General features: G+C 46.9%; 3 protein-coding genes across 9 annotated transcripts; 1 reads left to right on the top strand and 2 right to left on the bottom strand.

Annotated features, from left to right (window-relative positions):
• Positions 1–2,972: 2,972 nt before the first annotated feature.
• ZNF550 (zinc finger protein 550) lies at positions 2,973–13,345 on the bottom strand. 2 transcript variants are annotated; one of them, XM_069552215.1, is made up of 5 exons: positions 13,128–13,345; positions 10,702–10,919; positions 10,241–10,367; positions 9,343–9,438; positions 2,973–4,063 (listed from the first exon to the last, which is right to left on the bottom strand). In XM_069552215.1, the coding sequence occupies exons 3-5, from the start codon at positions 10,272–10,274 to the stop codon at positions 3,057–3,059; spliced, it is 1,137 nt and encodes a 378-aa protein (XP_069408316.1). In that variant the 5' UTR covers positions 10,275–10,367; positions 10,702–10,919; positions 13,128–13,345; the 3' UTR covers positions 2,973–3,056. The 2 variants fall into 2 exon arrangements, with proteins under 2 accessions (XP_069408316.1, XP_069408318.1); XM_069552217.1 differs by lacking the exon at positions 10,702–10,919 and having other exon boundaries at positions 13,128–13,344.
• Positions 13,346–25,500: 12,155 nt separating this feature from the next.
• On the top strand, positions 25,501–34,096 carry LOC138419352 (zinc finger protein 549-like). Of its 2 annotated transcripts, none has more exons than XM_069552135.1 (4): positions 25,501–25,770; positions 29,315–29,353; positions 30,215–30,341; positions 31,582–34,096. In XM_069552135.1, exons 1-4 carry the CDS (start codon positions 25,738–25,740, stop codon positions 33,054–33,056), a joined length of 1,674 nt encoding a protein of 557 aa, XP_069408236.1. In that variant the 5' UTR covers positions 25,501–25,737; the 3' UTR covers positions 33,057–34,096. The 2 variants fall into 2 exon arrangements, with proteins under 2 accessions (XP_069408236.1, XP_069408237.1); XM_069552136.1 differs by having other exon boundaries at positions 25,504–25,902.
• A 16,814-nt stretch (positions 34,097–50,910) lies between these two features.
• On the bottom strand, positions 50,911–59,644 carry LOC138419349 (zinc finger protein 416-like). Of its 5 annotated transcripts, none has more exons than XM_069552125.1 (5): positions 59,369–59,644; positions 58,771–58,809; positions 58,236–58,362; positions 55,357–55,442; positions 50,911–51,458 (listed from the first exon to the last, which is right to left on the bottom strand). In XM_069552125.1, the coding sequence occupies exons 1-5, from the start codon at positions 59,399–59,401 to the stop codon at positions 51,408–51,410; spliced, it is 336 nt and encodes a 111-aa protein (XP_069408226.1). In that variant the 5' UTR covers positions 59,402–59,644; the 3' UTR covers positions 50,911–51,407. The 5 variants fall into 5 exon arrangements, with proteins under 5 accessions (XP_069408226.1, XP_069408225.1, XP_069408227.1 ...); XM_069552124.1 differs by having other exon boundaries at positions 50,911–53,424; XM_069552126.1 differs by lacking the exon at positions 58,771–58,809 and having other exon boundaries at positions 59,369–59,643.
• Positions 59,645–70,423: the final 10,779 nt, after the last annotated feature.

The raw sequence follows: 70,423 nt of genomic DNA on the forward strand, positions 1-70,423 counted from the left end.
AATAGCTGTGAAAAGAAGAGAGGCGAAAAGCAAAGGAGAAAAGGAAAGATAAAAGCATCTGAACGAAGAGTTCCAAAGAAGAGCAAGAAGACATAAGAAAGCCTTCTCAGCGATCAATGCAAAGAAATAGAGGAAAACAACAGAATGGGAAAGACTAGAGATCTCTTCAAGAAAATTAGAGATACCAAGGGAACATTTCATGCAAAGATGGGCTCGATAAAGGACAGAAATGGTATGGACCTAACAGAAGCAGAAGATATTAAGAAGAGGTGGCAAGAATACACAGAAGAACTGTACCAAAAAGATCTTCATGACCAAGATAATCACGATGGTGTGATCACTCGTCTAGAGCCAAACATCTTGGAAAGTGAAGTCAAGTGGGCCTTAGAAAGCATCTCTATGAACAAAGCTAGTGGAGGTGATGGCACTCCAGTTGAGCTGTTTCAAATCCTGAAAGATGATGCTGTGAAAGTGCTGCACTCAATATGCCAGCAAGTTTGGAAAACTCAGCAGTGGCCACAGGACTGGAAAAGGTCAGTTTTCATTCCAATCCTAAAAAAAGGCAATGCCAAAAAAATGCTCAAACTACCACACAATTGCACTCATCTCACACGTTAGTAAAGTAATGCTCAAAATTCTCCAAGCCAGACCTCAGAAATATGTGAACTGTGAAGTTCCAGATATTCAAGCTGGTTTTAGAAAAGGCAGAGGAACCAGAGATCAAATTGCCAACATCCAGTGGATCATGGAAAAAGCAAGAGAGTTCCAGAAAAACCTCTATTTCTGCTTTATTGACTATGCCAAAGCCTTTGACTGTGTGGATCACAAGAAACTGTGGAAAATTCTGAAAGAGATGGGAATACAGACCACCTGACCTGCCTCTTGAGAAACCTATATGCAGGTCAGGAAGCAACAGTTAGAACTGGACATGGAACAACAGACTGGTTCCAAATAGGAAAAGGAGTACATCAAGGCTGTATATTGTCACCCTGCTTATTTAACTTTTATGCAGAGTACATCATGAGAAACACTGGGTTAGAAGAAGCACAGGCTGGAATCAAGATTGGCAGGAGAAATATCAATCACCTCAGATATGCAGATGACACCACCCTTATGGCAGAAAGTGAAGAGGAACTAAAAAGCCTCTTGTGAAAGTGAAAGAGGAGAGTGAAAAAGTTGGCTTACAGCTCAACATTCAGAAAACTAAGATCATGGCATCCGGTCCCATCACTTCACGGCAAATAGATGGAAAAACAGTGGAAACTGTCTTATTTTGGGGGGCTCCAAAATCACTGCAGACGGTGACTGCAGTCATGAAATTAAAAGACGCTTACTCCTTGGAAGGAAAATTATGACCAACCTAGATAGCATATTGAAAAGCAGAGACATTACTTTGCCAACAAAGGTCCATCTAGTCAAGGCTATGGTTTTTCCAGTGGTCATGTATGCATGTGAGAGTTGGACTGTGAAGAAAGCTGAGCACCGAAGAATTGATGCTTTTGAACTGTGGTGTTGCAGAAGACTCTTGCGAGTTCCTCGGACTGCAAGAAGATCCTACTAGTCCATTCTAAAGGAGATCAGTCCTTGGTGTTCTTTGGAAGGAATGATGCTAACGCTGAAACTCCAGTACTCTGGCCATCTCATGCGAAGAGTTGACTCATTGGAAAAGACTCTGATGTTGGGAGGGATTGGGGGCAGGAGGAGAAGGGGACGACAGAGGATGAGATGGCTGGATGGCGTTGCTGACTCGATGGACGTGAGTCTGAGTGAACTCCGGGAGTTCGTGATGGACAGGGAGGTCTAACGTGCTGCAATTCACGGGGTCGCAAAGAGTCGGACACGACTGAGAGATTGAACTGAACTGAATGATATTTTTAGTATTCCAATTTCTTAGTAGTTCAAGTAGCTCATGACTCAAGCCTTCATATTTCTCACAAATAATTAAGTGCCTAATGGCTGGGGACAGCAGTGAACATATAAAAATAAAGGGCTGCACCCTTTTCCTCTCTCAAATACTGCCCCTCAAAAATAGAACTGATCAAAAACAGCAGCAGCCTTGGCGGGAAAGTCTGGAAGAGCTTGCAAAAGCACTTCCGTTGTTTGTTTGTGCTTCCCTAGTGGCTCAGACGGGAAAGAATCTGCCTGCAATGCAGGAGATCTGGGTTCAAGCCCTGGGTTAGGAAGATCCCCTGGAGAAGGGCATGGCTACCTACTCCAGTATTCTTGTCTGGAGAATTCTATGGACAGGGAAGCCTGGCGGGCTAAGGCCCAGGAGGTCACAAAGAGTCTGACATGACTAAGCGATGAACACTTTCACTTTTTATGTTTATAATCTTCCTCTGCATCCCCTCCACCTCCTTGCTATTTTTCTTTTTGGCCACACTGTGGGGCTTGCAGGATCTTAGTTCCCTGACCAGGGATTGAATCCAGGCCCTGAACAGTGAGAGCACAGAATCCTAACCCTGGACCACATGGGAGTTCCCTTGTTATTTTCCCTTTCAACATAATGCTGAGATGGCCTCTTAAGTGCAAACCCAAGGGAGCCCTGGGGCCGGAGGTTGCTGTAAGTGAAAACGCCCCTGAGTTTGTCCCCTCTGTGCTTCCTCACAGGAAAAGCCCGAGCTCCGTGAGGTTCTGATGTGGCTCTAGCGTCACAAGTGGTGGATGACCTGCCACAGAACTCTTCTCAAGGCGATAATTAGGTGGTTCCTGTTCACTACACCATCTCAGGTGGCAGGAAGACCTTTCTCTTTTAGCTCAGGTTATCTGCAGGCTGTCTCTTCCCAGTGTGTGCTCTGAAGTTGACAGAGGTGGACCCACGGGTGACAAGCCTTCTTGCTGAGTTTCTTTACAGTCTGACTCCTCCCATGATGGGGGGCTGAAGGCTCCGGATATTTATTGCATTCCCAGGTGTCTCTCCCATGTGACCGCTTGTGGGTTTGAAGAGGGGACCAAAAAAGCCTTCTCCAGCGTTCTTTGCTGGGAAGAACTTTTCCCCTCCAGCCTGGATCTCCTCCTTAAAGACCAAGGGCGAGCAGCGGGTGAAGGCCGCCTTCTCAAGTGTGAACCCGCTGGTGCTGCAGGAGGTGTGACCTGCGCTTGAAGGCCTTGCCGCACTGGGAGCACTTGAACGGCGTCTCCGCGGTGTGGATGACCGAGTGCTGCAGGAGGTAGGTGCTCCGGTGGAAGGCCTTCCCGCACTGGGTGCAGGTGTACGGCTTCTCGCCGGTGTGGACCCGCTGGTGCTGCAGCAGCTCCGAGCTGCAGCGGAAGGCCTTGGCACACTCCGCGCACTCGTAGGGCTTCTCCCCGGTGTGGATGACGTAGTGCTGGATGAGGTGCGCTCGGTTGCTGAATGACTTCTCACACTCTTTGCATTCGAAGGGTTTTTCGCCCGAGTGGGTCCGATGGTGGCGGATGAAGGTGGAGCGGTGGGTGAAGGCCTTGCGACACTGGCTGCACTCGTAGGGCTTCTCCCCGGTGTGCACCGGCTGGTGCTGCAGGAGGTAGGACCTGCGCTTGAAGGCCTTGCCGCACTCAGCGCACTTGTACGGCTTCTCCCCGGTGTGGATGAGGTAGTGGCGGATGAGCGTGGAGCTCTGGCTGAAGGCTTTCCCACACGCGTTGCACTCGTAGGGCTTCATGCCCGTGTGAATCCGCTGGTGGCGCACGAGGTACCATTTCCTGTTGAAAGCCTTCCCGCACTGCTTGCACTTGTAGAGGTGATGAATGGGGGAGCCTTTTCCAGGTCTCTGTGCGTCACGTTCGTGGAGAACATCCTCCTGAGAGACTCTCTTCTGGAACGCTCCTGAGTGCAGACCATCACCTGCCCCTAAACCGTCATCCTCAAGGCTCATCTTCCCTGGATGGGCCTCCTTGCCAGCATCCACCTCTGGCTTCTGTGGAACGCTCCACTTTTCCAAGAGCCCTTGTGCAACCCCGGCTCGCCCCAGCCTGGAGTCCCAGGAAGATCCCAGAGTCAGGCTTCCCTGGAGCAAGGCTTCCTCAGATAAAACTGGTTGAGAATTGCTTGACTCTCTGGTCTGACATTTTGGTCTGTCACCTGGAAAGAAGCCGATACATGAAGGAGGGATTTTAGTGATGCAACAGGGAAGGAACTAAAGCAACATTTCAGTGGACAAACGAGGACGAGAGCAGCACCTCTGACACCTGCTGTAGCTTCGCACCAACATAACCTAGATTTCCAATTACTTTTTATGATCCTTGTACCCTGACAGCACGAAAGGGGTGAGCCGAGGGCAAGCTGGGCCGGGAGACAGAGGACCTGGAGCAAGGGAGGGAGGACCATTTCAATAACACTGTCTGGAGAGCATTTGCCCCGAGGAGTGATGCCTTGGTTCTATGAGAGTGCAGGAATATGCCACCTTGCGACACTGGGAAGAGATAGCCCATCTTCCCTGAGATGTGTTGTGTGTGTGTGTGCGTGCGCACGTGCGTGTGTGCTTGGTCATGGCTGCCTCTTTATGACCCCCATGGACTGTAGCCCACCAAGCTCCTCTGTCCATGGGATTTCCCAGGCAAGAATACTGAAGTGAGTTGCCATTTCCTTCTCCAGGGGATCTTCCGGACTCAGGGATCGAACCTACATCTCCTGTGTCTCCTATGTTGGCAGGCAGATTCTTTACCACTGTGCCACCTGGGAAGCCCATAAGCTGGGTCCTAACGCAGACATGGGAGTTGCCAGAAAGAAGAATGGGGTACTGGGTTGAAATAGAACAGTACATGTGAGTAGATTCACCCCTAGAGGCTGCTTTAGAATTATAAAAAAATGGACTGTTACTCAGCCATGAAAAAAGAATAAAAGCATTTACAGCAACATGGATGAACCTAGAGATGATCATACTAAGTGAAGTAAGTCAGACAGGGAAAGATAAATATCATATCACTTACATGCGGAACCTAAAAAAAACCCAAAAGATACAAATTCAACTTATTTATAAAACAGAAAAAGACCCACAGACAGAAAATAAACTTATGGTTATCAAAGGGGAAAGGGTGAGGAGGGAAAGACAAATAGGAGTTTGGGATTACTTGATACACACTATTATATATGAAATAGATGAACGACAAAGACCTCCTGTATAACACAGGGATTATACTCAATATCTTGCAATAACCAACACAGGAAAAGAAGCTGCAAAAGAATATATACCTGTGTGTACAACTGACTCACTTTGCCATACGTCTGAAACTAACACAACAACGTAAATCCGCTCTACTCCAATTTTTAAAAAAAGCTGCCTAGAAGATGACCTGGGAGGTAATAAGTGTTATCTAAGTAGTTGATGCTTCCCTGCTGGCTCAGTGGTAAAGAAAGAGAAATGGGTTGGATCCCTGGGTCAGGAAGATCCCCTGGAGAAGGAAATGGAAACCCACTCCAGTATTCTTGCCTGCAGAATCCCATGGACAGAGGAGCCCAGCGGGCTATGGGGTCCATGGGGCTACAAAGAGTCAGACATGACTTACTGAGTTAACAAAAACTAAAACAAGTGGTTGGTACACAAAACCCTGAAAACAGCGCCTTAAAAGAAGAGAAAGAATTCCCTGGCAATCCAGTGATTATGACTCCATATCCGCACTGCTGAGGACTGGGCTCAGTCTCTGGAGATCCCACAAGCCTTTGTGACGTGGCCAAAAAGGAAAAAAAGAGTTAGAAAAAGAAAACAGCACGAGAAGCCTGGTGAAGGCAACACTACAAGGGCGGTTATAGGAAGGAGACAGTGAAAATCTCAGAAGAGAAGGGGCAGAGGGACACACCCGGCCAAACGGTAGGAAACACAATTTTCCGCTGCGGAGGGGCATTAATGTGGTGTCAGCAGGAAGGGCTCTGGAGTCAGAATGCCTCAGTTCCAGGCGTGGTTTGTGGGATCTTAGTTCCCTGACCAGGGATCAAACCGTCGCCCCCTGCAGTGGAAGCATGCAGCTCTCACCACTGGCCCGCCAGGGAAGTCCCTTCTCTCTTCTCTAAGTCATAATTTTCTCACCCGAGAGACAAGAAGACTGTTTCTCCAGCTGACATGAGGGTTAAATGAGAAAATGCTTGCAAAGCTCTTGGCACAGTTCTTGGCACCGTGTGAGCATTTATGGTGGTTAATTTTGTACATCAAGTTGGCTTGGTGGTTGTGCCGAGCTCTTTGTCCAAATACCATTTGGCATGCTGCTGTAAAGGTACTTTTTAGGTACTACTGACAGTGAACTTCTCAGACTTTGAGAAAAGCAGGTTCCCCTTCATATGTTGGGCCAAATCCAATCAATCAGTAGCCTTAAGAGCAAAGACAGGGGTGGGACGGAAGGCCAAGAGGGAGAAGAGGTATGTATGCCGATGGCTGATACATGTTAATGTATGGCAGGAACCAACACAGCATTGTAAAGCAGTTATCCTCCAATTAAAAATACAGAAATTTAAAAGAGAGAGAGAGAGAAAAGACTGAAATTCCCTAGGAGGGAAGGAATTCCACCTCCAGACTCAAGGCTGCAAGCATCTACTCTCCCAGCTTACTGGCCTGCCCTGCAAATTTCAAAATCTCTTAGCTCTCACAATCATACAAAGCCAGATCAATAGAATAGATCTCAATGGACACATATCTCTTTTGGCTCTGATTCTCTGAAGCAGTCTAATGTCAGTATCCTCATTGCTTTAGGGGGCAGTTAGGATAACAGCAACTCCACCATCCAGGACAAGCCATCTTGTTCTACATGCCAAAGAAAGAGGCCTCAGAAGAAACGAACTTTGGTGATACCCAGCCTTGAGAACTGAAACTGCTGTTCAAGGCACCCACTCCCATCCTCAGAAAGAAACAAAGAAAATCTATCCACAATGACAGAGTGTCAACAGTGGGGATCGCTATAAGAGCAGCTACTGACAAGGATGGGGTGCCAGAACCTGCCACAGTCCTGGAAATATTCTAAATTTTAGGTGGGGTAAAGGATACTTCAGTTTATATGTATATTAAAAAGTAAAGCTGAAAAAAAAAGTGAAGCTGAAATCCCACTCCTGGGCATATATCCAGACAAAACTCTAATTTGAAAAGACATGAGAGAGTCAATTTCAGGCTGATAAGAACTCTGGGGTCCCTGAGGAGGAAATAGCGGGTGTGGCATTCTCAAGGAGGAGAAAAGGACAAACTCTTCTTTTCCACATTCCTTAGTCTTAGTCACATAAAACGTTTTTTTCTTTAACACAACTAAACAACTGAGCTTCAACTCTGTACTAAGGATTGTATAACAACAATGTATTCTGCTTGAGGACAGTTTCTTCTTCTTGAAAAACTTCTGACTAATCCTGTTATCTTAAAATGTATATTATGGGTTATGGCAGAAAGTGAAGAGGAACTAAAAAGCCTCTTGATGAAAGTCAAAGAGGAGAGTGAAAAAGTTGGCTTAAAGCTCAACATTCAGAAAATGAAGATCATGGCATCTGGTCCCATCACTTCATGGCAAATAGATGGAGAAACAGTGGAAACAGTGTCAGACTTTATTTTGGGGGGCTCCAAAATCACTGCAGATGGTGATTGCAGCCATGAAATTAAAAGACGCTTACTCCTTGGAAGGAAAGTTATGACCAACCTAGATAGTATATTCAAAAGCAGAGACATTACTTTGCCAACAAAGGTCCATCTAGTCAAGGCTATGGTTTTTCCAGTGGTCATGTATGGATGTGAGAGTTGGACTGTGAATAAAGCTGAGTGCCGAAGAATTGATGCGTTTGAACTGTGGTGTTGGAGAAGACTCTTGGGAGTCCCTTGGACTGCAAGGAGATCCAACCAGTCCATTCTGAAGGAGATCAGCCCTGGGATTTCTCTGGAAGGAATGATGCTAAAGCTGAAACTCCAGTACTTTGGCCACCTCATGCGAAGAGTTGACTCATTGGAAAAGACTCTGATGCTGGGAGGGATTGGGGGCAGGAGGAGAAGGGGACGACAGAGGGTGAGATGGCTGGACGGCATCACGGACTCAATGGACGTGAGTCTGAGTGAACTCCGGGAGTTGGTGATGGACAGGGAAGCCTGGCGTGCTGCGATTCATGGGCTCGCAAAGAGTCAGACATGCCTGAGCGACTGAACTGAAGATCTTCCTATTGTCAGTTCTCATCCTGTCATCTTAAAATGCAAGTTGTGGGAGCAGGTCTAGTAAGATCTTTACAACCTTGAGACATTCTTTTGCAGATTTTTTCTTCTCTTGTATTTCTTACTATATACGTCCCTTTAATATTTCTTGTAAAGCTGGTTTGGTGGCACTGAATTGTAACTTTTGCTTGTCTGAAAAGCTTCTGATTTCTCCACCAATGAGGTGAGACATTCTTTTGACTCACTGTAATAACCAATTAAAAAGTATATAGCTATCTTGCTAAGACTAGCAAGAGGGGCACTCACCGTCCCACTTCTCATGTCTCTATGTCAGAAGCTTTCTCTGTCCATTTTTCACTTTAATAAAACTCTGCTACACAAAAGCTTTTGAGTGATCAAGCCTGGTCCCTGGTCCTGAAGCTAAATCTTTAGAGATCATGAATCTGACATCGTTCACCACAGGCTGTCAGACACACGCACCCCTGTGTTCACAGCAGCACTGTTCACAATAGCCAAGACATGGAAGCAACCTAAATGTCCATTGACTGATGAACGGATGAAGCTGTGGCGCTTATATACAGCGGAATATCACTCAGCCATAAAAAGGATGAAATTATGCCATTTGCAGCAACACGGATGGAACTAGAAGATATTATGCTTTAGTGACATAAGTCAGACAGAGAGAAACAAATGCCATATGGTCTCACTTATATGTGAAATCTAACTATACGACACAAAAGAACTTGTCTATGAAACAGAAACAGATTCACAGACGTGGAGAACAGACTTGTTGTTGCCAAGTGGGGTAGTGATGAGGGGGAAGGACTGGGAGTTTGGGATCGGCAGATGCAAACTATTACATATAGGATGGATAAGCAGCAAGCCCTACTGTAGCGCCGGGAACTACACTGGATGTTCTGGGATAAACCATAGTGGAAAAGAATATAAAGAAAGAATACACAGATGTGTATAACTGAGGCACTTTGCTGTACAGCATAACTAATACAACACTGGAAATCAACTGTACTTCAATTTAATAGAGAAAATTAAAAAGAAAAAAACAAGGAGGAGGAGGTGTCTGGATCTCTAAACAATGGTGTGGTCCTGAGCTTGCCAGCTGATGCATACTAAACCTCGATGCGAGAGAAACCTCCAGACCCCACGAAGGGCTTCACATGGCACCTCAGAGGCGCCGGTCCCCGCACGTTCTGAAGGCTGCCATGAGCGCAACTGGCCAGCAGCTACCAGTTCCTACCTGGGCTGGTGCTATGCGGGAGGCCTCTGGTTCCTGTCCACAGCTTCTGCCCGTGCTCCAGCAGGTGGATCAACTCTGGTTTGGGAACTGGATGCCCTGTGGATGGAGCAAGAAACAGGATACAGGTGTTTGATGAAAAGAATGAAACCCTCCACCCTGTCTGGGACTCTGTGACAGGAAGAGGAAGACCATGAATGTAGCTGCTCCCCAAGTAAATAAAGTATTGATTTGTGACCTGGAACCAAGGGCGCACACACCACTCCAGGGCTTCCACTGCCGTAGAAGGTAGGGTCGTCTGTCTGCGCAACACCTGTGCCCTTGAACATCATCACTGGAAGCCAGGCCTGTGCAAGGGCATAGGACAGGACCCTGGGAAGCAGACGCTCCTTCCGGAACGTCTTTGATGATTCCTCCCAGTCACCCTGTGCTTCAGAACCACCCAAGGATGCCTAAGCCCAACCTCAAACCAAAAGAAACAAAATTGCTCAGGGTCACATCGAGGCATCAATAGTTCTCAATTTCCTGGTGGCACTGATGTCAAATGCTGTGGAGGGCCTGCCTGCCTCACTTTCTCTTCAGAGAGCAGCCCTGCTACCTGGCTGTGGGGACAGGTGACCCCACCAGGTTGGGGCAATCAGCTTCCCGGCAGAGGAGTCAAGAACAGGGACCTCAGACTGATGCCTGAGGGTACTGGGCACCAGGACGAGGGCTGGTGTTCAGAGGGACACTGCTTCTATCCCTCTGATCCCTGCTACATACACAGACCAGGCAGGAGGAGGAGGGCCCAGCAAACTCCAGGGCCTGTGGGGAGCAGCAAAGGTGACTCCTGTGACCTTCTGATCAGCCAGAAACCAGGAGGAGGCTGGGCTCCGCACAGGTCTAAGAGCTGAGCACGTACCCAGGGAGACCAGGAGCCCGCAGGTCTCCAGCATCACCTCCCGGAACAGGGTCCTCTGGTCCAGGTCAAGTTGTCCCCACTCCTCCCGGGTAAAGGTCACGGCCACATCCTTGAGGGTCACCACCACCTGGAGAGTCAAACACGGCAACACTGGTGATGTGCACTTGGGTGGGATCCAGCCTGTCACTGTGCTGCTGGTGAAGGTGCAGAGACCCAGGCCTGAATCGTGAGGCCTGCTGATGGCTAAGTTCTGGGCTGGGTTCAAGGGGGAAGCAGGTGCAGCCTTGGGACATAAAGCAGTCGTGGCTGAGAGGAAAGCCTCAGGTGAAGGAGGCCACGGGAGATGACACAGACAGTGGTGTTCCACGAGGTCGGGGGGCAGAGTAGGTGCTCTGGGAAAAATGCTCAAGATGTAATTCCAACAATGGCCACAGCAGCGACAGCACCTGAGCTGCCCTCACCCAGTCTGAGCGCCTGCCTAGGCGGAGGGCTTCACCCGCTGACGTTCAAGTGACTGCAGATTCCTTGCTCTGGGCCAGAGATCCGGGGTTCAGATGAAGAGTCTGAAGTCTGACACTTGCTGGCAGTGTGACCATGGGCACAACATCTCATCATTTCTCCAAGCATCAGTGTCACCATTAATACTATGCTCATTCCCAATGTGCCGTGATTCTGAGAACTAAAGAGAAAATAACAGATGCGGGAGCACCAGTGCAGTGAAGTGCTCCGTGTCTTTTGTGACTTTTAGTAATTCCCCTACAGCCCTCGAGGGAAAGGTCATCATCACCTCCCTATCTCAGCCAGAGCTCTAGGTCCAGGGAGCCCTAGAAAGTCACCCATAACCTCAGATTTAAGCTACAAAAGCTGGGAAATGCCCTGGTTGCCCAGTGGTTCATACTCCACGCTTTCACTGACAAAGCCCAGGGTTTGATTGTTGGTTGTGGAACCAGGATCCCACAAGCCATGTTGCATGGTAAAAAAAAAAAGGAACAGAACTGGGAACTGAATATCCATCCAGCAAAAGACAGTAGAGTTACCAGAAGAGGTGCAGGGGGGAGCCAGGGATACCTCAGCCAGAAGGAAAATGGCCAGGAAAAGACTATCCTAAGAGGAGACACTGAGGCACAGGGGTGGGGAGAGAGACAGCCCTGCAGAGATCTGGGATCAGGGCCCCAGACAAAGGGAAACGCAAGGGCAAGAGCTGCACACTGGGCAGAAACGAGTGCAGCAAGGGAACGGGAGCGGGGTGGGGCGGGGGGGAGCATGGAGGAGCTCACAGGGCAGATCCAGTACAGCCCCGTGGGCCGCGGAGCAGGAGACTGTATTTACTGTAGGTGTGCTGAGAGCACCTGAGTGGGAGGCTCATTCATCCCACCATCTCCTGAGCACCTTTTATAAGCCTGGGCCATTCCAGGTCTTGGCAGAGAGCACTACAGGTGCTCAAGTTCTAGGGCTGGAAACAGATGTTAAATGAACAACTAAATAAACGAACACAACAATGTCAGAGGAACCAAAAGGTTCCAAACTCAAGAAAAACGAGCCAGAAGGCTGAGGAGGTGACTGCCTGCTTGCGATTGGGCACCAGGAAAAGCCTCTCTCAGGACAGCCAATGGGAATGAGTCTGAAATAGAGAAAAGAAGGCAACCGAGTGGATGGGGGAATCAACAAACAGGACAAGTCCTGACGGTGATCAGGACTGTAAAGAGGACACTCAGGGCAACAGCTATGCAGTCACCCAGGACCTCTTGTGCTTTTATGTGCAAAGGACCCCACATTCTTTACACCATCATACTTTACCATCAGAACGGGCTCACTCTGGCTGTAAACCAACCAAAACCCACTGCCACTTCTGAAGTGTATGTGACCTATGTCAGGCTTAGAACGACTCTGTGAGACCCTGCGGACTATAGCCTGCCAGGCTCTTCTGTCCATGGGATTCTCTAGGCCACAATACTGGAGTGGGTTGCCATGCCCTCTTCCAAGGGATCTTCCCGACCTGGGGATTGAACCTACATCCCTTACATCTCCTGCACTAGCAGGCAGGTTCTAGAGCCACCCGGGACACTGAAAGGTAAATTGGCCTTTTGGGCTCCCAGCTGGTCCTGACACCTTTTCTGTCCTAGCAGAGCAGCAATCCCCAGACTGCTGCAGGCTACTGCTGCCTCTTCCCCACCCCAGCCCTTATCTTTATAGAGGATTCAGGAAAGGGAAGCCAAAGACCAGATTCCCCCAGGGATGCGCCTCTGCCGTCAACATGGGCTCAGGAGGCAGCTCCATGAAAAGACAGCCAGAGTAATGCTCCCTGGACCATACTGGACACTACATAATACATGTCATGCATGTGCCTTTTCTAGTTTCCTAAACCCAGGTGGAGGAACTTTAATATGAAAGCCAAGCACAGGAACTATCCTGGCGGGCCAGTGGTTAATAATCCCCGATTCAGGTGACACCAGTTCGATCCCTGCTCGAGGAACTAGGATCTCACAAGCCTCACGACTCAGCAAAAAAAAAAAGTCAAGGGCAGCACTGAAAGTTACCCAAGGTCCTAGACTCGGGGAGGGGCGCGGGCTGAACACGCAGAAAGACTGTGCGGCCTGCGCTCCGCCCCGCGGGTCCTTCCACGCCACTGGTGTGGGCTTGAGGGGAGGAACTCTAGCAGGCACGCCTCGCCCTTTTACACGGCGTCCCAGCGACTGACAGAAATAGGATCCACCGTACGGAGCCCCTAACCTGGGCTCCCACATGGAGCACAAGCGATGCCCTCCCGAGGCTCCGAGACAGCGTCCTGCAGAGGACGAGGCGCCGAGACACAGGCCACCGCCGGCCAGCGCCGCAGTGCGCCCGGGCCACGTGGGCAGGTCCGAGCCGGTGCGCGGCGTCCACTCACCTGGCCCGCGGTCAAGAGCGCCGCCATCGCCCCGCGGGGAGCGCAGGAGCACGCGCGACGCCGGGCAGCGGCCGGCCCAGGCGGCGCAGCCCACCCTCCGCCAGGTCGCACCGAGGCGTACGTGGGCCTGCCCTGCTGTCCTCGCCGATCCGGCCCCAAACCCGGGGAAGCAGTCACCAGAGACAGACAAAACCCGCCCGTCAACAACGAACCGCCTCGCGGGCGACGCAGGAAGTCCCGCCCCAGAGAACGCGGCCCGCCACGCCCCCTTCGGCGACCCTAGCGCCCCGCACCTCCCAGCCGCCGTGGAGCGCAGCCTTCTAGGTAATGTAGTCCCGCCTCCGTCCCCGAAGGGGCTGCTGCTAAACCGCTTCAGTCCCGTCCCACTCTGTGCCACCCCATAGACAGCAGCCCACCAGGCTCCCCCGTCCCCGGGATTCTCCAGGCGAGAACCCTGGAGTGGGGCGCCACGTCCTTCTCCAGTGCATGAAAGTGGAAAGTGGAAGGGAAGCCGCTCAGTCGTGTCCTACTCTGAGCGACTCCATGGACTGCAGGCTTCCAGGCTCTTGCGTCCATGGGACTTTCCAGGCAAGAGCACTAGAATGGGGTGCCATCGCCTTCTCTGCCGAGAAGAGGAAACCACTCCTTCTGGGAGTCAATGGCCCAGAGGCCTGGAGTCTGAAGCGGGCAAAGGGCCTACAGAGGCTCCAACCAAGGAGACGAGGCGTTGCATGTTTCTAAGCAAGTGGACGTACTGTATTATAAATCTTTTTAAACTTTGTGTTCTGCTGCCTCACCATCCCCACAGTTTGTGAGCACCTCGCTCAAGTGATGACTGACCTCAGGGACACCACTCAGTTCAGTTCAGTTCAGTCGCTCAGTCGTGTCCGACTCTTTGCAACCCATGAATCCTAGCTTGCCAGGCCTCCCTGTCCACCAACTCCCAGAGTTCACTCAGACTCACGCCCATCGAGTCCATGATGCCATCCAGCCATCTCATCCTCGGTCGTCCCCTTCTCCTCCTGCCCCAAATCTCTCCCAGCATCAGAGTCTTTTCCAATGAGTCAACTCTTCGCATGAGGTGGCCAAAGTACTGGAGCTTCAGCTTTAGCATCATTCCTTCCAGAGAAATCCCAGGGCTGATCTCCTTCAGAATGGACTGGTTGGATCTCCTTGCAGTCCAAGGGACTCTCAAGAGTCTTCTCCAACACCACAGTTCAAAAGCATCAATTCTTCGGCGCTCAGCCTTCTTCACAGTCCAACTCTCACATCCATACATGACCACAGGAAAAACCATAGCCTTGAGTAGACGGACCTTAGTCGGCAAAGTAATGTCTCTGCTTTTGAATATACTATCTAGGTTGGTCATAACTTTTCTTCCAAGGAGTAAGCGTCTTTTAATTTCATGGCTGCAGTCACCATCTGCAGTGATTTTGGAGCCCCCCAAAATAAAGTCTGACACTGTTTCCCCATCTATTTGCCATGAAGTGATGGGACCGGATGCCATGATCTTCGTTTTCTGAATGTTGAGCTTTAAGCCAACTTTTTCGCTCTCCTCTTTCACTTTCATCAAGAGGCTTTTTAGTTCCTCTTCACTTTCTGCCATAAGAGTGGTGTCATCTGCATATCTGAGGTTATTGATATTTCTCCCGGCAATCCTGATTCCAGCTTGTGTTTCTTCCAGCCCAGCGTTTCTCATGATGTACTCTGCATAGAAGTTAAATAAGCATGGTGACAATATACAGCCTTGATGTACTCCTTTTCCTATTTGGAACCAGTCTGTTGTTCCATGTCCAGTTCTAACTCTTGCTTCCTGACCTGCATACAGATTTCTCAAGAGGCAGGTCAGGTGGTCTTGTATTCCCATCTCTTTCAGAATTTTCCACAGTTTATTGTGATCCACACAGTCAAAGGCTTTGGCATAGTCAATAAAGCAGAAATAGATGTTTTTCTGGAACTCTCTTGCCTTTTCCATGCTCCAGCAGATGTTGGCAATTTGATCTCTGGTTCCTCTGCCTTTTCTAAAACCAGCTTGAACATCAGGGAGTTCACGGTTCACGTATTGCTGAAGCCTGGCTTGGAGAATTTTGAGCATTACTTTCCTAGCATGTGAGATGAGTGCAATTGTGTAGTAGTTTGAGCATTCTTTGGCATTGCCTTTCTTTGGGATTGGAATGAAAACGGACCTTTTCCAGTCCTGTGGCTACTGCTGAGTTTTCCATATGTGCTGGCATATTGAGTGCAGCACTTTCACAGCATCATCTTTCAGGATTTGAAACAGCTCAACTGGAATCCTATCACCTCCACTAGCTTTGTTCGTAGTGATGCTTTCTAAGGCCCACTTGACTGCACTTTCCAAAACGTCTGGCTCTAGATTAGTGATCACATCATCATGATTATCTGGGTCATGAAGATCTTTTTGGTACAGTTCTTCAGTGTATTCTTGCCACCTCTTCTTAATATTTTCTGCTTCTGTTAGGTCCAGACCATTTCTGTCCTTTATCGAGCCCATCCTTGCGTGAAATGTTCCCTTGGTATCTCTAATTTTCTTGAAGAGATCTCTAGTCTTTCCCATTCTGTTGTTTTCCTCTATTTCTTTGCATTGATCGCTGAAGAAGGCTTTCTTATCTCTTCTTGCTCTTCTTTGGAACTCTGCATTCAGCGGCTTATGTCTTTCCTTTTCTCCTTTGCTTTTTGTTTCTCTTCTTTTCACAGCTATTTGTAAGGCCTCCCGAGACAGCCATTTTCCTTTTTTGCATTTCTTTCCCATGGGGATGGTCTTGATCCCTGCCTCCTGTACAATGTCACGAACCTCCATCCATAGTTCATCAGGCACTCTGTCTATCAGATCTAGTCCCTTACATCTATTTCTGATTTCCACTGTATAGTCATAAGGGATTTGATTTAGGTCGTACCTGAATGGTCTAGCAGTTTTCCCTACTTTCTTCAATTTAAGTCTGAATTTGGCAATAAGGAGTTCATGATCTGAGCCACAGTCAGCTCCCGGTCTTGTTTTTGTTGACTGTTTAGAGCTTCTCCATCTTTGGCGGCAAAGAATATAATCAATCTGTTTTCGGTATTGACCATCTGGTGATGTCCATGTGTAGAGTCTTGTCTTGCGTTGTTGGAAGAGGGTGTTTGCTATGACCAGTGCATTTTCTTGGCAAAACTCTATTAGTCTTTGCCCTGCTTCACTCCGCATTCCAAGGCAGAGTGATGAGGCTGTGGCTCCCGGAACTAGCTTCCCTTCTTGTCCTCTCTTGTGACCTAGTGACATTCCAGTGCACCAGTGAAGTCCCCTCATGACATTTGCCTGTAGCCCCTCTGGGTACAACAATAATGCTGGTTGTCTAGAGGCCCTCTTTTTCTCTGGGCTTTCCTCCTACTAAGTTAAGCGGGCTCCCAGGATATCATGTGTGTGAGAGCTCAGCTGCTTCAGCCATGTCTGACTCTTGTGACCCCATGGACTGCAGCCCATCAGGCTCCTCTGTCCATGGAATTCTCCAGATAGAATACTGGAGTGGGTTGCCATTTATTTCTCCAGAAGATCTTCCCCACCCAAGGTTCCAACCTGAGTCTTCTGTTGTCTCCTGAGTTGCAGGCAGATTCCTTACCCGCTGAGCCCTCAGGGAAGCCCACAAAGAAACTACAGGGGACTGAAAATAACTGTGCATGTGAAGTTAGGACAAGGTATAAACAGTCAGATGCCAAAAAACCTACCACCCAGGTATGGCTTCTGAGGTGTCTGGAGCAAAAGCAGGGCGCTATGCACGAGCCCCGCCGGAAGTGCCACCAAGGGCGTGGGCAGACGACCTAAACTAGCTTCAAACGGATCGAGTCAGATACAATTAAAAAGAAAAAGCAACCACGAGACATCGGAAAAGAGCAACGTACTAAATGCTACTTCCTCCTAGGACATTGGCTGCCGTGATCACAGTCTGAGCACGTGTGAAATGGGGCAACTTATCCCCACCTCCCTGGTGATCCAGTATTTAAGAATCCACTTGCCAATGCAGGGAACATGGGTGCGATCCCTAGTCTGAGAAAATTCCATGTGGGCAACGCAACTGCGCCAGTGCCCCACAACCACTGAGCCTGTGCAGTTACTGAAGGGAGTGCCGAGAACCTGTGCTCCACCTGTGCTTTCACTAAGCGCAGGGTGAAAAAGCTGGCTGAAAACCCAACATTCAAAACGCTAAGATCATGGCTGTGGCTCAGATCATGAACTCCTTATTACCAAATTCAGACTCAAATTGAAGAAAGTAGGGAAAACTGCTGATCATTCAGGTATGACCTGAATCAAATCCCTTATGATTATACAGTGGAAGTGAGAAATAGGTTTAAGGGCCTAGATCTGATAGACAGAGTGCCTGATGAACTATGGAATGAGGTTCATGACATTGTACAGGAGACAGGGATCAAGACCATCCCCATGGAAAAGAAATGCAAAAAACAAAATGGCTGTCTGGGAAGGCTTTACAAATAGTTGTGAAAAGAAGAGAGGTGAAAAGCAAAGGAGAAAAGGAAAGATATAAGCGTCTGAATGCAGAGTTCCAAACAATAGAAAGAAGAGATAAGAAAGCCTTCTTCAGCAATCAATGCAAAGAAATAGAGGAAAAGAACAGAATGGGAAAGACTAGAGATCTCTTCAAGAAAATTAGAGATACCAAGGGAACATTTCACGCAAGGATGGGCTCTATAAAAGACAGAAATGGTCTGGACCTAACAGAAGCAGAAGATATTAAGAAGAGGGAATATTAAGAGATGGGAATACCAGACCACCTAACCTGCCTCTTGAGAAATCTGTATGCAGGTCAGGAAGCAACAGTTAGAACTGGACATGCAACAACAGACTGGTTCCAAATAGGAAAAGGAGTACGTCAAGGCTGTATATTGTCACCCTGCTTATTTAACTTCTATGCAGAGTACATCATGAGAAACGCTGGACTGGAAGAAACACAAGCTGGAATCAAGATTGCCGGAAGAAATACCAATAACCTAAATATGCAGATGACACCACCCTTATGGCAGAAAGTGAAGAGGAGCTAAAAAGCCTCTTGATGAAAGTGAAAGAGGAGAGCGAAAAAGTTGGCTTAAAGCTCAACATTCAGAAAACGAAGATCATGGCATCCGGTCCCATCCCTTCATGGGAAATAGATGGGGAAACAGTGGAAACAGTGTCAGACTTTATTTTGGGGGGCTCCAAAATCACTGCAGATGGTGACTGCAGCCATGGAATTAAAAGACGCTTACTCCTTGGAAGAAAAGTTATGACCAACCTAGATAGTATATTCAAAAGCGGAGACATTACTTTGCCGACTAAGGTCCGTCTACTCAAGGCTATGGTTTTTCCTGTGGTCATGTATGGATGTGAGAGTTGGACTGTGAAGAAGGCTGAGTGCCGAAGAATTGATGCTTTTGAACTGTGGTGTTGGAGAAGACTCTTGAGAGTCCCTTGGACTGCAAGGAGATCCAACCAGTCCATTCTGAAGGAGATCAACCCTGGGATTTCTTTGGAAGAAATGATGCTAAAGCTGAAACTCCAGTACTGTGGCCACCTCATGCGAAGAGTTGACTCATTGGAGAAGACTCTGATGCTGGGAGGGATTGAGGGCAGGAGGAGAAGGGGACGACCGAGGATGAGATGGCTGGATGGCATCACGGACTTGATGGACGTGAGTCTGAGTGAACTCCGTGAGTTGGTGATGAACAGGGAGGCCTGGCGTGCTGCGATTCATGGGGTCGCAAAGAGTCGGACACGACTGAGCGACTGAACTGAACTGAAGATCATGGCATCCGGTCCTGTCACTTCATGGCAAATAGATGGGGAAACAATGGAAACAGTGAGAGGCTTTATTTTCTTGGTCTCCAAAATCACTGCAGATAGTGACTGCAGCCATGAAATAAAAGACACTTGCTCCTTGGAAGAAAAGCTATGCTCAAACTAGGCAGCATATTATAAAGCAGAGACATTACTTTGCCAACAAGTCTCCGTGATAGCCAAAGCTATGGTTTTTCCAGTAGTCATGTATGGATGTGAGAGTTGGGCCATAAAAAAAGGCTAAGCGCTGGAGAATTGGTGCTTTTGAACTGTGGTGCTGGAGAAGACTCTTGAGAGTCCCTTGGACAGCAAGGAGATCCGATCAGTACATCAGAAAGGAAATCAGTTCTGAATATTCATTGGAAGGACTGATGCTGAAGCTGAAACACCAGTACTTTGGCCACTGATGCGAATTACTGACTCACTGGAAAAGACCCTGGTACTGGGAAAGACTGAAGGCAGGAGAAGGGGCAAAAGAGGTTGAGATGATTATGAGTCTGTTTACCTCAATTTGGGACTCAAACCCAGCCAAAACCCACAGTAGCTGGTTTCAGGACCTAATGAAGCTCAGGTCCTTGATGTCTCACGACAGAAAGAATTCAGTGATGACCAAGTGATAGGTAAGAAGTGGATTTATTTAGATTCAGGGAGAAGCACACTCCACAGACAGAGTATGGGCCATCACTGAGGGCTAGTGTGGCCCTGAAATGTGGCGTGGTTAGTTTTTATAGTCTTGATAATTTTACATGTTAATGAGTCGGAGGATTATTCCAACTATTTTTGGGAAGGGGTGGAGATTTCCAGGATTTGGGCCACCACTCACTCCTTGGTCTTTTGACAGTGCCTTGGACCTCTCATGGCACCTCTGGGTGTGTCATTTCACTTACTGATTGAGGATCAAGGTCTAGTCTTGTCTGAAATCTTGGTCCCATTTGATTCTTTTTTTAAAAAATTTTTATTTTTACTTTATTTTACTTTACAATACTGTATTGGTTTTGCCATACATTGACATGAATCCACCACCGGTGTACATGCGTTCCCAAACATGAACCCCCCTCCCACATCCCTCCCCATAACATCTCTCTGGGTCATCCCCGTGCACCAGCCCCAAGCATGCTGTATCCTGCATCGGGCATAGCCGGTTTATGTTATGAGCTCCCTGGTGGCTCAGACGGTAAAGTGTCTGCCTGCAATGAGGGAGACCCAGGTTCGATCCCTGGGTAGGGAAGATCCCCTGGAGAAGGAAATGGCAATCCACTCCAGCACTCTTGCCTGGAAAATCCCATGGATGGAGGAGCCTGATAGGCTACAGTCCATGGGGTCACAAAGAGTCAGATCAGACACATTTATGTTGTGTCCTTGGGCTATGTCATTCTTTAAAAATTTGTGCCCTGCCTGCCCCTTTCCCTCCTGTTACAGTTGTATAGCATCACCGACCCGATGGACATGAGTTTGAGCAAACTCAGAGTTGATGCTGGACAGGGAAGACTGGCATGCTGCAGTCCATGGGGTCGCAAAGAGTTGGACATGACTGAGTGACTGAACTGAACTGTGACTGTAGCCCATCAGGCTCCTCTGTCCATGGGATTCTCCAGGCAAAAGTACTGGAATGGGTTGCCATTTCCTTCTCCAGGGGATCTTCCCCACCCAGGGGTTAAACCTAGTTCTCCCTGGTGGTGCAGAGGTTAAAGCGTCTGCCTGCAATGTGGGAGACCTGGGTTCGATCCCCAGGTCAGGAAGATCCCCTGGAGAAGGAAATGGCAATCCACTCCAGTATTCTTTCCTGGAGGATCCCATGAACGGAGGAGCTTGGTAGGCTACAGTCCACGGGTTGCAAAGAGTCGGACACAACTTCACTTTCACTTTTCCACTTTCACTTTCTCCCTCATTGCAGGCAGATTCTTTACCATCTGAATCACCAGGGAAGGCAGATGGTAAATGCATTTGTAGCTGTTGTTCCTCCGTCTCTGGCAAATGCTCTTGGCAAGTGCCAATTTGTAGTTGACATCAGCGAGGAATGAGGAAAAATGTGCAGCCAAGGAGAGAGCTTTAGGTTGTCCACATGGCATAGAGGTTCTTACCAAATAAGACTAGGAGTTTAGAGTCTTCCGTCACAACCCAGTCATGTTCTTTAAGGTCATTAATGGCTTGAGAGCCAGAGGCAGCCAGTTGATCTTGAGGTTTTATATGAGATTGAAAGCAACAGTTAGAAATAGACATGGAAAAACAGACTGGTTCCAAATAGGAAAAGGAGTATATCAAGACTGTATATTGTCACCTTACTTATTTAATTTATATGCAGAGTACATCATGAGAAATACTGGGCTGGATGAAGCACAAGCTGGAATCAAGATTGCTGGGAGAAATATCAATAACCTCAAGACGCTTACTCCTTGGAAGAAAAGTTATGACCAACCTAGATAGTATATTCAAAAGCAGAGACATTACTTTGCCGACTAAGGTCCATCTAGTCAAGGCTATGGTTTTTCCTGTGGTCATGTATGGATGTGAGAGTTGGACAGTAAAGAAGGCTGAGCACCGAAGAATTGATGTGTTTGAATTGTGGTGTTGGAGAAGACTCTTGAGCGTCCCTTGGACTGCAAGGTGATCCAACCAGTCCATTCTGAAGGAGATCAACCCTGGGATTACTTTGGAAGGAATGATGCTAAAGCTGAAACTCCAGTACTTTGGACACTTCATGAAAAGAGTTGACTCATTGGAAAAGACTCTGATGCTGGGAGAGATTGGGGGCAGGAGGAGAAGGGGACGACCGAGGATGAGATGGCTGGATGGCATCATGGACTCGATGGGCGTGAGTCTGAGTGAACTCCGGGAGATGGTGATGGACAGGGAGGCCTGGCGTGCTGCTATTCATGGGGTCGCAAAGAGTTGGACACGACTGAGCGACTGAACCTAACCTAACTCAGATATGCAGATAACACCACCCTTATGGCAGAAAGTGAAGAAGAACTAAAGAGTCTCTTGATGAAAGTGAAAGGGGAGAGTGAAAAAGTTGGCTTAAAGCTCAACGTTCAGAAAACCAAGATCATGGCGTCTGGTCCCACCACTTCGTGACAGATGGGGAAACAGCGGAAATAGTGGCTGACTTTATTTTTTGGGGCTCCAAAATCACTGCAGATGGTGACTGAAGCCATCAAATTAAAAGATGCTTACTCCTTGGAAGGAGAGTTATGATTAACCTAGACAGCATATGAAAAAGCAGAGACATTACTTTGTCAACAAAGGTCTGTCTATTCAAGGCTATGGTTTTTCCAGTGGTCATGTATGGATGTGAGAGTTGGACTATAAAGAAAGCTGAGTGCCAAAGAGTTAATGCTTTTGAACTGTGGTGTTGCAGAAGACTCTTGAGAGTCCCTTGGACTGCGAGGAGATCCAACCAGTCCACCCTAAAGGAGATCAGTCCTGGGTGTTCATTAGAAGAACTGTTGTTGAAGCTGAAACTCCAATACTTTGGCTACCTAGTGTGAAGAGCTGATTCATTTGAAAAGACCCTGATGCTGGGAAAGATTGAGGGCAGGAGGAGAAGGGAACGACAGAGGATGAGATGGTTGGATGGCATCACCGACGCAATGGACATGGGTTTGGGTGGACTCCGGGAGTTGGTGATGGACAGGGAGGCCTGGCGTGCTGTGGTTCATGGGGTCACAAAGAGTCAGACATGACTGAGTGACTGAACTGATACTGAAATCTATTTCACTGGGAATGGTGGAGAGAGTCCCAGTCTTGAATCACTGAGGCTTCCTGAGGGATGAATTCTATGCTGCCTTCCAGGGGTAGGGCTCTGTGGCCTCTCAACCTAATGAAATTTAGTTGATAGAGTTCTCTGACTTGACAATCATTTGTAAGTGAATTTAAAGTATAATATGTGAACCAATGCAACCAAATACAGCAATCAAGAATATCTTTTATCTAGGATTTCCTTGGTTTTCCAGTGGTTAAGACTCTGTGCTCCCAGTACAGAGGGCAAGGGTTTGATCCTTGGTTGGAGCTGGGATCCTGCATACAGGGCAATTAGGCAAAAAAAAAAAAAAAAAAAAAAAAAAAGGGCGGGGGGAGATGAACATGGAGCTCCCTGGAGTAGGGCATGGCAATCCACTCCAGTATTCTTGCCTGGAGAATCCCATGGAGAGAGGAGCCTGGCGGGCTACAGTCCATGGGGTTGCAAAGAGTCAGACATGACTGAGTGACTAACACTAACATGGAGCTGGATAGTTAACTAATTAACTAAAATGTTAATTTCATAGTTTGTTTTGATCCACACAATCAAAGGCTTTGGCATAGTCAATAAAGCAGAAGTAGATGGTTTTCTGGAACTCTCTTGCTTTTTCAATGATCCAACGGATGTTGGCAATTTGATTTCTGGTTCCTCTGCCTTTTCTAAATCCAGCTTGAACATCTGCAAGTTCAGGGTTCATGTACTGTTGAGGCCTGGCTTGGAGAACTTTGAGCATTACTTTGCTAGCATGTGAGATGAGTACAACTGTGTGGTAGTTTGAGCATTCATTGGCATTGCCTTTCTTTGGGATTGGAATGAAAATTTTCCTTTTCCAGTCCTGTGGCCACGGGTTTATTCTTGACCTCTGGTTTCTTGACTATGCCAAAGTCTTTGACTGTGTAGATCACACAACACACTGTGAAAAATTCTTAAAGAGACTGGAATACCAGACCACCTGACATGCCTTCTGCAAAACCTATATGCAGGTTAAGAAGAGTTAGAACAGGACATGGAACAACAGAATGGTTCCAAAATCGGAAAGGAGTATGTCAAAGCTGTATGTTGTTACCCTCCTTATTTAACTTATATGCAGAGTACACCATGAGAAATGCTGGACTGGATGAAGCACAGACTGAAATCAAGATTACTGCGAGAAATATCAGTAACCTCAGATATGCAGATGATAGCACCCTTATGGAGAAAAGTGAAGAACTAAAGAGACTCTTGAAAGTGAAAGAGGAGAGTGAAAAATTTGGCTTAAAACTCAATGTTCAGAAAACTAAGATCATGGCATCTGGTCCCATCACTCCATGGCAAATAGATGGGGAAACAGTGACAGACTTTATTTTGGGGGGCTCCAAAATCATGGCAGATGGTGACTGCAGCATGGAATTAGAAGATGCTTCCTCCTTGGAAGAAAAGTTATGACCAACCTAGACAGCATATTAAAAAGCAAAGACATTACTTTGCCAATAACGGTCCGTCTCGTCAAAGCTATGGTTTTTCCAGTAGTCATGTATGAATGAGAGAGTTGGACTATAAAGAAAGCTGAGAACTTTCTTTGAAGAATTGATGCTTTTGAGCTGTGGTATTGGAGAACACTCTCGAGAGTCCCTTGGACTGCAAGGATATCCAACCAGTCCATCCTAAGGGAAATCAGTCCTGAATAGTCATTGGAAGGACTGATGTTGAAATTGAAACTCCAATACTTTGGCCACCTGATACGAAGAGCTGATTCATTTGAAAAGACCCTGATACTGGGAAAGATTGAAGATGATAGGAGAAGGGGTTGACAAAGGATGAGATGGTTGGATGGCATCACTGGCTCGATGGACATGGGTTTGAGCAAGCTCTGGAAGTTAGTGATGGACAGGGAAGCCTAGTGTGCTGCAGTCCATGGTGTCGCAAAGAGTCGGACAGGACTGAGTGACTGGACTGAACTGAACTGAACATGTTAATTAGTGCACCTCTTGCCCCTCCCCACCAGGTAAAACTATGAACTTTGACCTGGTCCAAAGGGTAAATATTCCAAGGACTCAGAAAGAATGCCTAAAACTTGCCACAACAAAGGGCTTACATCTTCCTCTAGTGATGGCCTTGGCACTCAACCCTGTTCTACCCTGTTTGGCTACCATACTCTAGCTTCTGAGTCCAGCTGCAATTAAAATTCTTTGTGATACAAACCTCTCTTTGCCTTAAAACTCCCTGACGTTTATTCCCTATCAGGACACCTTTAGTGTGGCTATTTGAATATGTGTTCGCAATTGTAACTCTCTGATCCTGTGTAAACGTGTCGGGCAACGGTATTGCCTCTGGGGTTTAGTTAGGTCCACAGCACCCGTTACAGAGTTTATTATCTGACCATATGGTTTTTCTGTTTGCCAGTAATGAAATACACCGAGATATTTTGTTGCATATAATTCCCTTTAAATTTTTTCCCTTCAAATCATACTGACTTGATTTTACTTGAAAATTTCTCAAGATTTTCATAAAAAAGCAATAAAAACTGAGGACTGTGGCTACTCTCAGTCTTTTCACGAGGGAAACGCTTGTTTGCTAAACCTGTATTAACTTCTAGCTGAGAAATGGTAGTTAAATCAGAATTTTGTAAAGACTGTACCTAAAGGCTTTCTTGGGTCTACTTTTTAACTTGTACTCTCGTCAGAACATGGTAAGGCGAGAGCCGGCGGGGTTTGTAACGCAAACCGGAAGCGAGGGAACTACACTACCCAGAAGACCACGCGCCGGTCAGCCTTGTTCTCCGCACCAATGAAGCCCCCAAACTCGGGCTCTTCCGGGATTGCGAAATAGGAGGGGGTGGGACTTCCGGCGTCTTTTTGATGGCGGTCGTTTGACGGCTTTTGCTGCCGACAGCAAAACCTGAGACTCTAAATAACTGGTGCAGCCGGCCTTAGAGAAACTGGGAAGAACCCAAGGGGCGCCGTCCACAGTGCACAGGAGTGAGCGGATTTCAGGACACTTCCAGGATTTTCGGCCCAGGTCTTCGCCATTATCTCGCGCGTCTGCTGGCACCACTGCGCCCGCAGGGTCCTATGGCAACCGACGCGCTGCAGGACCCGGCCCAGGTGACAGTTCCGTCTCCGGATCCTCGAGCCCCCATGAGGGTCTCCTGCTCGCAGCGCCGCGGCTTAGGCCCGTCTGCAGAACTTTAGGCGTGCGTGTGTGGCGGTCCCATTTCTGACACGCTGTGTGCTGAGGTGGGGTGTTAAAGGCCGTGGGCCCGGCACGTGCCGATCCTTGGAGGCGCACACGAGCCGGAGCATTTGGGAAACTTGGGGTTGGAGTCCTCTCCGCAGGGACAGGGCATATAAAGAGGAGTCAATCGTCTGGGTCAGCTGGGCCGACAGCATTCTGGGCGGCATGGAGGGTTGCGGATAAATTAGGAAGACGTTTGAGTTTTAAAGTATTTCAAAGCCAGCCCCGAGGAGTACAGACTGGGGAGGAGAAGATGAGAGTGGAGGCGGGGAGACCTGGGGGAGGCTTCTGAGTTAGAATCTGGAGTAAGATGTTTTATGGACGAGAGTGGTGGGTATGGAAGTTGCTGACCTGAAACAAATAGCCTGCCTTGTATTTCGCACACAAAAATAGGCTTAAAATTTTTTTTTTATATTTTCAGGACCATTCGGGGAATTGCAACTGGGGTGTGTGACTATGGGGGAGCTAACACTTTTATAGAGATTACAAAAGAAGTTAAAAGGGCTGTAGGCACCAAAGAGCCCATGGCTTTTCTTTTTTTTTTTTTGGAGTTCCAGTGGGCTTTTATTGAGATAAATTAACAAATCAAGATTTTATCCACCATCTTTTAAATTCAGCAGAGACTCTGGTCAATATATGTGTACATACAACATAAGACATTCCAACAAAAACACAGCCCTACTGGAACATTTGCCAATTAACAGAAAGCCAATTTTCCCATTCCCCAGATGGTTTCAAAATTGAGTCCCCACTGTTCACTTTTCAGTGGAACTGGTCCCTTGTGGCTAGGGACACTGGAATTCTATCCTGTTTTTACTAAACAAAAAATAACTTTTCTTCATTTTAATCTTGTTTCAAAAAAGGGAATAGTGACTTTGTTTTCTCCAAGCACCCCTCCTCAACCACCACTGGTTAAAATACAGTAGACTGTATCTTAATAGCCCAACCCTACCCCCTCCCTTGCCCTGCCCAGTGCTGTCTACTGGAGAATTTAAATACACTTCTGTTGGAATCTGTCAGCTATGGAGGGGCACAGTCCATTGGCTGAGTCCTTTCCAGGAAAGAGGAGACTCTTCCTCTGGAATACCATTCTTGTCTCAGGTCAGTGAGGGCTCCCTCTTCTGGTGTGCCAACTCTAATTGAGGTTTCTGTTTATTTATTTTTTTTTTCCAAAGGAACGTAACAGGTAGTATTCCTAATAAGCCTTACAGGTAATTGGCACGATTGGCTGGTGAAGTAAATGTGGCTCTGAGCTAAAGACAGAGTAAAGGACAATAAAGGTTTTCTTTACGACCAGAGACCACACTGATGTGAGAAGTCAGTTTTAGGGAGAGAAGAAAAGTTGAATTTGAGACATGCTATTTCTGAGATTCCAAAATTGAGGTAATGTAGGGGCTGGTAGAATCTATAGTCTGGAATTGAGGGAGGAGGTCACTGGCTCAAGGATGTCCTTGTGGTGACACCTAAGTCGGGATCTCAAATTTAGGTGGGAAAATCGTTTCACTTTTCTGTGAAAGAGGACCTGAGATGAAAGAAGAGGTGGGGCTCGAGGGCAGAGTGGATAGGACTGCTGCCTGAAAATGGGAGGGTCCTGAGGCTCTAGGGCTTTCTAAGAAAGCAAGGGTGGGTATAAGGAGTAAAGAGCTTTGGCTGGGAAGGAGGTGGGGAAGGCGGGGTGAGGTTGTGTACATTGACTGTGAGGAATACTCAGCCAGACGACTGTCTATTCCTTTTGGAGCCACAAAAATTGGGCGATGCTGACCAGCCAGTCAATCTTAGGTTCAGTTAAGGGCATAGGTGCCTAAGCTTTTCCGGGAAACTATAAGGTTAAAAATATATGGATTTAACACGTTAATCTTGTATAAGCAAGTACTCACTGTTTAAAATGAGAATGAATATCTGTGCTATAATAATATACATATGTTTAGGTTTTATCTTGGGCTCCTTGGAATTTCCTAGCTTTAGGACTGTTCTTTGTTAAAACTTGCCCCTGTTTCACACAGGCGTTTATTTATAATTGAGGTGACTTAGAATTGGACTGGTCACCAGGAAATAAGGGGAATAGAAGGCTAAATTCTCAGCCCCACGTGGAAGTTCCCAAGAATCAGAGGGGAACTGGAGATTATGTATAAAAATTGCTGAGGAATGAAATTCAAGGAGCCTCAAGATTGCCGAACACCTTGAAATGATGGAAGTCCTGGGAGGGTGGCATGTACTGACAGGGCCTGAAACCCCCTTCTGCCCTCCACCCCCACTACCTAGACCTAGACATCCCTTCCATTGGGCTGTTCTAAGTTGTATCCATTACAGTAAGCCAGAAGTGAGAAAAGTGTTTTCCTAGCTTTCATAGGTTATTTGATCAAATTAGCAATACTGACAGGTTCAGGGGAATTCCTGGATTTGTAGCCAGTTTGACCGAAGTACTGGTAGCCTGGGGGCCAGGGATTGGAACTGGCTTCTCAGAAGAGGGCAGTTTATGGGACTGAGCTCTTAAACCTATGGTCATGTATTTTAGGGAGTATAATAATAAGAGTGAATTCTGTCATGAAATCAAATAATTGGTGGTAGAAAAGAGATACTTTGTCTCAGAAAGCCTTGAAAGATATGTAAGGAAATCCTGATTAAAAAAAAAAAAAAACGTTTATAGAAATCTTCAGTTCAGTTCAGTCGCTGAGTCGTGTCCAACTCTTTGCGACCCCATGAATCGCAGCACGCCAGGCCTCCCTGTCCATCACCAACTCCTGGAGTTCACTCAGACTCACGCCCATCAAGTCCGTGATGCCATCCAGCCATCTCATCCTCGGTCGTCCCCTTCTCCTCCTGCCCCCAATCCCTCCCAGCATCAGAGTCTTTTCCAATGAGTCAACTCTTCGCATGAGGTGTCCGAAGTACTGGAGCTTCAGCTTTAGCATCATTCCTTCCAAAGAAATCCCAGGGCTGATCTCCTTCAGAGTGGACTGGTTGGATCTCCTTGCAGTCCAAGGGACTCTCAAGAGTCTTCTCCAACACCACAGTTCAAAAGCATCAATTCTTGAGCACTCATCCTTCTTCACAGTCCAACTCTCACATCCATACATGACCACAGGAAAAACCATAGCCTTGACTAGCCGGACCTTAATCCTGTGTTATGTCATAGTGAATCTTAGTCTGGGAGATGTTAATAATGCATTTGATGTTTACACAACATTAGGAGATAGACCTCTTAAGTGTTGCCCTTTTACACCTGAAGACACTGAAATTCAAGGAGGTTGAGTCTTTATTAAAGGTTATCTGAGTTGTCAGGTTATAGCTGTGAGGTCAGAGGTCAGCCTGAGGTGACTCATCTGCAGGAAAGGGAAAGGAGGACACAGTTCCGCCTTTCCATCCTCACCAAGATGACCCTGATCTCAGATCCTCCCCTCCCTCTTTTCACAGGTTCCCATGGTAGCAGCAACTTTTATGGTCCCTGGACAGGTAAGTGGAAGAAGCCTCAGTACGTCTCCTGATGTCATCCCACCCCTGGTATTGACATGCAGATGCAAGAGACAGTCATCCTTGGGTTGTTGGGCTTTAGTTCTGGCCCTGGGGTCACCTCAGGCACAGGACCCATGAAGTGGTACTGAGGTGGTCTCCTGTATCCACTGGAGAAGGTGAGGTGGTGAGATATTCCTGGGACTAGAGCCAGCCTGTGTGTGTGCCTGGAGGTGAGACCAAGTGGGGCGTGTCCAGCAAACTGCAGGACCCAGGGTGTGGGTGGATAAAGACAGAGCAGAGCCTTTCCTGGGGTGGCAGCCTGAGGAGCTGCATGATTTTCTGCTGTGCAGGGTGAGAGACAGTCGCCTGACATGACACCACGATGTCTGCCTTTAGGTGAGAGTAGGGACACTGTGTCTGAGACGGGAAGTGAGAAGTAGGAGTGACGGGACTTCCTTGGTGGTCCAGGGGCCAAGACTCTGCGCTCCCAATGTAGGGGGCCCAGGGTTCGATCCCTGGTCAGGGAACTAGATCCCACATGCCACAAATAAGAGCTGGTGCAGCCAACAAAAAGTAGGAGTGATGAGCAGGACTGTCCAGAATTAGGTATCCTCATGCTGAGTCTGAGATGTGGCAGGGGTGTCTCACGGGAGGTGTCAGGTGTACAACTAGACACACATCTGGAGATCAGGTGGGGGCAGGGTCCAGATGTGAAGATACTCCTGAGCAGGTGGACAGCAGGTGGACCATGTCAGATTCCAGACCCTGAGGTCACAGTGTTGGTGCCATGAAGCCTGGGGGGTTGGAGGGAGTGTTTTTGGTTACAGAGGCCGCTGTGAACTCGTGTCCCCCTCCTGACAGGGCCATGTGACCTTTGAGGACGTGGCGGTGTCCTTCTCCCAGGAGGAGTGGGGGCTCCTCGGCGAGGCTCAGAGACTCCTGTACTATGACGTCATGCTGGAGAACCTGTCCCTGATAGCCTCCCTGGGTAAGAACTGCGTCCGCACACACCGCTCGTGCTGGGCTCGGCCCTTCTCTCTGCTTGGCTCACTCCAGCCTTCCCAGCCTGGGCCATGGACACTGCTTCCTTCCCTGGCTTCCTGGCATTTCAGCTTTGTGCCCCAACCTGTGCATGTCTAGTCCTGTAGCACATGCCCTGAAGCCTTTCACAGAAGAGTTTGGTCTCGGAGCCCTGTTAACTGTCCACTTCCAGTTTGCGTTGCCATCGCTTGTGTATTGGCTGTTGTGCTGGGTGGAAAATCGATGTCACAAGTTTTAACCCTGTCTGTATGCACTGCTTGTCTCAGGAATTAGAGACGTGGTTAGCATTTATGGTCAACACTAGGTTATTTTCGGAAGAATATATATATATACATATTTTTTTTTCTGAAGTCTGTCATTGGTTGATTGACCCTGGGCCAGTGTCTTTCTCATAATGGCCCCATTTTCTCTTCAGGCCTTTGATCTAGTAAGTTTCACAGTCACCCTACCTGACCTGGGGATGGAGGTGGCCCTGGGTCCCTGATGAGGTAGACACTTCTCTAGTCATTGGAAGAGGGTTACTGGATCCTGGGCCTGGTGAGCAGGGGCTGTAGGACCGCACATTATAGGTCATTTCTAATCCTACAGGGAAATGTCCTTTGTTCACTGGTGTTTTAGTCCCCAGATTCATCCTGGTCACTCTCTTTTCTTTCTTTTCTTCCCTGTTTGGACACTTGGCCCACTTATCCTTTCACTGTGACTTCTCACCTCTCTCTGTCTTCTGCCTTAGTGTCCTCCACATCTGCCCTTTCCCTCTCTCTTTGAAATGTTCTCCCATATTATGTGTTTAGTATATCGTATATGTTTAATGTGGTTTTAAAGTTGAATGTTTTCTTGTATGGTATTTGAACACCAGGCAAACAGATATAATTGCATTTTCCTGGATTAGGACACACATCAGTTCTACAGAGCTGACACTTGTCTCCACCAGAAAACCCTGCTGACTGCCACTGGCCAAGGACTGAGTTGTTCCAGGGTCTCCTCCTGGCACAGCTCCATATCCCGTGTTCTCCTTGGTTTGAAACATTTCTATTTTTGTGACCACCAGGGGCTAAGAAATGCATAGTATCCCCTTCTACCGCTTGACCCTTCCTCCCTTGTTTTGAACACAAACCCATGGGCTCATTCCTACATGTATCCTTCCCCACCAGAGTCTCCATACTTACCAGCATTTTTTATGGTTTCAGGGTGTTGGCGTGGAGGAGATACCGAAGAGGCCGGTTCTGAACAATGTGTTTCTGCAGAGCAAGTGACACGAGACAGGCATCCACGGGTGGACTCATCTATCCTGAAGGCTGTCACTTCCACTGACATGTGTGCTCTGGTGGAGAAAACCCTGCCCTCTTCTGGGGCTTCTGGGAAAATGCTCACTTCTCACTTGCAGCAGTGCCAGACACAGCTAAGTGGAGAGAAACATCTCAGGAAGGACGAGAATGGGGCCTTGCTCGTGACAAGCTGCAAGATCTTTGTACCTGACACTGTGTTCACATGTGGAGAGGTTGAGGAGGATTTCCTTGGTAGCCTTGGCTTTCTCCAGCACCAGCCCTCCCACGATGGAGAGCATCCACGCAGAAGCAGGCAGAGCAGGGGAGCCTCTCACCCTGGGCAAGGGCATTACAAATGCAGCGAATGTGGCAAAGCCTTCAGTAAGAAGTACAAATTCACAGAGCACCTGAGAGTTCACACCGGAGAAAAGCCATATAAGTGCAATGATTGCGGGAAATTCTTTAGACTCCGGGGGGGTCTCTCTCATCATCGGAGAGTTCACACAGGAGAAAAGCCTTTCGATTGCAGTAAATGTGGGAAAGTCTTCATCTACAAATGTAAGCTTGTTCAGCACCAAAGAGTCCACACTGGAGAAAGACCCTATGAGTGTCAGGAATGTGGGAAAGCTTATGCCCGCAAGGATTCACTTGTCCAGCACCAAAAAGTCCACACTGGAGAGAAACCTCATAAGTGCAGTGAATGTGGGAAGCTCTTCCTGTACAGAAATAAACTCCTTGTGCACCAGAGAATACACACTGGAGAAAAGCCTTTTAAGTGCACTGAATGTGGGAAGTCCTTTAGTTACAAAACAAGTCTTATTATCCACCAGAGAACTCACACTGGAGAAAGGCCTTATATGTGTGGTGAGTGTGGGAAAGCTTATGTCAACAAAAAGAGTCTTATTGTCCACCAGAGAATCCACAGTGGAGAAAAAGTTTATGCCTGTAAGAAATGTGGGAATTTGTTTATGAGCAGCTTTGCCCTCAACAAACACCAGAATGTTCACACTTCACAGAGGCGTTATGAGTGCAGTGAATGTGGGAAAGGGTTCAAGAGGAAAATCACACTCGATGAGCACCAGAGAATCCACACTGGAGAAAGACCCTATGTGTGCAATGAATGTGGGAAAGCCTTCAAGCTGAAGAACACACTAATTAGCCACCAAAACGTCCACACTAGAGCAAAGCCTTTCCAGTGCAGTGAATGTGGAAAGCCCTACAGTAACAAAACAAGTCTAATTGTCCACCAGAGGATCCACACTGGAGTGAAGCCCTTTCAGTGCAATGAGTGTGGGAAGCCTTACAGTTACAAAACAAGTCTAATTGTCCACCAGAGAACCCACAGTGGAGAAAGGCCTTATGCGTGTAGTTCTTTGTACACAGCTCCAAGGTCATGATTGTGTGTGTGTGTGTGTGTGTGTGTGTGCACTCAGTCGCTCTATCATGTCCAACTCTTTGCAACCCTGTGAACTATAGCCTGCCAGGCTCCTCTGTCCATGGGACTCTCCAGGCAAGACTATTGGATTGGGTTGCCATTTCCTACTCCATGGGATCTTCAGCCCAAAGGACTGAACCCATGCCTCTTGTATTGGCAGGCGGACTCTTTACCACTGCGCCACCAATGGTCACACTGGAGAAATGCCTTCTGGACTCATGCTTTCCTTCACTTGAGTTAATATCTAGTAGCACAACTCCTCGTCATAGAGTAAGTGAATGTTACACTCATGTAGGTCAGTCCAACTCTTCTGAAAGTGGTGGTGTCCTTTTATAGTCTCATCAGAAGCACCATAAGCCAAGATCCTGTCCTTTACATTCTCACTTGGTATGTTCAGGCTTTCCCATTTTAGTGACACCATAGTTGCATAGTGGGACCAAGTGATTTTAATTTGCATTTCTCTAATGATGTGATGCCAAGTGGTCTTCCATGTGTTGATTTCCAACCACATATCATTCTTGACATTTCTGTTCATATAACTTGTTCTAATTAGTGAGTTTTGACATTTTGTCATTGCTTACTGATTAAGGTACTCTAATGGAAATACCTAGCAATACAGTCTTCCAGAACTGGTTTTGTCTTTTCAATCACTTATCCGGAGAAAAAGTTTTTAATTTTATTGTAGTCTAATTTGTTATTCTCTTTACTTTTTCCCTTGCTTCCTCCTGTAACTTTTATGGTTTGGGGTTTTTACTGATGTAAGGGAATTATTTTCAGTTAATTGTGGAGATTATTTTTTAAAATATGGACACCCAGTTCCTGCCATGATAGTGATTTAAAGATTACATCTTTCCCCTGAATTGCTTTAGTACTTTATTGAAGGTGAATCATTTATGTATGTTTATTTTTGGAATTTCTATTCTGTTGCATTTACCTACTTTATTTATGCCAGTATTTTCATGTATTGACTAATTTGTTTTCATAATATGTCTTGAAATCAAAGTTGTGTACTCCCTTGACTTCCTTTTTTTTTTCTTCAAAGTCTTCATAGTCATTCTTGGATCTTTGCTTTTCATATGAAGTGTAGAATCCACCTTCTAGTTTATACAGTACTCATATGAAGTTTAGAATCCACCTTCTAGTTTATACAGTACAAAAATCCTACTAGGAGTTTGACTGGGATTGCATTGATTTGTTTTTATTTTTGATTTTTGGCCATGCTATGTGGCTTACAGGATCTAGAGTCCCTCAACCGAGGCAATGGCAGTGAAAACACAAGAGTTCTAACCAGTGGACCACCAGGACATTTCCTTAATTTTCAATTTAGGAAGAAATACTGAGTGTCCCAATCCATAAACATGATAAGTCTCCTTTTATTTAGATCTTAATTTTTGTTAACAGTGTTTTTAGATTTCTTTTTATTGGTCTTGCATATGGGTTTTCTAAATCTGGTAATACTATGAATGGGAATTAAATTTTTTTCCTTTGTGAATTGTTCAGTGCTAGTACACCGAGAGAGATATCAAACTGCAGATAGAAGCAATCCTTCTTAATCATTTTATAAATCTACAAAAAGTTATAAATACTGTATTTTTGAACCATTATTAAAATATTCCTATTAGCATAAAAGAAGGACAGCTGCTCATTGTTCTCAATTCAGCATTATCCTGGAGTTCCAATTTCATTAAAAGGCAAAATAAAAATATGAAGCAATTGGAAAGGAGGAAATAAACCATCTATAGTATGTCCTTAGTTTTCATCTTCGCTAGTAGTCCACATATGGACACTCAGTGACTGGACTCATAAACTCCTTATTATTATTTTTTTTTTATCACCCATTTGCTGCCCTTACTTCCTTAGGAACCATCACCTTCTATGACACTATGCAACTTAAATAGAAGAACTGCTTATTGTATTTTTCTATCAAATACTAAGTTCCAGCAGGGAAATATGTATTTAAATGTTGTGCACTGACATATTCCATATTCCTAGAAACATGTCTGAAACCCCTAGGATATATATTAATGTCTCAAAATATAGAACAAATTGAAAATACATACTTACTCATTTGTACATCTGTGGATATACTTTCTAACTCTCCTCACTCTGCTTTTTCCTTCAGTTTCCCTGCCCTCAGTGCTGAGTTATGGGAAGAAATCATGTTTTGCAAAAAGCCTTTAAATCAATTTAAAAATCCCCAGTAGGCATTTTCCTTCCCTCACTGAATAGAACTCAGGGTTTTTTTCCCCCATACATTCCCGTGGGATTTTGATTATTTCAAAAACCAGTTTCCCGTCATCACTTTCTTCCACTCCTGACAGATATCTGTCACACGGAGCATTTTCCATAGTTCTTGGTAGTTACACAGCCCCAAACATTTTTCAGAGTTTGTCTCCAGGCCCTACACAAACAACTGCTGGTGCACTTACAGGTGGTCACTTTGCCAGGGCCAGATGACATAGGGGGTCTAAACCTTTATCTCAGGCTTACGTGTCCTCACTGCAGATGCACAGAGGTTGCCAAGGCAGCCCTTGTCCTGGGAGCAAACACATTAGGTAAGTACCTCTTCATTTCAGGTAAGTATCTCTTCATTTCAGGTATCTGATTCTTAGAAGATGTTTATCTCAGGAAACCCAAGATTAACTGTTCTTTAAATTTTACTTACTGACATTAGGACAATAAAAAAAAAAAAACACCTTAGATAGATCATATCTATGGATACATATAGATACAGACAACAAGAACAAACCCATAAAAACAGGAAAGGCATTTGCTGAACCAGAGGCAAGTTGCTCCTCATCAAGGTGCTTCAGGAATGCCTGACACCTCCCCCCTCTCCTCTAGATAAGGTGACAGTGAAAACGTTAGTTGTTCAGTTGTGTCTGACTCTTTGCAATCCTAAGGACTGTAGCCTGCCAGACTCCTCCTTGGGATTCTCCAGGCAACAATACTGAAGTTGCCATTCCCTTCTCCAGGGGATCTTCCTGATTCAGGAATCAAACCCAAGTCTTCTGAATTGTAGGCAGATTACTGAGTCATGAGGGAAGCCGTCAAGATGAGGCAGGTTGTAAGTAATAAGATAAAGATGAGCTCCCAGTCTAGGTCAACACCTAGGTTCTGTGTGCATATGTGCTTAGTTGCTTTAGTCGTGTCCAACTCTTTATGACCCCATGGATCACCAGCCTCCTCTGTCCATGGGATCCTCCAGGCAAGAATACTGGAGTGTGTTTCCATGCCTTCCTCCAGGGTATCTTCCCGACCAGGACTGAACCCATGTCTCCTGCACTGCAGGCAGAATTTTACTACTGAGCCATCTGGGAAGTCCTAGGGTCTGTGTAGTCTCTGTTGATTGGGGCATGTTACGGAGCCTTTAATGATGTGTGTCTACATTTCTAGCCATAGTGGAAGCTGTTCATTGCATCTCAAGTACTTGGATATTCTCTTTCTCATAGTAATCAACACTCCATCCTCTTGGGGCCTCGGCTTCCATTCCTTACCTGTAAAAATGGGTCCATTCTTCTTTCATCTATCCATCATCTACCTATATATCTATTTTCTATTTATATGCACGCATGCTCAGTTGCTCAGTCGTGTCCAACACTGTTGCGACCCCATGGACTGTAGCCTGCCAGGCTCCTTCTGTCCTTCAGATTCTCCAAGCAAGAATACCTATGAGTGGGTTGCCATTTCCTTTCTCCAGGGGATCTTCACCCAGCAATTGAAGCCTGGTCTCCTGCATTGGCAGGCGGGTTCTTTACCACTGAACCACCTGGCAAACCGACTTAAGTATCTATCACGTATTTATCTCTATCATTGGCCGTACTCTGGTTTCATCTCAGTAACATCCCATCTATAATTTTTTTAAACAGAGAACCTGGGACCAGACATTTTGGAAGAATGGCATCACCCTACACTCAATGAGAAGGGGGCATTTAGTTTAGAACCTTTGTGTCTCCACAGAACCTGTATGATCAGGGGAAGTTATCAGTCATTACTGCCTGTGGCTCCCTGGGGGTCATTAAGAGTGGAGCGGCCCATAACCTCAGCAGTGTCCCCGTTGTCGGACTCAGGCTTATGCAAATGCCCTGATTTCCACAGTAAATTCTACTGACATGTCTTTGTTACTTAACTTCATTTTGGGACTTTTATCAAGATTCCTGGTCCTTTCCTTTGTCCCTTATTTTGCTTTGTTTTCTACTTTTGTGACTTATTTTCATCACGCTGGTTATATTTCCTACAACCTTAAGTAGTAGTATAAAAATGAGGTTTACTGTGAATATTTTGAAGAAACCACTTGAGTATAAACTGAATAATGAGATTGATATACTGCACTCTTCCCTCACCAAGTCCCCAACCCAGGAAGGAACGCTGCTCAAAACTGGTGAGGATCCTTCCAGACAGAAATGACAACTTCACACAAATGTTCAGTAAGATCTGAGAACAGCCCCTGCTTGACAGTGCGGAGTGGACTTCTCCTGTGTATTCCCTGTCACACATCCTCACTGATGTCCAGTCGCCCATAGTCCCTGCTAGTGGGATGATTGCTTTCACCGGTCAGGAGTCGTGTCCTTACAGGTTCATATATGTTTATCAAGCTTCCGTTTTCTTCTATAAAATCATGAATAACTTGAGTTACATAATCTATCGTGATGAGAATAATGAAAATACAGCTGCAGAGTAATAAATGTAGATGTTACTTCTTTTAATCCAAAATCAAAGAGTATGACTTTCAGATTTGATTTTTAAAAAGTTGACATAAAGGTGTTGATTCAAGGACTTTGCTGGTGGTGCGGTGTATCAGGATCTGCCTGCCAATTCAGGGGACACAGGTTTGATGCCTAGTTTGGGAGGATTTCACATGTTGAGGAATCACGTAGCCTGTGTGCCGCAACAACTAAGCCGGAGCCCTAGAGCCTGTGAGTTGCAACTACTGAGTCAGAGCGCTACAACTACTGAAGCCCACATGCCCCAGAGCTCCTGCTCTTCAAGGAAAGAAGCCCAGGCACCACCACTGGAGTGAATTATCAATCTTTAAAAAGGGGTTGATTCAAATGAAAGAAAGCACAGAGTCCTAATCACCGGGGCACGAGGGAATTCCTCCTCCCTTGGATTTTTTGTAACTGAAATATTTATGGTGAAAACCAGTGATTCACATGCAGAAATCCTGTGTGTACTTTACCCAGTTTCCCTAACAGGAAGACTATATTATGATATCACAACAGTGATATTGACTTTGATACGATCACCTGAACTTATTCAGATTCCCCTAGTTATATTTGTACTCAAGTGTGTGTATGTTTGTTTCTCAGGGTTTTTATTTTTATTTCTTCGCCACATCACATGGCATGTAGGATCTTAAGTTCCCTGACCAGGGATCAAACAGGTGCCCTCTACAGTGACACTCAGTCTTAACCACTGGACTGCGGGGAAGTCCCTCCTCCAGGTTTTCAAGCCACGTTTCTTTGTCCTACATGTGCCAGCAATATAACATACAGCCTCTCTCACTTTTTCTTCAGTTTTACTATTGATCTTATGGATTTTTAAACTCTATTTTGATTGAATGCTGTTTAAACATTATAGAAAACACTTAAATCTCTACAAACTAAAACTATAACATAAGAAAATGTGATAACTTACATTCCTGTCTTTCCAAACTGTTAAATCTCTGTCCCTATATATTTTTACTTCTACATGACTCAAAAAACATGGTATACTTTGTACACTGTTCTAGACTATAGCTTTTCACTTAAGAATTACCCTGGAGACTTGCCTGGCAGTACAGTGGTTCAGATGTTACACTGCCACTGCAGGGGGCACAGGGTCAAACGCTGGCTGGTGAACGAAGATCCCCTAGGCCATGCAGCATGGCCAAAAACAAACAAAAAAAATCCACAAATAAGTGATATCCTACTGAATTTGTCTTTCTGTGTCTGACTTATTTCACTGAGCATGATACTCTCCAAGTCTATCCATGTTGTTGTGAATGGAAATTTTTCATCGTTATTGATGGCTGGATAGTATTCACTTTCACTTTCTGTATTCCACTATATATGTTTTTTTTTTTTTTTTGGTATATCCCATACAATTTTCTCCATAGGTCAATTTTCAGTTCAGTCACTCAGTCGTGTCCAACTCTTTGCTGACCCCATGAACTGCAGCATGCCAGGCCTCCCTGTCCATCACCAACTCTCAGAGTTTACCCAATCTCATCTCCATTGGGTCGGTGATGGCATCCAACCATCTCATCCTCTGTCATCCCCTTCTCCTCCTGCCCTCAATCTTTCCCAGCATCAGGGTCTTTTCAAATGAGTCAGCTCTTTGCATCAGGTGGCCAAAGTATTGGAGTTTCATCAGTCCTTCCAATGAACACTCAGGACTGATCTCCTTTAGGATGGACTGGTTCCATTTCTTTGCAGTCCAAGGGACTCTCAAGAGTCTTCTCCAACACCACAGTTCAAAAGCATCAATTCTTTGGCACTCAGCTTTCTTTATACTCCAACTCTCACATCCATACATGACTACTGGGAAAAACCATAGCCTTGACTAGACAGACCTTTGTTGACAAAGTAATGTCTCTGCTTTTTAATATGCTGTCTAGGTTGGTCATAACTTTTCTTCCAAGGAGTAAGTGTCTTAATTTCATGGCTGCAGTCACCATCTGCAGTGATTTTGGAGCCCCCAAAATAAAGTCAGCCACTGTTTCCCCATCTATTCACCATGAAGTGATAGGACCAGATGCCATGATCTTCATTTTATGAATGTTCAGCTTTAAGCCAACCTTTTCACTCTCCTCTTTCAGTTTCATCAAGAGGCTCTTTAGTTCTTCAATTTCTGCCATAAGGGTGGTGTCATCTGCCTATCTGAGGTTACTGATATTTCTCCTGGTAATCTTGATTCCAGCCTGTGCTTCTTCCAGCCCAGCTAGATCAATTAGATCAATTTTATTTCACCCTTAACAAGGAGTAATTTTATTTCTTTTTATTGCCTCGTTATGGTGACTATAACCTCCGCCTCAATATTAAATAGATGTCTAGTTTTACTAAAATTTTCAGTATGCTACTGAATCCAAGTCTTGTTTAATTTGCCTTACTTTTCTACTTTCTTTTTTCCCCCCCTACTTTCTTAAGGGACAATATTCCATTAAGTTGAGGTCATATCTTTTGAATATGTATTTGATCTATGAATTTAAAAATTATAAATAAAAAATATAGGTGCTTAGTCCATGAAAAAGTTTTACAGCAAAAGCTAGACTGGTGTTTGAATAACATCTAGATGTCATACACCCTTCAAGTTGAATATAAAATTAATCATCACAAGTCCACCTCTTGTCAATTTGGCATCCACAGAAACTCAAACCATTCCTAACCTCCAAATAAAGACAACAAGGTCATACTTCCACCTATCATGATACAACTATCCTATGTACGATAGAAAATACACTAACATTTTCTAAAGAAAGGATGCAGATTCCTTGGGTGATGGTCACTCTTCTGCTGGATATCCTATAACCAAATACTATGATATACAGGGTCTTCCCTGGTGGTCCAGTGGTTAAGACTTCACCTTCCAGTGATGTGGGTTCAATCCATGGTCAGGAAGCTAAGATTTCACATGCCTAGGGGCCAAAATACCAAAGTATAAAACAGAACCAAATACTATCAGTTTAATGATATATAGTGAATAAATATTGAGATGTTAAGTCAGCCTTTTTTTTTTTTTGGCTGTGCTAGGTGACTTACAGGATTAGTTCCCTAATCAGGGAGTGAACCTGGGTCACTGCAGTGAAAATGCAGACTCCTAACCACTGAACAATTCATGGGGTCGCAAAGAGTCAGACACGACTGAGCGACTGAACTGAACTGAACCACTGAACTATCAGGGAACCACCCAACACTACTTTTGTTATATTAAGGGGATGAAAGAAGGAAGAAAAAGGTATTGAATACACACACATATTCATGGAAAAAGAAGGAAGACATACTTATGACATTACAGGTTACTATCCTCATTTCTATATGGTCATATAACCACGACTAGTATGTATCTCTTCTGCAACCCATTTCAAATTCCTTTGGTCCTCAGTACCACTTCAGATATTCCTTTTTTATTCCCTAGTAGTAAAGTAATGCTCAAAATTCTCCAAGCCAGGCTTCAGCAATACATGAACCGTGAACTCCCTGATGTTCAAGCTGGTTTTAGAAAAGGCAGAGGAACCAGAGATCAAATTGCCAACATCCGCTGGATCATGGAAAAAGCAAGAGAGTTCCAGAAAAACATCTACTTCTGCTTTATTGACTATGCCAAAGCCTTTGACTGTGTGGATCACAAGAAACTTTGGAAAATTCTGAAAGAGATGGGAATACCAGACCACCTGACCAGCCTCTTCAGAAATCTGTATGCAGATCAGGAAGCAACTGATAGAACTGGACATGGAACTACAGACTGGTTCCAAATAGGAAAAGGAGTATGTCAAGGCTGTATATTGTCACCCTGCTTATTTAACTTCTATGCAGAGTACATAATGAGAAACGCTGGGCTGGAAGAAACACAAGCTGGAATCAAGACTGCCGGGAGAAATATCAATCACCTCAGATATGCAGATGACACCACCCTTATGGCAGAACGTGAAGAGGAACTAAAAAACCTCTTGATGAAAGTGAAAGAGGAGAGTGAAAAAGTTGGCTTAAAGCTCAACATTCAGAAAACGAAGATCATGGCATCCGGTCCCATCACTTCATGGGAAATAGATGGGGAAGCAGTGGAAACAGTGTCAGACTTTATTTTTTGGGGCTCCAAAATCACTGCAGATGGTAATTGCAGCCATGAAATTAAAAGACGCTTAGTCCTTGGAAGAAAAGTTATGACCAACCTAGATAGTATATTCAAAAGCAGAGACATTACTTTGCTGACTAAGGTCCGTCTAGTCAAGGCTATGCTTTTTCCAGTGGTCTGTATGGGTGTGAGAGTTGGACTGTGAAGAAGGCTGAGCGCCGAAGAATTGATGCTTTTGAACTGTGGTGTTGGAGAAGACTCTTGAGAGTCCCTTGGACTGCAAGGAGATCCAACCAGTCCATTCTGAAGGAGATCAACCCTGGGATTTCTTTGGAAGGACTGATGCTAAAGCTGAAGCTCTAGTACTTTGGCTACTCATGCGAAGAGTTGACTCATTGGAAAAGACTCTGATGCTGGGAGGGATTGGGGGCAGGAGGAGAAGGGGACGACCGAGGATGAGATGGCTGGATGGCATCACGGACTCGATGGACGTGAGTCTGAGTGAACTCCGGGAGATGGTGATGAACAGGGAGGCCTGGCGTGCTGCGATTCATGGGGTCGCAAAGAGTCAGACACGACTGAGCGACTGAACTGAACTGAACTGAGGTGACCAATCATTCATTCCTGAAGGGTCTGGGCTATGAGTTGTCCTGCCTAAATTAGGCTGGTATAGTTTTCATTGAGGTTAATCATGGGTCACAGTAAAACGTCTTCAGGGACCCCTGCACTCCAGGCACACACTTCCTTTGGGCAGCAGCAGTGGGAAGCACAGTCCAGTTTGCTCCTGGAATCAGAGCGAACGACCAGAGCCAGCACGGTAACTCTCTCCCTGTTGATTCCGAAGTTTGAGGAGCACAAAGTGGCCGACTGGCAGGGTCACCTCCCAGGACAAAGGGGTCGTTCTTTTGCGGCAGTAGAAGCACAAGTCCCATTAGAATGAAGACCTCTACACAATCAGCACGTTGTGGGGATGGAAAGCCAAAGTGTCCCCTAGTGCCTCACTGCGGATAGCTGTCAGTGGTGCCACTCACGTGTCTGCCACTTGATTCCACGCTAGGGGACAAAGAGTCTGAACTGTCATTTGATGATTCCGAGCATATACGGCCTCCTGAGAAATCTCTTCCTGGCCCTCCAAGGACTGCCCCATGCAACCCACCAGGGACCCTGGACACAGGTGAGGGTCATGCCAACCAGGGGGCCTCTCTGCTGAGACTGTGCTGGTCAGGGAGGTCCCTGATGACAAAGGCCATGAGGATCTGCCTGACCCACCCCCTCCCTTCTGAGAGCAGCCCTGCTAACTGGCTGTGGGGACATGTGACCCCACCAGGTTGGGTCAGTCAGCTTCCCGGCAGAGGAGTCAAGAACAGGGACCTCAGACTGATGCCTGAGGGTACTGGGCACCGGGATGAGGGCTGGTGTTCAGAGGGACACTGCTTCTATCCCAGACACAGACCAAGCAGGAGGAGGAGGGAGCAGCAAACTCCAGGGCCTGTGGGGAGCAGCAAAGGTGACTCCTGTGACCTTCTGATCAGCCAGAAACCAGGAGGAGGCTGGGCTCCGCACAGGTCTAAGAGCTGAGCACGTACCCAGGGAGACCAGGAGCCCGCAGGTCTCCAGCATCACCTCCCGGAACAGGGTCCTCTGGTCCAGGTCAAGTTGTCCCCACTCCTCCCAGGTAAAGGTCACGGCCACATCCTTGAGGGTCACCACCACCTGGAGAGTCAAACACGGCAACACTGGTGATGTGCACTTGGGTGGGATCCAGCCTGTCACTGTGCTGCTGGTGAAGGTGCAGAGACCCAGGCCTGAATCGCGACGCCTGCTGATGGCCAAGTTCTGTGCTGGGTTCAGGGGGGAAACAGGTGCAGCCTTGGGACATAAAGCAGTCGTGGCTGAGAGGAAAGCCTCAGGTGAAGGAGGCCACGGGAGATGACACAGACAGTGGTGTTCCACGAGGTCGGGGGGCAGAGTAGGTGCTCTGGGAAAAATGCTCAAGATGTAATTCCAACAATGGCCACAGCAGCGACAGCACCTGAGCTGCCCTCACCCTGTCTGAGCACCTGCCCAGGCTGAGGGCTTCACACGCTGACGTTCAAGTGACTGCAGATTCCTTGCTCTGGGCCAGAGATCCGGGGTTCAGATGAAGAGTCTGAAGCCTGACACTTGCTGGCAGTGTGACCATGGGCACAACATCTCATCATTTCTCCAAGCATCAGTGTCACCGTTAATACTATGCTCATTCCCAATGTGCCGTGATTCTGAGAACTAAAGAGAAAATAACATGTTCACACACCAGATGCGGGAGGGCTGGCACAGTGAAGTGTGCCATGTCCTTTTTGACTTTTACTAGTCCCCCGACTCGGCCCACAAGGTAAAGGCCATCATCAACTCTGTGTCTCAGGCGGAGGCCTGAGGTCCAGGCAGCTCCAGCAAGTCGCCACAGGAAATTCCCTGATGGTCCAGTGGTTAGGACTCCATGCTTCCACTAGAGGCCACAAGATGTGAGAGTTGACCATTCAGCAAAAGATGGCAGAGCGTTTCCAGAAGATGGGCAGGTGGGAGCCAGGGGTATCGCAGCCAGAAGGAAAACTGCTGGGAAAAGACTATCCTAAGAGCAGACACTGAGGCACAGGGAGGGGTGAGAGACAGCCCTGCAGAGATCCGGGATCAGACAAAGCGAAACGCAAGAGCAAAAGCGGCACACCGGGCAGGGATGAATGCAGCGAGCAAGGGAAGAACAGAAGGGGAAGCGTGGCGGCAAGCGAGGGGCAGAGCTAGTACAGCCCTGTGGGCCATAGTTGGGAGAAAGACTATTATAAGTGTGACCTGAGCACCTGAGTGGGAAACCCATTCATTCACTCAACCATTTGTTGAGCACCTCTTACAGGCTCAGCTGCTCTGTGTCTTAGCTGAGAGCAGCAACAGGTGCTCACACTCTGAGACTGGAAAGAGATCCTAAACAAGCAACCAAGTAAATGGGCACCACCATGTCAGATGCTGGGAAAGATTGAAGGCAGGAGGAGAACAGGACGAGAGGATGAGATGGTTGGATGGCATCACTGACTTGATGGACATGAGTCTGAGCAAGCTCCAGGAGTTGATGATAGGGAAGACGGGCGTGCTGCAGTCCGTGGGGTCGCAAAGAGTCAGACACGACTGGGTGACTGAACAACAACAGCCATGTCAGAGGGACCTAAAGGTTCCAAACTCAAGAAAACAGAGAGAGATGATTGAGGTGACTGTCTACCTGTGATTGGGCACCAGGGAAAGCCTCTCTCAGGACAGCGAATGAGAGTGATTCTGAAATAAAGTGAGGAAGGGAGTCAAGTGGGTGGGAAAGTAACAAGACAAGTTCTGACAGTGATCAGGACTATGATGAGACCGCTCAGGGCGATGGCGATGCAGCTACCCAGGACCTCTTGTGTTTTTATGTCCAAAAGGACCCACATTCCTGTACACCATCATACCTGACCATTTGAACGGACTCACTTTTCAAATATAACCGAACCACAAACAAGAAGATAGATTCACGGCTGCCAGGGGGAAGCTAGTTTCACTGGCTGTAAACTGAAAGGTAAATTCCTTGGCCTTCTGGGCTCCTGGACTGTCCTGACACCTTTTCTGTCCTAGAAGAACAGCAATCCCCAAAGTGCTGCAGATAACTGCTGTTCTCCCCCATCGCAGTCCTTAACTTTACAGAGGATACAGGGCAGGGAAGCCCAAGGGTCAGATTCCCCCAGGGATGAGCCTCTGCCATCAACATGGGCTCAGGAGGCACCTCCATGAAAAGAGAGCCAGAGTGATGCTCCCTGGACCGCCCTGGACACGGGAATACACGTCCGGTATCTCATGCGCGTTTTCTAGTTCTTTCAATCCAGTTGGAGGAACTTTAATATAAAAGCCAAGCACAGCAGGGGAAGTTGCTCAGGTCCTATACTCGGGAAGGGGTGTGGCTGAGACATACACAACGGTCTCCGGACTGTGGGGTGTGCGCTTTGCCCTCCGAGTCCTTCCCCACCAGCGGCACGGGGTCAGGGGGATTCTAGAAGACACTTCCTCTCCCTTTTACGCCGTGTCCCAATCACGGACAAAGAAGAATCCGCCTACCAATGCAGGAGTCGCGGGTTCGACCCTTGAGTCAGGAAGATCCCCTGCAAGTGGAAATAGCTACCCAAATCCCGTTTACAGGTCCTAGCGAGTGCGGGCACACCAGCCTCAAAACGAAAATCCCGCTCTGGCGGCACAGGAAGTCCCGCCTCCGACAGAGCGAGCCGGCAACGCCCCTTTCATGACGTCACAGCCCGGCGCTCTCAAACGGAGCAGAGGATTCTGGGTAGTTCTTTTTCAGCATCCCTCCAGGAGAAAGGTGTCTCCAGGGGACCCTGGGGCCCAGAGGTCTGGAGACGAGCTGGCGGAGGAACTGCAGAGGCTCTAGTGAAGGCGGCGAGGCATGGAATGTTCCGGAAGGCGACGATCCAGATCCCTGTTGTGTGTTTCTGCGTCTTGTCTTTTAAGACCCTTGTAACATCAACTTTAAATTTTTTAGAATTTATTTTTAATTGAAGGACAATTGCTTTACAATATTGTGTTGGTTTCTGCCATACATCAACATGACTCAGCCATAGGTGTACGTATGGCCCCTCTGGCTTGAACTTCCCGCCCGCCATCCTATCTCACCCCTCTCGGTTGTCACGGAACACAGGTTTGAGTTCCCTAAGTCATAAAGCAAATTCCCAGTGGCTGTCTATCTTACATATGGCAATGTGTGTTTGTATTAGAAACTATTTAAGGTAAATATTCTTCTGCCTCAGCGTTCCCGCAGACTGGCTGTAGGCACCCCGCCCGGGTGACCAGGTACACAAGAGTGATGCAGCTGTGCCCCAACTCAAGCTTCCCTTATCCTCCCCTGTGACCTAGTGATATTCCAACCCACCAATGAAATCCCCTCATGACTGTTGCCTGTGTACACTGCCCTGATCCCCAGTAATAGCACTCATCTAGGGGACCCCCACTCTTCTGGTTAGCATGCGCCCCCCCCCCCAGGTGCTGGTCCCCATGGACTGTAGCTGGTCAGGCTCCTCTGGCCATGGGATGCTCCAGGCAAGAATACTGGAGTGGGTTGCCATTTTCTCTTACAGCGCATCTTACCGACGCACGGATGGAAACTTCCTCTCTGTGTCTGATTCTTTACCAGCTGAGTCATCGGACCCCCTTTCGAGCCAGGGATACTGAGGGAGTAATAGTCGCAGGGGTTGTTTATAAGCATACCCGACTTCTGCACTGTCGCAGGAGCCCCCTAGAGTCACCTGAAGGAACTCGCTTTTTATCAATGAACTTCACACACCTGCCCCTCCTGCCTGCTCGGGGGCCCGGCGGAGGGAGGACAACCGCTTTCTGCTGTCCCCTCGGGGAGCCGGCCTCCAGTGAGGAGTCCGTTTGGCACGGGTTTGCTCGGCTCTCGTTGGACACGAGCCACCGAGCCAAGGGCCGAAGCGCTCAGAAAGAGCCGGCGCGAGGAAGGGACAGTTCTCACCGGGACAACACTGCGCGCTCTTCCAGCACGTCCAGCGCCCCGAGCAGCCTCCCTCCCCAGGGAAGGAGTGACCCCCAAGCTGCGGCCCCGCTAGCCCAGCCTTCCTGAGCGTGGTCTGGAGAGGCCGCGGTGGAATGGGAGTGGGAGGGCCAGGGAGTGGCATCAAGAGAGACTGCTCCGGTCCGGCCGGCGCAGGCGACGCGGGAGGACGGCACGTGGAGACAGGCCGGAGGGAGCCGGGGGCGGAGCCGGGGGCGGAGCCGGGGGCGGAGCCGGGGGCGGAGCCGGGGGCGGAGCCGGGGGCGGAGCCGGGGGCGGAGCCGGGGGCGGAGCCGGGGGCGGAGCCGGGGGCGGAGCCGGGGGCGGAGCCGGGGGCGGAGCCGGGGGCGGAGCCGGGGGCGGAGCCGGGGGCGGAGCCGGGGGCGGAGCCGGGGGCGGAGCCGGGGGCGGAGCCGGGGGCGGAGCCGGGGGCGGAGCCGGGGGCGGAGCCGGGGGCGGAGCCGGGGGCGGAGCCGGGGGCGGAGCCGGGGGCGGAGCCGGGGGCGGAGCCGGGGGCGGAGCCGGGGGCGGAGCCGGGGGCGGAGCCGGGGGCGGCGCGCGGTCTCCGCCTTCCCGCCCGCGGCCGGTCCGCTCGCCGTGCGGTTGGCAAGAACCAGTCGCCGCCGCGTCTGTTTATAACAGCGTTTTATGAATGAGCCCCTACCTCACGGAACCTTTGTGGCGATAGAAGGGTGGCGGGCGGGTCCCGGCATTTCTGCGGCCTCCTTGCCGCTTCCCCGTCATGCGAACGTTTAAGCAACGGAGTTGTTAGGATACCATGAAACCCTGAGATTGACCGCTCTCAAGACATGACGGTAGCTCAGCTGGTAAAGAATCCACCTGCAATGTCAGAGACCCCTGTTCGAATCCTGGGTCGGGAAGATCCGCTGGAGAAGGGATAGGCCACCCACTCCAGTATTCTTTGGCTTCCCTGGTGGCTCAGCTGGCAAAGAATCTGCCTGCAATGAGGAAACTTGGATTCGATCCCTGGGTTGGGAAGATTCCCGGGAGAAGGGAAAGGCTACCCACTCCAGGATTCTGGCCTGGAGAATTCCATGGACAGAGGAGTCTGGCAGGTTACACTCCATGGGGTCGCAAACAGTCAGTACAAGATTGATCGACTTTCACTTTCACTTTTTAAGACTTCAAGGAACGCCGTGAAACCTGCTGACGTACATTTCCAAATCCGGACATCCTGTTTAAGTGGGGACAGATGGAAGTGTTCCGGGGACTGTCCCCGCGGAGGGTGCAGCACCGGGCAGACTGGGCAGCGGCGCAAAGCGCCAGGGACTCTCACACATATTCAAGACGCACCCCTGCGCCCCGGCTTGGGTGGGCGGGATTGGGTGGGGCGCCTTTTTCTCAGTGCAGAGAGCCAGAGCAACGCGGGGTCACAGGTAAGTGACTCCGACGGCTTAAGCCTTGGTCTCAGAAGGAATGCACCCCCACCCCCATTTCTGATTTTAGTCCTAATTCTGTGCGAACGGTGGAAGCAGACCCTCATCCCCTCGCTTCCGGCACAAGCAGTACTAGGATTGTCAACTGAGATGACAAGCTGGGGCGGGTCCCAGGAGGCCTCAGTTCCCACAGCACACACCCAGCCCCTGATCTGGAATGTCAGACTGGGCTCTGCTCAGGCCCCCCTCCACCACCTGCTCCAGATGAGGGATTTACAGGTCCAGTGATGCCCAACCTGCTCTGGGGAAGAGTGAGCCATGCAAAGGCCACGGCAGGGCTGGGATCCCTGGTCTGTTCTGAGGTCTGGCCCCTCAGCTTTCATTCCCCAGGCCAACGGGATAGGATGACTGTGGCTGCCTAAAAAAGGCAGAGGAAACTTTTGGTTTCTCGTTCTTAACCATGTATCAGAACACAAATCGTTCACTTTAAATATACAGAATTTTTTAGAAGACTATTGTGTTACTTCGATAGTTATTTGAAACAGTAAATGTAGGAAACCCTCGAGAACTGTCTCTTCCGTTATTTTACCGTTTTGCTCCTGTAGATTCTGGACGTTGTTTGTGAACAGTGCACCAGCGCCGTAGAAGTGCAACACCGCGCTACTGCACGCTCTCCCCGAATCCGTGTTCAGTGACATCCTTTTGCCAACTTGAAATGCGCCAGGATGAGGATACAGACACCAGAGAAACCGGCAAATCCTACAAATGGGTCATCTTTATTCGACTGAATGGATAGACTTATGAAAGTGAGAGAGAATATGTTAAGAAGGTAGATAATGCTTGAAAGTATAAGCATTGTGGGAGTGTTAACTGTAAATAGCACCAAAAGTTTGAGAAAATATTCTTGAAATGTTGTTGCTGACCCACGAAAAGACACCAGGATTCTTGGCCTCCAGAAGAGAAGAATTCAATCCAGGGCCAGAGACGAGGCTTGATTGCTCAGAGCTTTTGTGTAATAGAGTTTTATTAAAGTATAAAAGGAATAGAGAAAGCTTCTAACATAGACATCAGAAGGGGGCAGAAAGAGTACCCCCTTGCTAGTGTTAGCAATGGAGTTATATACTTTTTAATTAATTATTACAATGAGTCAAAAGAATATATCACATTTGTGAAAATTTTACCAGACCTACTCCCACAATTTACATTTTAGGATAACAAGATTATAATTTACCAATAGAAAGATCCTTCAGACCCACTCCCATAATATACATTCTAAGATATCAGGATTAGTCAGAAGGTTTTCAGGAAGGAAAAACTGTCCTCCAGCCCGATACCCTGTTGTTGTATAATCCCTAGTACAGAGTTTAAACTGAGTTGTGTAATTAACTAAGACTAAGGAATGCAGAGGGAAAAAACTCCTCCTTGAGAATTCCAGACATTACTTTGCCGACTAAGGTCCGTCTAGTTAAGGCTATGGTTTTTCCTGCAGCCATGTATGGATGTGAGAATTGGACTGTGAAGAAAGCTGAGTGCCGAAGAATTAATGCTTTTGAACTGTGGTGTTGGGAGAAGATTCTTGAGAGTCCCTTGGACTGCAAGGAGATCCAACCAGTCCATTATGAAGATTAGCCCTGAGATTTCTTTGGAAGGACTGATGCTAAAGTTGAAACTCCAGTACTTTGGCCACCTCATGCAAAGAGTTGACTCACTGGAAAGACTGATGCTGGGAGGGATTGGGGGCAGGAGGAGAAGGGGACGACCGAGGATGACATGGCTGGATGGCATCACCAACTCGATGGACGTTGAGTCTGAGTGAACTCTGGATGGACAGGGAGGCCTGGTGTGCTGCGATTCATGGGGTCACAAAGAGTCGGACACGACTGAGTGACTGAACTGAACTGAACTGAATCGAATCTTCACTTCAAGAGCCCCAGACCCCTTTTGCCTCCTTGGGGATGCTGAACTTATCAATCTGCCTAGGAACTGACTCTCATTCTCATAGCATCAAAAACAGTATTTCCTTTTAGTAGAGATGACACATCACTGCGGGACAGTAAATGAAGTTCCAACACATCTTTGTTCAACAAATGTCTTTTTATTAATAAAAAGGAAAACGTCAGTCAACATCCATTTCAAAATAAGCAACTGGTATTAATAGTCATTAAAGAAGATATACAAGTGGCAAATAAACAGGAAAAAAGTGCTTGACATCATGAAATATCAGAGAACTACAGTTAAAAAACTACAGTGAGATGCCATTACACCCCACCAAGACAGCTGAAATTAAACAGACTGACAATACTGAGTATCAGCAGGATGGGGAAGAACAGGAGCTCTCATATACTGTTGATGGGAACACAGAAGGATCCAACCAGTTTATATCACAATTTGGCAGTTTGCAACTCACACATTCTGAAGTACTGGCACAAGAGAACTAAAACACATATTCATAAAAGAACTGTATGCTTTTGTTCATTGGAACTTTATTTCTAACAACACCAAACTGGAAACAACCCAACTGCACATTAGCAGATAGATGGAAAAACATAAATCCTAGACAATGCAAACTAAGTTACTGTTGAAGGTAGTGGCCTCCTATAGGCTTGGGAAGGACAATGAGAGACTGTAAAAGGACATAAGATAAATCAAGGTTGTGTTCATCATCGTGATTCTGATGGTTTTATGACTTTATTTTATAGCAAAAAATTTCAAACTATACACCTTAAATATGTATACTGTATGTCAACTATGCCTCAATAAAATTTCTTTTAAAAATGGTTCAAAATAAAAAAAAACAAAACCAAAAAAACCCCACCTGGACTTCCCATTCTTTCTGGAAACCAGAAGGTTTAACACCTCAATACTGCTGCTGCTAAGCTGCTTCAGTCGTGTCTGACTCTGTGCAACTCCATAGATGGCAGCCCACCAGGCTTCGCCGTCCCTGGGATTCTCCAGGCAAGAACACTTAAGTGGGTTGCCATTTCCCTCTCCAATGCATGAAAGTGAAAAGTGAAAGTGAAGTCGCTCAGTCATGCCTGACTCTTAGCGACCCCATGGATTGCAGCCTACCAGGCTCCTCCGTCCATGGGATTTTCCAGGCAAGAGTACTGGAGCGGGTTGCCATTGCCTTCTCCGAACTCAATACTAACTCCACCCTATTTTTTCCCATTCTTGGAGAAGGGTAGCCCTGAACCAGTGCAGGAAATACTGGCAAGCAAGAGGCTGTTCCAGTCTGGGACAACAGGACCACTGGATGGACCACAAAAGCCACATCCCTGGACAACAGCTCTCCATTCTCTGTCCTCATTTCCCTGTCTGTACAGCAATGACCTGGAGGTGGCCAGCCCAGAAAGACAATGGGGATTCACAAAACCTTTAGATTACTTTGCCAACAATAAATTCAGCTACAGGAGATACACAGCTCTGGAAGGGCTGTGATTCCACAGCCATAGTCACTGGAAGATTTATGGATGCACATGAGAAGAGGTACATTCCATTTAATTTGATGCAGGCTCCTCCACTGACTATGAATCACACCCAGAATTTCAGGGGGTTCCCTGGTGGCTCAGTGGTAAAGAATCTGTCTGACAATGCAGGAGACATAATTGACTCAGGTTCAATTCCTGGGTCGGGAGGATCCCCTGGAGGGGGAAATGGGAAACCCAATATTCTTGCCAGGGAAATCCCATGGGCAGAGGGGTCTGGCAGGCTACAATCCATGGGTTCACAAAAGAGTGGGGCATGATTTAGTGACTCAACAACAGAATTTCAGTACCAATTAAGGATGAAACCTGGATCCTGATGTCTGAGGAGGGATACTAGTCCACAGAATTATGAACTTCAAGACATTTGGCTCCTTTGTAGAACCTGGTGGAAAGCTTCCCCTCAACAGCACTGAGCATTAAGGGATACCCTCTGGGAATATGAAAACAAATTCATGGCATTCCCAAAGGCCCTGGAGCTTGCTGGAGCAAGTGATCCTTCCTCAGGGTAACCTACATGTGCTGTGTTGCCTAGTCACTCAGTTGTGTCTGACTCTTTGTGACACCATGGGCTATAGCCCGCCAGGCTCTTCTGTCCACGGGATTTCCCAGGCAAGAATACTGGAGTGGGTTGCCATTTCCTACTTCAGGGGATCTTCCCAGTCCAGGGATTGAACCTGCATCTCTTGAGTCTCCTGCATTGACAGGCAGGTTCTTCACCACTGCGCCACCTAGGAAGCCCCAGGGGGAACCTATTGGTCACACAGTATGTAAGCTTCCAGGTCACACATTAGGTCATATATTCAAGGTCACACATTTAGGAACTAAACAAAACACTGCTTTAGTTCCTAAGAGACCTTGAGGAGGAATTCAAATTAGGTTAAAACTGGAATGAAAATTATACTCTCCTATCATTATATTGTCCCTGCTGAGGCACATAAAGCTGAGGACCCATGAAAGCTGTCCATCCTTTCAAACAAACAGGCCAATTCTGTTTTCCACCAACCCCCACAGTGAATACAACCCCAAGATTAAAGGTAGATTAAACAATAAGACCTTTATTGCTGCACAAACCAGAGCAATAGGGGGCAATTCCAAGCTGGTGACCTGGAGGCAGGAAAACCAACCAGAAGTATCAAGTGAAACCAATGAATTTGAAGGTCAGATTCATACTTAATTGATTGAAATAGGAAAATGTAAGGGCACACACTACTCAGGATTTCCTCCAGGGAACATTAGGGCACACAGACATCAGCCTTGTGTCAGCACATCAGGGTGACTGATGAAATACTGTGCAAGGAAACTGGCAGTGATGTAACTCTGATGACAGCCCTGGGGAGTTTAGAACATGGAATGTAGCTCCTGTAAGCCTCACAGACACCTGGAACTCATTGGGAATTTCAAGTCATTAGATGTTTGCAAGTATGAGGTTCAATTTCAGGCAGATGGCTCCCTTACAAAAGCTGTCTAGTGCTGTTATAATGAACAAGGAGAGCACATTCCTTCAGGTCTAAGGTCTTTCTCAAAGTGTGGATTTCTTGCTGCTAAACAATGTTAGCTGTTTGGAGTAAAGGATTTCCCATATTTCCTGTATTCATGGGGCCGCTCCACAGTGTGAAATTTTCGGTGGAGATTGAGGCTGGAACGTTGGCTAAAGGATTTGCCACATTTACTGCATTCGTAAGGCCTTTCTCCAGTGTGAACTACCTGGTGTTGAATGAGAACAGACTTTTGCCTAAAGGATTTCCCACACTGCCCACATTCATAAGGCCTGGCTCCAGTGTGAATACTGCAGTGCTGAATAAGGCTTGTGCTTCGACTAAAGGACTTCCCACATTCGCCACATTTATAAGGCCTTTCTCCAGTATGAATTCTCTGGTGTTTAGTGAAGATGGCTCTTCTGCTAAAGGACTTCCCACACTGGCCACACTCAAAAGGCCTTGCTCTACTGTGAATACGCTGGTGTTCAACGAGGCTGTAACTCTGTCTGAAAGATTTTCCACATTCAGCACACTCATAAGGCTTTTCTCCAGTGTGACTTCTGTTGTGTCGCTCAAGTTTGGATTTGGATCCAAAAGCTTTCCCACATTCCCCACACTCATAAGGCCTTTCAGTAGTGTGAACTCGCTGGTGTCGAATGAGAGTGGCTCTTTGGCTAAAGGATTTCCCACACTGGACACAAACATAAGGCCTTGCTGTGGTGTGAATTCTCCGATGTTGAACCAAGGTGAAGCTTTGTCTAAAGAATTTCCCACATTCGCTGCACTCATAAGGCTTTTCTCCAGTGTGGGTTCTCTGGTGCCGAATAAGATTGGATTTGCACCCAAACGCTTTCCCACATTCCTCACACTCAAAAGGTCTCTCTCCACTGTGAATTCTGCAGTGTTCAATAAGATTGGAGCACTGACTAAAGGACTTTCCACACTCACCACATTTATAAGGCCTTTCTCCAGTGTGAACTCTCTGGTGTATAATGAGAGTGGCTCGTTGCCTAAAAGATTTTCCACATTCACTGCAGTCATAAGACCTTTCTCCAGTGTGGACTCTCTGGAGCTGAACAAGTGAGTACTTACAGTGCATGGCTTTCCCATATTTGCTAAACTCATAAACTCTTTTTCTAGCAGAGACTCTTGGGTGGTAAACAAGATTGTGTTTGTGGCTGGTAGCTTTCCCACATTCACGCAACTTGTAATGACTTTTTCTACCATTAAAAGTCTCCCCAAACTTGGTGATTTTGTTGGGTTTCTTACCATTGGAAGTGATCTGGTGCTGGAGGAGACCCAATGTACCTGGTAAGTCCATTCCAACCTTCCTACAGGTGAAGGGATTCCCTGACACCTGAACTACGCAGCTCTTTACAAATGCTGCCTTATCCACGTCACTTTTCTCTGTACTGAAATACTTCTGAAGCTGTTGTAGGTTTGCAGATGCCCTAGGAAAGTATGGTTTCTGCCCTGGTAGATCAGCAGGGTACAAAATGTCTTTCAGGATTGGGACACATTTCTCACAGGGGTGAGCATTCTCGGTGACTGGACCTACCTTTGGAATCCTGATCTGTGACAAAGCTTCTAGAGAAACGTTTTGCTCAGAAGATGTCTCTTTAGTCTCTGTTTCATGCAAACAAACTGAAAGAAGAGAAATATTTGTGAATTATGCTGATTATGATAGGAGAATATTCATCATGTTTTGTTTTTATCTTTCTGTATAATATGACATTTAGATATCTTAAAAAACCTTCATGGCCAGAGAAACACACTATAAATCAAATAGACCTAACAGACGTATACAGAACATTTCATCAACCAGCAGCAAAATACACACTACTCAAGAATGCAGGGATAACCACCCAGATTAGATCATAGAGCAGGCTATAAAACAAGTCTTAACCAATTTAAGAAAATTGAAATCATATCAAATCTCTTTTCTGACCAAAATATGACAAAAACTTATGGGACCCAGCAAAAGTAGTTCTAAAAGGGAAGGTTTTAACAGATACATACACCAAGAAAAATCTTTTTTAAAAAACCCTACCTTCACACTTCAAAGATTAAAAAAAGAAGAACAAACTAAACTCAGTGTTAGCAGGAGGGAAACGATAAAGATTAAAGTGGATATAAATAAAATAGAGACTAGAAAGACAATAGAAAAGATGAAAACTAAGAGATTTTTTTGAAAAGATAAAATAGACAAACCTTCTAGAGTAATAAAAAAAAAAGAGAGGACTCAAAATTATAAATGAAAGTGGAAACATTACGTTTAATACCAATGCTCAAAAAAAAAAAAACAAAAAAACCCAAAAAAACACTGACGAGGAGGGAACACATCAATACTCATTTGAATCTGCCTTGCAATGCAGGGGATGTGGGGTCAATCCCTGGTCTTGGAACTAAGATCCCACATGCCACTGGGCAACTAAGCCTGTGCATGACAACCACTGAGCCTGTGTGCCACAACTGGAGAGCCCATGTGCCACAACAACTGAAGCACACATGCCCTAGAGCCTGCACTCCATAACAAGAGAAGCCACCACAAGGAAATGCCCATCCACTACAACTAGAGAGTAACTCCAACTCGCAGCAACTAGAGGTGCAACAAGAAAGAAAGCAAGCAAGAAAGAAAAGGTGCCTCATGTTGGATTACTAGAACCCGTGGCCACAAGACTGGAAAAGGTCAGTTTCCATCCCAATCCCAAAGAAAGGCAATGCCAAAGAATGCTCAAAGTACTACACAATTGCACTCATCTCACATGCTAGGAAAGTAATGCTCAAACTTCTCCAAGCCAGGCTTCAGCAGTACATGAACCGTGAAATTCCAGATGTTCAAGCTGGTTTTAGAAAAGGCAGAGGAATCAGAGATCAAATTGCCAACATCCGCTGGATCACTGAAAAAAGCAAGAGTTTCAGAAAAACATCTATTTCTGCTTTATTGACTATGCCAAAGCCTTTGACTGTGTGGATCACAATAAACTGTGGAAAATTCTGAAAGAGATGGGAATACCAGAGCACCTGACCTGCCTCTTGAGAAATGTATATGCAAGTCAGGAAGCAACAGTTAGAACTGGACATGGAACAACAGACTGGTTCCAAATAGGAAAAGAAGTACGTCAAGGCTGTATATTGTCACCCTGCTTATTTAACTTCTATGCAGAGTACATCATGAGAAACGCTGGGCTGGAAGAAGCACAAGCTTTAATCAAGATTGGCAGGAGAAATATCAATAACCTCAGATATGCAGATGACACCATCCTTATGGCAGAAAGTGAAAAGGAACCAAAAAAGCCTCTTGATGAAAGTGAAAGAGGAGAGTGAAAAAGTTGGTTTAAAGCTCAACATTCAGAAAACGAAGATCATGGCATCTGGTCACATCACTTCATGGCAAATAGATGGGGAAACAGTGGAAACAGTGTCAGACTTTATTTTGGGGGGCTCCAAAATCACTGCAGATGGTGATTGCAGCCATGAAATTAAAAGACGCTTACTCCTTGGAAGGAAAGTTATGACCAACCTAGATAGTATATTGAAAAGCACAGATATTACTTTGCTAACAAAGATCTGTCTAGCTAGGCTATGGTTTTTCCAGTAGTTGTGTATGGATGTGAGAGTTGGACTGTGAAGAAAGCTGAGCATCAAAGAATTGATGCTTTTGAACTGTGGTGTTGGAGAAGACTCTTGAGACTGCCTTGGACTTAAAGGAGATCCTACGAGTCCATCCTAAAGGAGATCAGTCCTGGGTGTTCACTGGAAGGACTGATGCTGAAGCTGAAACTCCAATACTTCGGCTACTTCATGTGAAGAGCTGATTAATGCTGGGAGGGATTGGGGGCAGGAGGAGAAGGGGTCAACAGAGGATGAGATGGCTGGATGGCATCACCAACTTGATGGACATGAGTTTGAGTGAACTCTGGGAGTTGGTGATGGATAGGGAGGCCTGGCATGCTGTGATTCATGGGGTCACAAAGAGTCGGACACGACTGAGCAGCAGAACTGAACTGAACTGAACTGAATGCTGTGATTCCATCCATCAGGACCTCATATATAACATCACTAAAAATTATATACCATATATACATTTTGTCAAATATTATATGCATATTGTTAAAATTAATGAATCAGGACTTGGGACACCAGGTGTCATGACACCTGGACATTCATCATGCCAGGGTGAGGTAAACAAGGTAAGATGCCTTGTTTTAGGCTGACTGCCAAATTCCCACATCCCAGATCCTCACCTGCAAGCTTGGGCAACAGACTTAGACCTACTTGGGGCAGTGCACTCAGCTTAGTACTGGCACCCACACCACATATGCCAAGAAAGTGGGGAAGTAAGCAGAGCCCATGGTCTGACTATGGAAAGAGCAGAGCTGCCTCTGGGGGACAGAAAGTACAACACAGATCAGTACACTGGGGTGAGGGCCTTACCCATCGAGGCTGTAAGTGCAAAGTTCTCTAGCATCACCTTGTGGTACAGGTGTCTCTGAGCTTCATCAAGGAGCCCCCACTCCTCCTGTGAGAAGTAAATGGCCACGTCCTCAAAGGTCACACAGCCCTGCCATGATGGGGACAGATCATTCCATGATCAATTTCTCTCCTAGGATTCCAAGTTCCTTCACCCAGACATCCATCCCCTGCTAACCTCTTCCGTGTCCCCACCTTGAAGGAAGTATCAGGCCTTGGGGCCACAGGTACCTGCTCTCCTCTCATGGTATCAAGATCACTGTCTACTCACCAACTACAGGCATGTGTGCAGGGAGACACCATCTAAACTCTGAGCCTGGCATTAGGACATCCACCCTCTTGTCAGGTAATTCAGGAGTCCTGAATTGTGTCTCCCAGAGATAACCAAATGTGGGCTTTGGGTTTCTTCAGGGTGCCCAGTTCCGTGGACTGGAAGAAGAATCCCAGAGACAAAAGGTGGGGTCAGGACCATTGAGGGCCTGGAACATCCTCTGCTCACCTTTGAAGAGTCCCTAAGCACTTCTGTCCTCATGGGAGTCTGTGGGAAGAGGGAAGTCATTACAGGTATGTAACCATGGCAAGCTCAGCAGGCTCAGGCCTCCCTCTACTTCTGTCTAGCCCCAAACTGCATTAACTCTGAGTATAATGAGTATCTCATTATCTCTGAGACCTCAGTGCTCTTACAACTGTGTGATCTTGGAAAAAGAGTCAACCTCCCTGTACTTCGGTGTTTTCATCCCCTTTCCAGTCTGTTCAAAACCTGAGCAACTTCTGGAAAACGAAAAGCCTAACTCACACTGTGTGCCTCTTGTATTCACACCCCTCCAAGGCTTCCAGCGCCATGAGAGGAAAACTCCTCCCCTTCCCATTCCAAATGGGAATGATTCTCCGCGAATTTACATAAACCTGTCCCTCCGCCTGTCACCCTCTCCCATGCGTTATCACACTGTCTGTAAAACACAGGGCCCCATCCACGACCGCTTCACCATCCTGGACTCGAGGGTCCGGATTGAGGGCACGCGAGTAGGCGCTCCGCACTCAGGGCTTTAGTGTCTGGTGGGGTGAGGACGGTGAAGGCCCGGAGGTCGAGCGTTTACCTGAGGCGGGTCCCTCAGCGTGGCGGCCGCCATCGGAGTCTGAGAGCAGCGGGGTTTTAAGTGACAGGCGACAGAGAAGGAATTTGTGTACAGTTATCATCTACCGCCGCAGCCCTGCAGACTCGCCGCTGGGCTGTTGGGGACAACCTCTCCTCTAGAGGCTCCTCGCTTTGTTCATCCCCCAGGCTCCGTCCACGCTCCAAAAGGTCTCCGAGGGCAGCTGTACACTGAGCAGTCACCGTGCTGCCTCCAAGGAGGCGCCGGAAGTCCCGCCCAGATCCTCGGGTCGCGGAAACGCGCTGATTCCGAGAGTTCATTGGCTACATGCCTTGGGCCAGACATCCGGCATTGTGGGTAACGTAGTTCCCGCGGCGCCACCAGCCACGGAAGCGGGCGCCCACCCCGAGATCGCGGAGTCCCGGAGGCTGTGTCAAAGCCCTGTGGCCCGGGTGGCGGTCTCCCTGTAGGCCGGGACGGAGGCTTTCCCGGGAACTGTCCGGGTGAGGGGCCGGCGACGCTTCGACCTCACATCTGGACCCCCTCACATCTGGACCCCTTACGCGGAGCCGGGTGGTCTGAGCTGCGTGGGAGCTACGGTCTGAGCTACGGTTGAGGGGAGACCCCATCCGCATCTTTTGTGACACGTCCTGAGTGTCTCCCCGGAGTGGGAGCCGTTCCCACCCTTCTCCGACCCCTGACAGCAAAACAGGCTCGTGATCTGACAGGATCAGGGTTGGCGGCGGGTTTGGCTGCGCCACCTGGGGGGCTCTCCTGGAAAAGATCGGGATCTGGCTTCATAGGCGAAAAGCTGAGACTGCCAGGGGCTTCGGGGGGCGGGGGTGGACCCGGACCCCGGAGAGCCGCGTGGCCTGGTCGCCAGCGGCCGGGGTCTGGGCTTGACCTCTGTGAGGGGCGGGGAGGGGTGCAGACCTTCGTCATAGGAGAGCCCGTGCCTGAAGCCCAGCGGGGCTGGGGGAAACCTTCTCGGGGCTCCAGGCTGACCCTTCCCAGGAGGAGCGTGAAGGACCGAGGAGCCGCTGCGGTGTCTGAAGGCCCTCGGCGCGTCCCAGCAGCTCTGCGCTCTCCCGCCCGGAATGCCTCCGAGGCAGCTGGCGGGGCTCCGCGGGCGCCCCCTGGCAGCCGCTCTTGAAAGTCGGAATTCAGCCCTTGGTTGAAAAGGAACGCAGACTCGGGCCAGGGAGGAAAGTGCCCACTCCCCCTGGGGGTCTCGTTGGGCTCCCGCGCCCCCCTGCTCTCCGCCTTAGTCACTGTCAGCCCACGGGCAGTGGGCACCGCGGGGTCTGAAGTTCCAGCCTGTCTCTCCTCCCACCCTCTCTGCGTCTCCGCGACGGTGCCCTCTTCAGGATGCAACCTCAGATCGCAAGTGGCTTCCCTACCGTCAAGCGCGTCTGTTTCCGGAGGGAAAGAACTAACTAGGTTCCCTTGGAACTCGAGCAGGGACAGACTGGGCCAGAACCTACTCCCGGCGTGGAGCGCTGGGAGGGCCCTAGACCAGCCCGCACCTGGGCCCGGCGCCTTCTGAGGGCGGCCAGCCGTGGACGGGGTAGGCGGCCCGTGGTCCTCCTCCAGCTCCCTCACCTGCACATTTTCCCAAAGTCAGGGTGTTTGGAAAAGCAATACGGTTCAATAGAGGATTCTGTTGAAGTATAGCTTCTCCCGTTATTTAACGAGAGAATTATGAAGTACCTGAAGAGAATTCGGAAAGTAGGGAAACCCTTGTGGGGCAGTAGGACACCGTCAAAACCTAAATGCAGGCAGCAATGCAGGCAGCCAGCGCTCCTCTCATTACCTCCTGACCCCTCCACCTGCTTCAGCAGTGTTGTGTGACCAGGGTGCAGTGCTTAGTCTCTCAGTCTGCCTGACTCTTTGCGACCCCATGAACTGTAGCCCACCAGGCTCCTCTGTCCATGAGCTTCTCCAGGCAAGAATACTGGAGTGGGTTGCCATGCCTTCTTCCAGGAGACCTTCCCAAACCAGGGATCGAACCCAGGTCTCCTGCATTGCCGACGGATTCTTTACTATCCCGGGTATATATATATATACCACCCTGTTACTCCTTGGTGAAACCTCTCTGGGGTCTCCACCTACCACACCTAAGGTGTTCAGGGAGGTGTCCCCACTCCGGTTGGTCTAATATTGCCAGATCACCCTCCAGTCAGTTCTCAGCCCTAGCAGCAATAATTTCTGCCTCCTTTTGAAGTCTCACCCTGACCAGGCACAGTTTAGTTTTCTTCCAGACACCCTGGTGTCCCCGTGCAGATTTCCAAGACATCTTCATTGCTGGCATCCCATTTTCTGTCAGGCCAATACAGGAATGCAACCAGCCTCTGCCCTGAGCTCTGACTACTTGGAAATTCAGAGTATACCATGAAACTTACAAATAATTTAAAGCCTGGAAGAAATGTGGTTTGAAGTAGAAGTGCCTTCAAAGAGACTTACTGGAGTTAAGAAAATTATTTTCTGAGCTGAAAGTGGGGCAGAAAACCCCAAAATGACAGGCTCAAGTCACATTATATACTACCTCTGTTCCTAATGGGATGTACCCATATCCTGTCGGAGATCGATTTTGCTGTATGCAGTATGCAGTTTATTCTAGGAAGAAAGATGGCTTTCCCTGACTTTGGGGAGTGGAAGGGAGATTGTGAGAGAAGGAATTTAACCTGATTGGGATGGGCAGTGGGGAAGAGGAGCCAGGGAGCCTCAGGAAATAGATAACACTTTGAGGAAGTAGTGGACAAAAGAGAGTTTTCCTGTTAGGAAAGTACATATCAGTCCATGTTTGTACACTGATGAGAGGTCAGGAGAGAGGGGGGAAATAGGGAGGAAAAGAATAATGAAAAACAGGATTAAATTACTTAGTATGTCAACGTCACTGTTCACTAGGGAAACTCTAATTAAAACCGTGCGATACCAGTCTACATTTACCAGGGAAAAGGGGGAAATAAGTGTTGATGAGGCTGGGGAGAAATTGGAACAATCGCCCATTGCTGATGGGAATATAAAAAGCTGCAATGTGAGAACTAGTTTAATGACATGAAAACCAGTTCCACAGCTCCCCATAAACAATACAGAAATGCCATCGGATTCGGCAATTCCACTGCTAGGTATACACCCAAAGAACTGAAAGCAGGGACCCAAACACATCTGTGGGCAGCAATGTTCAGAGCGGCGTTATTCGAGATAGAGAAAAGGCAGAAACAGTTTAAATGTACAGTAACATATGAATGGCATTTAAAAATGTGGTTCATTCATATTTGCAGTATTATCCAGTTATAAAAAGGAATGAAATTCTGATACATGCCACAACATGATGAACCTTCAAAATGTACTAAATGATTAAAACCAGACATAAAAAGATAGTATACAAATTTACTTATAAGAAATAACTAGAATAGCCAAATTGTACAGACTGAAAGTAGACTAGAGGTTTCCAGGGATTGGCCAGAGAGGGGAATGGGTATTATTGCTTAATAAGTACACATCTAGCATTTTGTTTGATATTTTTTTAAATTTAGTGGTAGCAGATACCAAACATTGTAGATGTATTTAGTGCCACTGAATTATATATTTGAAAATTAAAATGGCAAATTGTTTGTCATATATAATTTACCACCGTATATACACACACACCCAAAAACTGCTAAGTGAGAGATTTTTGTCCAAATTCCTAAGTTCAATTTTCCTGTTATACTATATCAAGTTTCATGAACTTTTTGTTTTTTGATGAAGTTAGAACAGCTAGATTGATTGTATAAATATTCACCCACAGAATTAGGCCTGCTATAGGAATATGAATTTTAGGACCTAGCTGTTCTCATCAACATAGAATTTGCTTTCATATCAATAATCTGAAAAATATTAGTCAACCAAATATTAATAGTTAAGGGGAAATAATTTGAAATCCTATAGAGAATAGAGTCAAGTGGTCACAGTCAAATTAGCAAAAAGTGTTTTCCTTGCTTAGAAGATGAAGCAAATATATTACGAGTGATACGAGTATTGCTGCAAATAAGCACAAAGGGGCTGACTGTTGGGACACATAAAGACAAAAATATAGAGGTATCTACCAGCCACTGGCCCAGAATAGCAAATAGACTCATCCAAATGGACAAAAGAGAAGATAGTGAGTAAATGATGAAAAAGGAGTTCACAAGTACAAAGATGGTAGATGTGGCTCTTGCCTCAGCAGATGTTCTGGAAGAATGGCTGTTGCTGTGAATGTGTTGGACTCGCTGCTTGTGATTGTGCAGGAAAACAACCATGGAGCCACTAGCCCAGACCATGAGACCTGAACGTATAACATCTATTGTGAAGAATATGGCCATGAATACAAACCTTACAATTCTTTCTGGATTCAGTGTAGAATGGAAACAAGACCCATATACATACTGTCTGCGAGATACAAATCCGATCTTGGGATGCATATAGACTGAAAGGGATGGGATGGGAAAGAGTATTCCGCACAAATGGAAATTAAAAGAAAGCTGGAGTAGCAATGTTCATATCAGACAAAATAGACTTTAAAGACTGAAGTAGAGATAAAGGAGGGCACTACATAATGACTAAGGGATCAATTCAAGAATATATAACAATTGTAAATATAGATGCACCCAACTTTGGAGGACCTCAATATATAAGGTGAACGCTAACAGCCATTAAGGGAGAAATTGACATTAATGCAATAATAATGGGGGTTGTTTATCACTCCACTTTCATCAATGGGCCGATCATCCAGTCAAAATATAAGAATAATAAATGTTTTTCTTGAGTCACTGCTGTCAGAGTCCTTTTCAGTTCTGGGAATCACAGTCCACCTTACCTCCCTAGGATGCCCTCCAACACCCTGTTGATCTCTGGACCTGCTGTGGGGCCAGCTCAGATTCTAATCTGGTCCTACTGCTGTGTGTTCTTGCCTCCAATGACCACAGCTATCAGAGCTACTGTGTTTTCTTTTGTGGGAGCTATTAATGTCCTTTTATATATGTCATAGATACAGAGTCTGCCTAGTTGATCGTGTGGATTTAATCTGTAGCTTGTGCAGCTGGTGAGAAGGTTTTGAATCTTCTTCCGTAGCCACACTGCCCCTGGGTTTCAGCTGTGGTTTTATTTTCACCTCTGCATGTGGGTTGTCCCCTGGGGTTTAGCTCCTGAGGCTGCCCTGAAGGGCTTGGGTTTGCCCCTGTGAGGGCCAGATGTGGAAGCGGTGTGGCTGCTAGGGTGGCAGTGTTTCTGGCAGCACCAGGTACTCAGGAATGTTGGTGGCTAGGGCAGCAGGAAATATAGTGCTCTAGATGGGTATGTCAACCAATATTGGCCAATATGCTCCAGTATTCCTGCCTGCAGAATCCCCTCTCTGACAGAGAAGCCTGGCAGGCCAGTCTACAGGGTCGCAAAGAGTTGCACACTACTGTTAGGTAGGTAGAATAGGGAAAAGGAGTCCAAAATGGCGGTGGCTAAAAGACAAGGAAGGGAAAAGCCCGTGAAAATAGAACAAAGGAAGGTCCGAGGACCGGAGTGAGGACCTCAGGTAAAACAAACAACACTCCTGGCTGGCCCAACTTACATAGGACAGGCCTAGGGAGAGAAAAACATATAAAAAGAGGAGCCAAGGCTAGCTCTCTCTCTCTCTCTCCCCTGCACGCTGGGGTGCTCTTCCCTTCACGTCTTTGGATCGACGTGCCCTCACACCTCAGAGATGGATTTTCCTGCTATCTTCTTGTCATGCGAGTGTATGTTCCTCAGTTCTTTGTCTCGTCACAACAAAGATTTGGAGCGACAGACATTAAAGCCCTCGGTGCATCACAGCTCTCAGGTCTTGGATAAACCGTGTTATAGCTCTTGGGCAAATCAGTGTTACAGCTCTATTTTATTTAGAAGATAGCAGGAGAATCCATCCTCGAAGCGTGAGGGCATGCCAACCCAAAGACTTGAAGAGAAGGGAGTGGGGGAGTGCATGGGGTGGGGGGGGGGGTGGGGGGAGAGAAAGAGCGCACGCAGGCCAGAGAGAAAGAGAGAGAGAAAGCGCGTTGGCTCCTCTTATGTGTTTTTTCCTCCCCCCCGGGCCTGCCCTGTGCAAATTGGGCTTAGCCAGGAGTGCTGTTTGTTCTACCTGAAGTCTTCACTCTGGTCCTCAGACCTTCTTTTGTTCTTTTTTCGAGGGCTTTTCCTTTCCTTGTCTTTTAGCCACCGCCATTTTGGACTCCTTTTCCCTATTCTACCTACCTAACATTCTAAATAAAATAGAGCTATAACACTGAGCTGTAACGCTGATTTGTCTAAGAGCTAGAACATGGTCCTTTCGAGACCTGAGAGCTATAACACGGTCTAGCCAAGGCCTGAGAGCTGTGACACGCTGAGGGGGCTTTAATGTCCATCACTCCAAATCTTCGTTGTGACGAGACAAAGAATCAAGGAACATACACTTGCGTGACACTACTGAATTGCATAAATACAAGACTTTTTTTTTCTGCCTGTGGCAGCTCTGCCCCAGTGAGAGTTGAGCATGAAGGTGGTGCCGGTGCTTGACTTGTGTGGACCCTGGTGGCACCAAATGTTCAGGGACATGGCTGCCTCCGTGGCAGGAGTTATGGCCCTATCAGAGTCTTTTTTTGAGCCTCTTGTAGCTGGTGATCAGAAGGCCTCTTTGGCTAATCTTTCTCTATAACTCTGCCCATTCAGGCACTTAGAGGGTTTCCTTGCCTGGGGTACTTCTCTGTTGTTGGGTGCATCAGGCACACAGAGGGGACCTCCTGACTGGGGTCCTACTCTGTAGATCGGTGCATTAGGCACTTAAAGGGGCACCCTGGGTGGGGTCCTACTCTGTAGTTCAGTGCGTCAGGCATTTGATGGGACAGCCTCTCGTTCAGCTGCTGATGCTTGTGTGTGGAGAGAGGCTATGGTGATGGCTCCACCCCCTACGCATGACTCAGCAGTATCGCCTTGTTTCCATGGCTAGCCCACCAGGCATTTCCCACCATGATCTCTTCCCTTACATCCCCTCGATCTGTCTTTCCACAGTCAGCAGCAGCCCTCACTCTGGGATTGCTCCACAATCCCTAAACTTCAGCTCCCAGCCTCTGCCCCTTTCAGGAGACCCGCGTTCCTGCCTGGTGTATATATGGCTGTGGCAAGGACTGTCTGATTCTCATTCCATTTAGGCGCTCACCAATCAGCTGTTTCACTCTCAACCTTAAATGTTTCTCCTCTCACTAAGACAATTGCCCCGCTGTGGGGGTCAGACCCCTGCCTCAGTTCCCCACCTGCCAAGGGCAGGTCTAGTCCTACTAACACCTCTGTTTCCCCCCTAGTTTCTTTGTCCTACCAGGTTTTGCGTGGTTCTATATAGTCTTTTCCACTGGTCAGGTACTCCTGTCTGCTCTCAGCTGGGGTTCTGCATGCGCGTCTGTGTCTGAAGGTGTATTTCTCATGTATCCATGGAGAGAGACATATTCCATGTCCACCTACTCCTCCGCCATCTTGTTCTCCCTCCTTCATGAACTTTTCTATTTATGAAGCTAGCACAGCTAGTTTTGAGTGTATAAATATTCACCAACAATATTAGACCTCTTATACAGATAAATATTTAGGACCTAACTGGTTCCATCTGCATAAAATATACTCTTTTATAAATAATCTGAAAATTGTTGCAATAATAACAGACATACCAGTAAATACATTAAATGTAAGTGGATTTAATGTTGCAACCAAAACACATAGACTAGTTGAGTGGATACAGAAACAAGACCCATATATATGCTGTCTATGAGACACACACTAGATCTAGGGATGTACATAGGCTGAAAGTGATGGGATGGAAAAAAGTATTCCACACAAATGAAAACTAAAAGAAAGCTGGAGTAGCAATATTCATATCAGACAAAATAGAATTTAAAGTAAAGACTGGTATAAAGACCAAGGAGGGCACTACATAATGACTAAGGGATCAATGTAAGAATATAAAACAATTGTAAATATAGATGCACCAATATAGCAGGACCTCAATATATAAGGTGAATACTATCAGCCGTAAAGGGAGAACTCGACATTAATGCAATAATAATGGGGGTTGTTTATCACTCCACTTTCATCAATGGGCAGATCATCCAGACAGAAAATCAATAAGGAAACATATACTTTTAATGACACATTAGACCAGATGTACTTAATTGATATTTATTGAGCATTTTATCCAAAAGCAACAAATCACACCATCTCATATGCACATGGAACATTTTTCAGTATTGACCACATGCTGGAACACACACTGATACTCAGTAAGTTTAAGAACATTGAAAAGATATCGAGCATCATTTCCAATCATAATGCTAGGAGCTTCAAAATAAAGTTCAAGAAAGAAACTGTGAAGAGTAGTCTGAAAAATTTTAGTATACTAAAAATAAACAGATGAGGGAAAGAAATTGAATTTTCTATAGATAATAGAGTAAACTGGTCACAGCCAAATTAGCAAAAAGTGTTTTCCTCACCTCCAAGATGACAAAACTGTCTTATGAGTGACACGAGTATCGCTGCAAATAAGCACAAAGGGGCTGACTGTTGGGAAACACAAAGACAAAAATATAGAGGTGTCTACCAGCCACTGGCCCGGAATAGCAAATAGACTCATCCAAATGGACAACAGAGCAGACAGTGAGTACAACGAGCAAAAGGAGCTCGCAAGGATCAAGATGGTAGATGCGGCTCTCACCTCAGCACAAGCTCTGGAAGAATGGCTGTTGCTGTGAATGTGTTGGACTCGCTGCTTGTGCCTGAGCAGGTAAACAACCATGGAGCCACTAGCCCAGACCATAAACTCAAACATATAAAGTCCATTGTGAAGAATATGGCTGGACATACAAACCTTCCATTTCTGTTTGGATTCAATGTAGAACAGTACCCATAGTTCACCTTTACACCAAGGTTTTCAGTGTGAGTTGGACTAGTCATATGGAAAGGAATAGAGACGTTTATTAAAAGATTCAGGATCCAGCAAAGGAAGCAGCAGAAGGCAATACATGTTGGTGATCTCACTCTGAGCTCCAGCCACCTAGAGAAATGGGGACAAAGCCTCATGGCTTGGAAGGCACTGAGGAGGGAGGTCATGCTAAGGCAAATCCCTCTGAAAATAGAAGAGAAATTCACATCCAGCCTCGATCAGGAAATTCCTGGATCCAAAAGTTGCCATTGTATGAGGGATCCCTCTGGAGAAAAGCACCAAGGAGTTGGCTAAGACGAGTTGATTGCGAATCAAGTCTGTGGGTCTCACTTTGCATCCAGTGAGCAAAGTGAAGTTATAAAGACAAAGGAGGCATGAGTTCCCAAGGATCCTCACTCCCATCTGAGCAACTAAGATAATTCCCACTTCCCACTTTGAAGAAGCCATCATATTGGTATCTATTGGACACTTATTTTAGTTGGAGCCTGAGAAATGAGTAGTTCAACAAACAAAAACAAATCTATTCCCACCACCACCGTGCCCAGTATTCCCCAGTGCTAAGGCTGATACATCCTTTCCCAGTTTAGATGAGCATCAAGTATCTGTTTATGGGTGGAGAATTTACTCCTGAAGATCCCGGTTCTACTTGGTAATGTGTAATGTCTATTTCTAGGATATGGGTGAATGCATTAGGCCCTGAATGAGCAACAGAGTTTTGTACATGTGTAAATTGAGTGAAAAGGTTCTCTACCCTCTTATCTACAGTTATGACCCGGATGCATTGAAAAACTGGGTACAAAACTGTGCGTAGAGTGTGCTTGAGTATACCCAAATGTATGGAGGAATGACTATATAGACAAGGAACAGGTATTTGTATAGAGTAGGGGAGAATTTAAAGCTAGACCTTTTTTTCTCATTCACCAGACTTTTTTTTTTTTTTTTTGCTGCACTGGGTCTTAATTGTGGCCCGTGGGGGGGGGGGGGTTCTCATTGCAGTGTCTTCTCTTCTTGAGAACAGGTTTAGGTTGTGGGATTCAGTAGCTGTATGGGCTTAGTTACTCCACAACATTGGGATCTTCCTGGACCAGAGATTGTACCTGTGTCCCCAACATTGGCAGGTGGATCATAACCAGTGGACCACCAGGCAAATCCTAAAGCTAGACGTTGAAGGAAAAAAAATTGGTTAGAATGTTTTGTTTCTAAGAGTGTACATAATTCACATAGTTATAAAACAATATTAAAGCAAAGTAGATGTTTTAAAGACACTAAGTTTACAAATTTTAAAAAATGAATTGTGGTCTCTATGTGTAAGGGAAATACTTCAAGTGACTTGAAAATACAGAATTTTGACTGTATATCCTTAAGGAGATACTATGAAGGTAAAACTACTTGCAAATAAACATTGCATATTACCTATATACTTCACTATAAGGTAGTGGCAGAATATCTTGGAATCAAATACTTAATATCAATGGGAATGAGTATTTGTGGGAGATAAAAATCTTTGCTGACAAAGATCCCTATAGTCAAGGCTATGGTTTTTCCAGTAGTCATGTATGGATGAGAGAGTTGGACCATAAAGAAGGCAGAACGCTGAAGAATTGATGCTTTTAAACTGTGGTGTTGGAGAAGAATCTTGAGATTCCCTTGGGCTGCTTGGAGATTAAACCAGATGATCCTAAAGGAAATCAATCCTAAATATTCACTGGAGGGACTGATGCTGAGGCTGAAGCTCCAATACTTTGGCCACCTGATGTGAAGAGCCAAGTCATTGGAAAAGACCCTGATGCTGGGAAAGATAGAAGGCAGGAGGAGAAAGGGGCGAAAGAGAAGGAGATGGTTGGATGGTATCACCAAACCAATGGACATGAGTTTGAGCAAGTTCCAGGAAATGATGGAGGACAAGGAAACTTGGCATGCTGCAGTCCACGGGGTCACAAAGAGTCGGACACGACTGAGTGACTGAACAACAACAAAATAAATGCCAATATAAAACCAACGAATTTGAATAAAAGTTAAAATTGACATTTGGTAACAACAGGCAATACACATACAGTATTAGATTTTAAACTGACATGTATTTCATTTCACTTGCTATTCAA

This window comes from Ovis canadensis, chromosome 14 (genome assembly GCF_042477335.2).
Source record: "Ovis canadensis isolate MfBH-ARS-UI-01 breed Bighorn chromosome 14, ARS-UI_OviCan_v2, whole genome shotgun sequence".
Taxonomy (NCBI): domain Eukaryota; kingdom Metazoa; phylum Chordata; class Mammalia; order Artiodactyla; family Bovidae; genus Ovis; species Ovis canadensis.

Excerpts from the sequence above, each read along its gene's own strand:
- ZNF550 (XM_069552217.1), bottom strand. The coding sequence starts at position 13,154 with ATGGCGGCGCTCTTGACCGCGGGCCAG. Across the intron at positions 10,368-13,127 it reads CGCTCTTGACCGCGGGCCAG|GTGGTGGTGACCCTCAAGGA; the intron begins GTGAGTGGACGC and ends TTGACTCTCCAG. Across the intron at positions 9,439-10,240 it reads CGGGCTCCTGGTCTCCCTGG|GGCATCCAGTTCCCAAACCA; the intron begins GTACGTGCTCAG and ends CTCCATCCACAG.
- LOC138419352 (XM_069552135.1), top strand. The coding sequence starts at position 25,738 with ATGGCAACCGACGCGCTGCAGGACCCGGCCCAG. Across the intron at positions 25,771-29,314 it reads CGCTGCAGGACCCGGCCCAG|GTTCCCATGGTAGCAGCAAC; the intron begins GTGACAGTTCCG and ends CTCTTTTCACAG. Across the intron at positions 29,354-30,214 it reads CTTTTATGGTCCCTGGACAG|GGCCATGTGACCTTTGAGGA; the intron begins GTAAGTGGAAGA and ends CCCTCCTGACAG.
- LOC138419349 (XM_069552122.1), bottom strand. The coding sequence starts at position 59,401 with ATGGCGGCCGCCACGCTGAGGGACCCGCCTCAG. Across the intron at positions 58,363-58,770 it reads TGCTTAGGGACTCTTCAAAG|GGCTGTGTGACCTTTGAGGA; the intron begins GTGAGCAGAGGA and ends CCATCATGGCAG. Across the intron at positions 55,443-58,235 it reads TGCACTTACAGCCTCGATGG|TTTGTTTGCATGAAACAGAG; the intron begins GTAAGGCCCTCA and ends CTCTTCTTTCAG.